The 72,089-nt window shown below is 39.6% G+C and overlaps 2 protein-coding genes, 1 long non-coding RNA gene and 2 pseudogenes across 3 annotated transcripts in view; 1 reads left to right on the top strand and 4 right to left on the bottom strand.

The window, feature by feature from the left end:
- Positions 1-5,426: 5,426 nt before the first annotated feature.
- Positions 5,427-6,608, bottom strand: LOC101134176 (sacsin-like; annotated as a pseudogene).
- Positions 6,609-9,354: 2,746 nt separating this feature from the next.
- MMP10 (matrix metallopeptidase 10) lies at positions 9,355-19,524 on the bottom strand. The gene is made up of 10 exons (XM_004052037.5): positions 19,322-19,524; positions 18,339-18,580; positions 18,048-18,196; positions 17,459-17,584; positions 15,450-15,614; positions 15,119-15,263; positions 14,017-14,150; positions 11,666-11,825; positions 10,831-10,934; positions 9,355-9,744 (listed from the first exon to the last, which is right to left on the bottom strand). The coding sequence occupies exons 1-10, from the start codon at positions 19,424-19,426 to the stop codon at positions 9,644-9,646; spliced, it is 1,431 nt and encodes a 476-aa protein (XP_004052085.4). The 5' UTR covers positions 19,427-19,524; the 3' UTR covers positions 9,355-9,643.
- A 9,229-nt stretch (positions 19,525-28,753) lies between these two features.
- On the bottom strand, positions 28,754-37,520 carry MMP1 (matrix metallopeptidase 1). The gene is made up of 10 exons (XM_004052035.5): positions 37,245-37,520; positions 36,492-36,736; positions 36,250-36,398; positions 35,903-36,028; positions 34,691-34,846; positions 34,413-34,530; positions 31,851-31,984; positions 30,167-30,329; positions 29,537-29,640; positions 28,754-29,355 (listed from the first exon to the last, which is right to left on the bottom strand). Exons 1-10 carry the CDS (start codon positions 37,347-37,349, stop codon positions 29,246-29,248), a joined length of 1,410 nt encoding a protein of 469 aa, XP_004052083.3. The 5' UTR covers positions 37,350-37,520; the 3' UTR covers positions 28,754-29,245.
- An 8,674-nt stretch (positions 37,521-46,194) lies between these two features.
- Positions 46,195-47,169, bottom strand: LOC101132356 (casein kinase I-like; annotated as a pseudogene).
- Positions 47,170-70,120: 22,951 nt separating this feature from the next.
- Positions 70,121-72,089, top strand: part of LOC109028845 (uncharacterized) — a 5,957-nt gene continuing 3,988 nt past the window's right edge. The window contains exons 1-2 of the long non-coding RNA XR_008669822.2: positions 70,121-70,202; positions 70,899-72,089. The exon at positions 70,899-72,089 is cut by the window's right edge and continues 209 nt beyond it. This is a non-coding gene — a long non-coding RNA (uncharacterized lncRNA). The remainder of the gene's footprint in view (positions 70,203-70,898) is intronic.

A 72,089-nucleotide genomic window follows, 5' to 3' on the forward strand; every position in this document is an offset into this window, starting at 1 on the left:
CATGAGAATCGCTTGAACCTGGGAGGTGGAGGTTGCAGTGTGCTGAGATCGCGCCACTGCATTCTAGCCTGGGTGACAGAGTGAGACTCAGTCTCAAAAAAAAAAAAAAAAAAAAAAAAAAAAGAGAGAGAGAGAGAGAAAGAAACCAGGGCATTTTTTTAGTGCGTGCTTGTTTAATTGATGAAGTAATTTTTCTTTCCTATTTTATTGCTGCTGAGAAAATATACTACACATATAGTGGTAACGTGTGTTACTTAGCTAAGTGAGTGGGCAATTTATTTCTTATTTATGTTTCCTACTTCAAAAACAGATTTGATGGATGCAATGGAATGATTATTAAATGAGCAAATGTGCTAAATGAGTGACTAAATGAAAAACAATGAGTTACAAACTTTGGGAGAAATTTTACTGTTTCATTTACTGAAATGTTTCATTAATTTTATACTCAATCGCATGTTAGAAAGCTGATGCTTCATATATTTTCTCTAAAACATAAATTAATGTGACTCCCTTTCTTTGACTCTCTCAGATGTTCCCTTGAGATTCCTCAAACATGTCTTTTAATATCTCCATGCCATTGTGCATGCAGCTTGCTTCCCTTGGAATGCCCTTCCTCTCCAGACATCTCCAGATGCCTGTCATTCTTCACATTCTAAAATTGACATTACTTTCTTCCTAGTTCAAGGGAGTTATGCATGCTTTCATTTAACAAACAGTGATTTACGGAGTAGCTACCATGTACCATTCTCTGAATTGCAGTGGAATATAACCGAAGGAAGTCACAGTCCAATGTAGGAAGAATTTGAGGGGACAGTTAAATAAAGAGTGGTAAGTGCTGTGATTGGAGAGTATTTGGGGAATGTACAAGAGGTATGTGCAACACAGCTCATGAGGGCCAGACAGTGCATCTCAGCAAAGAAAACTTCTGCAGCCAGTCCTGAGAAACAAGGCGGTAGCCAGGCAAGCAGACGCAGATGGATGTGTGGGAAAGCTTTTGCAGTTGTGGAAGTTTTTTTGTTGTTTATTTGCTTGGTTGCTTGTTTTTTATTATTATCATTTTTTGTTGTTGTTGTTTCTCCCCCCTCCCCCACTTTTAACCAGAAACCATTGAATTGGAAGGGGTGTTTATTTTACAGAGTCAGAGGATTCTTAGAAACTAACAAAAGCTTTGAAGCTGGAGTGGGAAGGGGAAGTTGATTATTCCTAATTCCTTCTTCAGCTTCCTCTAAAACCCTCTGTTTCGCTGATTGTGTCCCACTTTCCACCGAATTGACTAATGTTAGACACTGGGTGTGGTGAGAATTCAATGGTTGCAATTCAGACGGATGCATGATGACTCTCTGGCCACAGGTTTCTGCAGTCTGAATGCTACCTACACCCAGAAAGAGCTTCTGGTAACAGCTCACTGATTCTTCTTTTCCTTGTCTGTTTCATCCAGAATCCTCTAGACTGTAATTTTTCTCTTTTTCCTGTATGCTATAGGCAAGTGCTCCTTAAAGTGTGGTCTGTGAATCAGGGATGATTCATGAACTGTAATTGGTGTGTGATAAGCTCAGCAGTCAATCATGCTTTTACAACAATTTGATAAAGTAGTTTTATGTCTATTGGATCTAGTCTAATAATTTAAAAACTGAACATTTAAAAATGTCTTTGTCATCTCATTTTCATAGTAATTCCCTTTCGCTGTATTTTACAAAAGTATCCATGGTGAACTGGAAATGTAAGGAACTGGTCCTTCACTACGGATGGCTTGAGAAGCAATGCTCTGGGCCAGAGAAGTAATCGACACTCTCCAGTACTCTGATCTCTCTCTGTCTGGACCACCTCCCTTCTTCTTACCTCTTAAGTTCTTGCCCTTTGGCTCTCCATATAGATGCCTAGTCCTCTTGGAAGCCTCCCTAATCTATCAGCATTGGGGGCAGAGCCCCTCCTTGGTGATCCCACAGCTCTGTGTGCTTCCCCCATTATGGCCATCACGCTTGGTAGTGTATCACATAGACTGCTCACTTCTCCATCTCCCTCTGGAGAATATATGCTCTGTAAGAGTGTGGCCATGTTTGTGAAACTCTGTGCCCCATATGTTGCCTACTATACAGTAGACATTCAGTGGGTATCTGTTAAATGAGTGAATGAATCAATGAATGATGGAGTGGAGGAGATAGAACAGCAATTCAACCTCCCAAAACCCACTTCATGCAAGCACTCCCTTCCCCACTTAGATAGAGAGTGGTTAGGTGGACCAGCTTGAACTCTCTCTGCTCCTGGTCCTTGAGGCATGAAGGCCCACCTGCAAGGTTGTTTGCAACACCCCAAGGCTTAGCATGAATCTGCTCTCCAGGTTACTCTCCCCTCCCTGATCTCAAGACTGCCCCTTAGGTGGCTGGTCCCAGTGGAATTTCCTAATGCAGTCCTACATTATATCACCTTAACCCTTTCCTTCTTCACTCCCTTTGCTCCTCCTCCCTCCACTGATTCACAGATTTTTGCTTCTCGGCCTTCTAATACCTGAATCATCTTCCTGCAATTCAAATACAGTTCACGTATTCCTCCCTACACTTGTCTTATCACCATCGTGTCACCCTTTCTCTCCTCTCTGTCTCTGTTTGTCTGCCTGTCTGTCTTTCTGTGTGTGTGTTTTGCTCTAACTCTACTACTTCTCTGTCTCTTAAAACATGCATATTTACCGTGTGTCCTAATGCTAGTCAATAGCAAGAAAGGAACATTTATAACTCACACACTCTAAACTTGTTATCATGCATATTTTATTAATGACTGCAAATTCTGTGTTCTAGTGCTGCTTGGTGCCTGGAAAAAGAGGTGGGTAAAATACAGAAAGATAAGAGAAAGATACGCCAAATAAAGTGAGAGCATTAATGGCTATTTATTTCCACTTTAAAATTTTGCCTTAAAGCCCACCCTAGACACAGTCATTTGTCTCTCTATGTCAGGGGTATCATTGCTGGTTATGAGCTCCAAAAGGGGGTGGGATATTTCTGCCTCCAGACTTTCTGTAGCAGAAATGGATTTTGGCCTGAATCATCTGGATTAATTGCTGTGTGGCTGTGGCTCCAAATAAGGCAATCACTCAACATATTAGATATCTATTGCTGAGTAGAAAATAACCACTAATTTTAAAACAACACACATTTATTATTTCAGTTTCTGTGGGTCATGAGTCTGGGTATAGCTTAGCTGGGTCCTCTTCATAGGTTCTCGAGGTATTGGCTAGGTTGCATTATCATCTGGAGGATTGATTGGGGAAAAAACGTGCTTCCAAGCTCATTCAGGTTATATTCACTTACTTTCTTTTCTGTCTGGTTACCACCATTCTGTGGCTACTTATTGGTAACTCCTAGCCTGTTGTCAGCATCCCTCTCAATCTCTGCAAATCTGAAGTCACTTGTTCCCTTCCTGAAGGTACAGGCATACTCCCAATTTTCTGAACAAAACCTGTTTGGAGGTAGGAAGCATTGAAACATTCACCTTATCTCTTTCTGGGAATCCTAATGAATTTGCCATTAGTGCATCCTCCTAATTTTCTGAACAAAAACTGTTCAGAGGTAGGAAGCATTGAAATATTCATCTTATCTCTTTCTGGGAATCCTAATGAATTTGCCATTAGCGCTGCTCTTGTCTTAACGTAGGGGTCTTTGAAATCATAAGAAATACATATGTTGATTTCTGCTCTAGTTCCTGACAGAGCTCCTAACCCATTGGAATTTTCTGAGTAATAGGAGTTCTAGGAGAAACTCTTGTTCTAATGTTTGCTCTCTGCCCTTGTTTCTGAGACAGAGCTCTTAATACCCTTATAGATAGGGGTGGTAGGCATATCTTTTGTTCCAATATTTGGTCTTCGACCCTGGTTCTTGACACAGAGCCCCTAATCATTTAGAATTTCCTGGGTGATGAGAACATCTTTTGTTCTAATGAGGGGACTCTTTGTGGGCCCTTGGAAGGAGGCTGGTCATCAGAAAGACCAAACCATGATTAGAAGCTTGGAGTTTTCAGCCCAATAAATTTAAGTAAATGTTTCCCTGAGTTTTACAACCTGTTCTAGCAAATTATTGACCGTGAGGAGTGGTTTGTAGAAAGCTCTCATTTATAGCTGGTCTGTGGGACGTTCAGGAGGCCCAGACATGTGATTAGCACTAGAAGTAAGCAGAGCGGTCTTATGGGATTGTGTCCTTAACCTGTGGGGTCTGCACTAACTTCAGGTATTTAGTGTGATAATTGAATTACATGACACCCAGTGTTGGGAAAGTTAAAGAATTGGTTGGAGTGAAAAAAACACCCACATATCTGGTGTCAGAAGTGTTGTGAGTGCAGAGAAGAAAACAGTGAGTTTCCTATACAGATTCTAAGTCTGTTCTGGAGTGGAATTTCAGTGCTGCTTCTTACTAGTTGCTCATCATGAGAAAATTCATCCTTCTAAGCCTAAAAGTCTATAATCTAAAGACATTACTGTTTGCCATGGTTAACATGAGGACCGAAAGAATTGCACACATCTAGCACCTTTTACAGTGTCTATAAATTGAAGTTCCTTTTTTTCCTTACCCTCCCCCAAATAAAGGCATTCATTGGAACCATTAATCAAATCTGTAAACACAAGAGAAAATATTTCCTATAAGTACTTTCTTTGCCAACATTTTACCTAGATTGCCTCGGCATACTGTTTCTACTTTCTCATCTCACAGTTCTTGATGGAAAATATTGATGCCAATTCTTTCTTCGCCCACTGATCAACATGATTAGGGTGAGATTAAGCACAGCCCCACCTCCAGGAGTTTAAGCCAGTCATGGATGATCCCAACAATAGCAGTGTGGAATCAATGAATTGCTTTTCCAGTTCTTCCTCTACCTAGCCCTTAAGCAAGATAGTTTTTTAACGGATTCACTCCACATTTGTGAAGTAACATGTGTAAAAGGTTATTAATTACAGTATTTCTTTGTGAAGTAACATATGTAAAAGGTTTATTATATTATTTCTTTTGAAAAGTAAATATCGAAAACAAACCCAAATTTGCCCTAATAAGGGATTGTTAAATAAATGATGAATTCGTATATTGGGTTACTATGTAGCTATTAATTAGAATAATGCAGCTCTTTGTCACTGATACAGAGCAGTCTCCAAGATACATTAAGTGAGAAAAAATGAATTGTGGAATAGGTTATAAAGTATGCCACCCTTTGGGTTAGAAAGTAAAGGCTTAATAGACATGCTTATTAATGCATAAAGTAGATTAAAGGATTCATAAGAAATTAGTAGCATTGTTTACCTCTGGAAAAGACTAGTTGGCTGAGATGAGATGAGAGGGAGAAAAACTTTTTACTAATGAAAGTGGTATTTCCTTCTCTTTGGATTTTGGGTCATTTGTACATATTTCTCTGTCAAAAATCTAATGTAAAATACTGAAAATATAGGAATGTTACTTTTTTTTTCTGTAACAAAACTCCAGAAGTTTTGTTGAATCTAAGATCAAAGTAGCATGAACTTTAGGGACAACAGTCATGAAAACAAATTCACTCCAGAAAGCTGCCAGGTCTCTCCACTTGCCCACATCTCTTTATTTTATGTTCCTGATGTTGTTGGTGAGGCCAAAGAACCCACTGATGTGAACTGGGAGGCCTGTTCTGCTTTCCCCACCCTGCGGTAAAGAAAACAAAATGCTATTCCTGAGACATCTGACATTGCACCTTTTGCTTCACCATCTTTGCTTGACAAAGACATGGCTATTCCAATGATTGGGACAAATTTCAATCCACCCACTAAAGACTGAAGATTACTGCAAATCCCTTGGCCACCCACACCATTACACACCAACCAAGATGGCTTTTGTACATCTTCAGTACTCTTGTCTTCTAAAACTGACCCAATCATGGCTAACTGCATAAATCCCTGCAATCTGGGACAACTCACTGAAGAGAGGCTCTAATACCAGCATGGTATGTTATACAGTTGATGCCACTGCTTGGAGTCCTTTCACAATTGTTACTTAGTGCAGTTCCCAGGATCTTTATAGAATTCAGACGTTCACGTTTCAGTGCCGTCTAAATAGAGTGCCCTTGAAGTCACTCTAAATACCGGTTTCTCCATTCCACCAGCCTCTTGGACATTATAAGGAGACTTCCTACACACTTTTTAGAAAGAGCAGCACTGGGTCTACATCTGCCTTAAAAGACGAAGAGCTGGAGAACCTTCTGCTTACTGTAGAGGTTACTACTAAGCTGTCGAGGATGCAGGTGAAAAGGAAAAGGAAAAAATGTTTCTGGAAAATTGAGATTTATGAATGTTTCCTTGGTGCTTCCAAAAATGCCAGCAAATGGCAGAAATTGGTCCAAAAGTTCACGAATTTAAATGCTGTCATCTTTGACATTCCAACACTGGCCTCACTCATGTGGGCCAAAAAGTGTTTGATGAGGCTTGAACATCCCAATCCAGTCACCACTAAAGATACAAGGAACATCTCTATGGCAGCCAGACTTAAACTCAATTCCAAATCTTCCAACCTTCAAAGGCTCATACTTTGTCTTACTTCTTGCCATTTCTGAATGCCGCGCCAGTCGTCCGGGCTGAAAACCGTGTTGTACACCCGGAGATCTGACCCCATCATTCACCGCAGCTGCTTTAAAACCGCATCTAGAAGGCAGTGTCTACTTCTGCCTGTTCCAAATGTCCATTAAAAAGGCCTTAAGAATCTGTCCTCCTGGACGTCTTCGCAAAATATCTTTGAGAAAATCAATGGGTAGTGGAGTTGTTTAACCAAATCAACCTGTCCCCCGTCGCGGGTGTCGTTAGCCGCTGGGCTGTTGTGCAGCCCCAAAGCCAGCGTCTGGTCCCTGCCGCTCCTGGGCTCTGGGAGGCTCCCAGCAGCCGAAGGGCGGGATGCTCACTGCGCAGGCGCGAGCCTCGGCGGCAACCCGGGTACACATGCTACTTTTTTGTTGTTTTTGTGAGAAAGCCCTTTGTGTTTATGATTAGTGTTCTCTATTAAATATTTCTGATTCTCCTCCTAGGCGTGTGACAGTATATTATTTGACTATCTTTAGTGTCAGATGAGGCAATGTAATTTTCTTTGGCCAATGAAGTATGGGCAGAATGATGTTTATTGTATCCACACAGACTTCTAGGAGTCAGCGCGAAATTTACCAATAACTCTTTCCCTCCGCCGCAGTGAAGGCTGGCGTTCAACGTGGTGCCCGTTCCATCAGCCCGGGTCTTGAAGTGAGGACAACTTGGAGTAGAGACCCCAGTGGAGTACTACGATGCACTTTTAGTTCTAAGCCACTGAAAATCGGGAAGTGCTCATTACCACAGCATATCCTGGCGTGGTCTGAGTGATACTGCATTTTACAAGGTTCAGTCCTGAACCATCTTCTTTTATCTCTGCAATCTTCCCATATAAACTTACCTATTCCCATGGCTTGACTGATGCCGCCAAACACCCACAGTTTTATCTACTTTGTTTTGAGCTCCAGACTCCTCCGTCTAATGGCCTACTAATGCCTTTAGTTGGTTAACTTACAAGAATTTCTATATTTAAAAGGTGAGGTGATTCCTACTGAATCTTAACTTTCTCCCACAAAACTGCTTCTCTTTCAGCCTTCCCCTGACTCTGTTGAAGCTGCTGTGATCCAAGAATTTGTTCAAGCCAGTAATCTAGGAATTCTTCTTAATACCTTCCTTTTTCTCAGAACTCTATCTAGTTTATCATGAAATCTGAATGATGTTGAAATATATATCAGGGCTGGGTATGGGGGCTCAACCTGTAGTCCCAGCACATTGGGAGGTTGAGGTAGGTGGATTGCTTGAGCTCTGGAGTTCCCAATCATCCTGGGCAACATGGCAACAGCCTGTCTCTACCAAAAGTACAAAAATTAGTTGGGAGTGGTGGTGCACACCTGCAGTCCCAGCTACTCAGGAGGCTGAGGTGGGAGGATTTCCTAAGCCCGGGAGGTCAAGGCTTCAGTGAGCTGTGGTTGTTGCACCACTGCACTCCAGCCTGGGTGACAGGGCCAAAAATAAAATAAAAATAAAAATAAAAAATCCAGTCATGTCTCTCAATCTACCCAGAGGTCCCCTGTCCCTACCACCCTTCCCTGTCATTTTTAACCTGTTCCAACTTTTGTCGTCACTTCCTTCCAACTCTCTCCAGCTAAAGTAATCATTCAAAAATAGAATGGCTGGCACAACTTATCTGTTTAAGACTCACTCGATGAATCTACAATGCACTAAAAGTGAAATACAACTCTTTAGTATACTGTAAAGACATTGGATGATTTGATTGTGTCTACCTGTCTAACATCTTATTCCACCCCTACTCTCCAACATGCCAATAAGGCACTCATCTTTCAGTTCCTTGAACATGCCAAGGACTTTTATTTTTTTAAACCCACTGGGCCTCAACACTAATTTGCATTTTCTTTCCTTAGAGTAGTCTAAATCCTCCTACCCATTCACCCACCTGGCCATTTGGATTTAGATGCTTTGTTTTTAACATTATTTTCCCAGAGGGACTTTCTCTAATAACCAAACTTTAACAGATAACCCTTCCTCCAACAGTACTCTTCTTTACAGCTTTGTCGTTTCTCTAATAACAGCTTTATAATTTGTAGTTATACATTAATTTGTGTTCTTTCATTTGATTTCTTTCTCTCACCAGACAAAACTCAATGAAATTGAGTTAAATGTATTTTCTTCACTGTTTCATACTTTGCAACTATGACAAAGTCTGGCATTAAAATTAGTCAATAAAAGAAGGAACAAGTTTCTATAGTGTTGTCAGTATGGTGTAAGCATGTAACTTCGTGATGGTAAATCTGTCACAAAATTGGCATGTGCACATGCACTGTTATCACTCAGGGGCTTCCATGTACAAAATGGTAGCAAGAGAGTATTCTAACAGGAGGGTGAGGGTGAGGGGGAGATGAGAAATTTAGTCTCTAGAGCAGGAAAGGAATCCCATTGAAGAAAGATTTGGGTTAAAACAAGAGATGAGTGGACTTCAAACTAGTTTTATTTCCCCACCTGTAAAATTGGAAAGTCTATTAAATAATATGCAGGTTCCCAGGCTCTAACATTCTAGAGTTCCATTTCTCCATTTTGCTTTGATCCTGCCTAGATACAGGACAACTGTTGATTTACCTCTTTCTTTGTTAGGTATGTAAGGAACACTTACAATATCTGTGAGATGAAAAGAAAGATCCTGTTGGTGCGGAGAATAGGAGAGGGTATGTGACAGCCACATGACTAATTTATAGAGTGTGTGTTCCTACCACACCTACTGGCAGACTATCTGTCAAATAATCAGTCCCCAGTATGATCAGGGTATTGAACATGAATTGTTCTAGAAAGTAAGGAACAGGCCCAAAATAAAACTTTTTATTGAGGAAGTAATAACACATCTATGAAAATACATTCTCTCACCTATTGCACATGAGTATTTCTTAATTCTATTCAGTGCAATTCAAAAGCAAGTGAAGAATTCCAGAAACATTCTTCATGACACATGCAGATATCTGCAAGGCTCATCTTCTTCAGCCACAGAACATGCAGGAAAAATTAACCATTTTGGCTCATAATACATTAGATGAATAATTATTAGATTTATTAAAAACACCCATATCTGTCTTCCCCCTATCTCGCCTAGCAATGTAACCAGCTGTTACTCTTTAATATGTGTGTCACCATCCTGGCATTGGGGTCAAACTCAAACTGTGATGATCCACTGAAGAAGTAGAAAAATCCTGTAAATATAGATAAGGAAAATGATGAGACATCTTCAAATATGTCATTTTGCAACGCATATAACTTAGATTAAGTACAAGTTAATACTCTATGCCAGGCACTGAGCTAAGTGCTTTACATGCTTTATCTCAATTACCCTTACAAAAAACTGTGATGTGTTATTAATGAGAACAAAACTAAAAATTAAGACGGTTTTGTAATTTTAACAAGGTAGCATCTGTAAGGAAGGATGGAGGGAGGACTCCATCTCATCTGATTCCAAAGGAAGTGCTCTAAAACATTATGTCATACTGGTTCTAAATAGATAAAATTCTATAATATTTTAAAACCTTGTTTTCCTTTCTTTCCAACCTCTCCTCTTCTGCTAGGTTCTAAATTACAGTTTGGGAGACAACTAGATCCAAGAGAATCAGACAAATGATAAATGAGCCAGAGGTCCATTTCCTGCTTTGCATCCATCATGGTTAAGTCATTTTAGTAACAAGATCATCAGCCTCATGAGCATTGGATTGTCAAGCACTGGCAGCTCCCTCCAAAATTCCTTCAGAGTAATCAAGAACAAGTTTTGCTTTCCTATTTGCCCATTACCAGGAATCACATTTGACCTATTTTGAGCATATGGGAGGACTAGTATTTTATTTACAAATGACTAATGCAGGCAATTGCAGACTGCAACAGAAGCCCAGACAAGGCTCCCCTGGGGTGGGATAGAAGAAAAGGGACAACAGGATGGGATAGAGTAGAATGACAACCAGCCATTAGTAAGCCTGGCTCACACAGATTGTATTTTTATACCAACATAGTGACCTGAACGATAATGGCTTCTGTGTGAGGAAGTATCCTTTGATTTTATGTGCGGGTATGAAACAGAGACTAGGAAGTTATTCAGGAAAACACACACACACACACACACACAAATTTAAACCCACTTTGCATAAATTGGAAAGTTAAGATTTTCAGGAATTTGGAGTAAAAAAGATATCAGACTGAATGATTTAAAAACTGTTTTGATTCTGCACTTTATTTTGAAATCATAAAAATGCCTGGAGATTCCTGCATTGACAATGAAATAAGGGTCTTCTTACCAAATGCCTGTAATACAGCATCAACCTTAGGCTCAACTCCTGGAAAGTCATCAGCTATTAGTCTAGGGAAGCCTTGCTCCATGGACTGGCTATTTTCATCAAATCTAAACCAAATGAAAGAAATACAGTTCAATGATGTGCAGTAGTCCCATTACACACAATAGTATAATGTGATGTTAATTTTCCAGTGTGGAATCCTAGACAAACTTTTTAAGTTGTGTAAAAAAGTGTTAAACATTTCTAGAGCTACAAGAATAGGTTACTTTCCTGGGCTTACAAGTTTAACACATAAAACAATATTTTCCAGAAACAGGAACATTATGCCATTTTACAGAGGTTCCATACATATGTCTGAGGTAAATTTTCTAAGCCTGGACACACAGAAACCAAATTTCCCTGTGTCTACTATAAATACATAAAGACTGTGTAGACATAATGAATTCATAATGCAAAATGAATTAAATCACTTAGCTAAAAATAAACCTCTGGTTCTCAGTCACACTGGGACCCTGTAGATCCTGTCTCCAAAGCCTGCCACACCTGGGCTTCCTATGGCAGCCACATGGTGACTGGAAATGGAATAAGAGGTGAATGCCTTTGGACCTCAGCTGGCCTCTCCTGATGTCTTTTAGTGTCTGAGTATATGGCCCAGTGATCACCATTCTGAGAGCCCTTTGTATCCGGAAGGTAGAACAATCAGCTGTCTTCCTCATAATCATAAATTTTGAAGTTAGAGAAAGTTAGAGGGTGGGTGTAGGGTAGGGAAATATCCTTAAAGAAAGAAAATAATTTTCTTAATCATGCTTCATAGAAAGTCATTTCTCTTGCATCTCACCTCCAGTATTTGTCCTCTGCAAAGAAGTATGTTTTCTTCTTTTCCTTGTCAGAAACAGCTGCATCAATTTTCCTTATGGTTGGAGGAAAACCCAGGGTATGGATGCCTCTTGGATAACCTGCTTGTACCTCATTTCCTCTGATGGCCCAGAACTCATTTCCTATTGAAAAAATAAATCCAAGACATTTTACATGAAGCCATTGATTTTAAAAATAATTATAGTGCATTGTTGTGGTAAAGAGGAAGTCTTGGTTTTAATTCCAACCTAATAATGTCCAGGTCACAGCCAGTCCTTAATAAATACTCCCTGAATGAGTGAGTGAATGAATGAATGAATGAATAAATGAGTAGATAACTCTGATTCACTGCCCTTTCTGTGTCTTATATATTTGTATCTATACGTTATAGTTTATTTATAGATGAGTTTTAGTTATTTCTTATAATTGTTCGTAACCTTTTAACCTGAATTTCTCACCTAGACCACTCTCTTTTAAGTTTCATACCAACTGATCAGTTGCTTATTGGACACTTCCTTTGAGATATTTCACAGTCACCAATTCCAATCTGTGCTTCTTGTGAACACTATCGGAATTCATTCAAATTCTAGTGAGTTAGGACAATAAAATCCCGTCAATCTCTCTGCATTCACTTTGTTACATCACTCTCCCAGACCCCAAGCCTGAATTCCTTCTTCACACTCACTGCCAGATTCACTAATCTAAAATGTCCATCTGTTGTTTATCTCTCTTGCTTCATCTGAACTGAATGACTTGTATCTGTCTGAGCAGTTCCAGATATGCTCTTACTTGGTAAAAACAATTTCTTCTTTCTTAAAGACCTTTCTACTTTCTGTACACCCAGCCCATCTCTGCACAACAAAAGAGAACTTTAAGACCCATCCTAACATCACCTCCTCTAAGGGATCTTTGCTGAGTCCTGGGTATGAGTCAGGTGCTCCCATGGCACCCTTCCTTCTCTCAGTCCCAGCACTTGTCATATGTAGGCTGCCAAAGGCTTCATCTCTGCTGCCCCTTCTAGAATATGAGCCCTTTTCAGTCCTGACCTCCACCAATGAGCATGGTGTCTGACACAGTGCAAGTGATATGTAAATGTGAGATACATTACTGGATAACAATACATTAGAGTTATGTAATCCTTTACAATTTCTACTGCAATTTCACATTCATTTGATCTTCACATAAGTGAGATTGCCAGAAATAAATATTTTTTAAATTTCCATAAAGCTTGACATTTAAAAATATTCCATTATCACCTATGAGTCTAGGGAAAAAATAAAAATGAGAAATTAAAGAATTAAGATTGAACAAAATGAAAATACTGCATATCGAAATTTGCTGGATGAAACAGAAGAAATGGTTATTTATAGGTATAAATGCTTGTATTAGAAAAGAAAAAAGTTACAAGTTAATAAGGTAAGTATCAAACTTAAGCTATAACAATAATAACAGGATCAATTCAAAGTAAACAAAAATTAAGGCAACAATAAAGATATGAACAGAAACTAATTAAATGGGAAATCAAAATATAATATAGAGAGTAAATAAAGCCAAAAGTCAGTCCTTTGAAAAGATCAGTAAAATTATTACATATATTATGAGATTGATGAAGAAAAAAGAGAAAGGCAAAAGGATTCAGTATTAGGAATGAAAAAGAAAACAAAACTTCAGCAATAATTCAAATTACAACAAAATAATTTTCCAAAAACTTTTTCTGATGGATCTGAAAACAGACAAAATTGGCAAATTTTTAGAAAAACATGTTAACAAAACTGACTCAAGAAGTAATAGAAACTCTAATAGCATATTACCAATAAAACAAATTGAAACAGTTTAGTTTAAAAGTCTGATAAAGAAGCCTCTATACCTGAATATCTCCATTAGTTAATTTCTCTCTCCCTGCACTGATACTACATCTTACTGATTAAAGTTTTATAACACAGGGCTTTTCTCCTCATCTAATAAGATGGGTTCACCAGGAGCATCCTGGCTATTCTTGGCCTTTCCTCTGCCATATAAATTGTAAAACTAATTTGTCAAGTTCCATGAAAAATCTTTTGGCATTTGGTATTTGAAATGAAAATGTCTTGTATCTATAGATAAATTGACATTTTTACTATCTTGCATTTTTTATCCATGAATATGGAATACCACCTATTTCCTTAAGAGGTCTCTAAAATAAAGTTTATAATGTTCTTTGTACAAATTTTATTTAAGTGTTAGCACAAGGTCTTTCAGTAATCTAAACTTTAATATAATGGATAAAACTCATGTCAATAAAATTTTTGCAATAGGATTTATTCCAGCAAGTTGAAATTCTTATATAGTACTCACCTTTAAAAATAAAAACGGTGTCCCTGCTGTTAACTTCATATGCAGCATCCAAATATGATGGAAGAGAGGGCCAAAATGCAGAAATCAAATGAAATTCAGGTTCAGGGTTCCAGTGGGATCTTCGCCAAAAATATCTGTAATACATAAAATTACTTGCAATTGTCTTTCTCTTTTAGATATGTGAAAAAAAAAATTCTTTTTTTTTTAAATCCATGCTAATTCACCCATTCATAGAAGTCTGTATTAAACCATCCTCCTGCATGTGATTCCAGGGTAATGAAATCGATGGCAGGACTTGTGACTGGTTCCAGTAAAATTATTTAGCTTGGTTCCATTCTAAAAGTCCATAAACAGTGTGCATATTATGTCCTAATATTTTTAAAAATATTATGTGTATATTGATGCTTGTATATGAATAGAACATTTTTGTAAAGAGTCAAAGGAAATTGGTAGCAGTGGTTGCACATATGAAGGGAGCTGGAGGACTGTAGGCCAAAGACTGGAGAGAGATTTTTTAACTCCGTATCTTTTGGTAGTGTTTAAATATTGTGCCACAAGCACATATCACTTTTTTCCAAAAGTAATTAATTTAAATAGTAGCATATGTTAGTAAATGGAAAGATACCACCCTGCTTCTAAGGATCCACCAGTGCTTTCTGAAGAAGTTCCATGATTTATGATATTTTAAAAAAATGAACAAAACAGATATAACTCCTGCCTTAATCAAACTTACAGTCTAGGGACCAAGAATCATCCCTTATAAGTCTGTAAAAAATGATCTGGACAATTCTAAGAAGATGTTAAAAATTCAACAAGAACTAGATCTGAATGATTTTAAAATGTAGAGGAAATTTTGTATTTTAAAAAATGTCTGTCAAGCAGAAAAAGTAACTACTGGGTACTAGGATTAGTACTGGGGTGACAAAATTATCTGTACAACAAACCCCTGTGACATGAGTTTATCTATATAACAAACCTGCACATGTACCCCTGAACCTAAAATAAAAGTTAAAAAAAAAAAAGCTCTGTCAAGTTTCTGTTTTTCTTTCTAAGCACTGTACATCAAAAGAATAGATAGTAAAATATAATTTTCTGGTCTGACCTGTCTTTAAAGAACAGATATTCTCCCCTCAGAGTGCTGATGGCATCGAAGGACAAAGCAGGATCACACTTGGCTGGCATCTCAGATCCCGAAGGAACAGATTTTGTGGGCACCAGGGGTTCCTCAGTAGAGGCAGGGGGAGGTCCTAAAGGAAACAGATTTGGGGATGCAAACATTAAAAAAAGTGTGATGCATCTGTCAATTTGTGTGCCTTTCAAACATTCTCAAAGTGCTTCAAGCCAAATCAGAAATACTTTAGGTAGCACTGGAAAGCTTTCTTGAGGACTGTCATTGTAGAGCTGCAATGCCTAATTTTTCCAGCATCACTCACCGTAGAGAGACTGAATGCCATTCACATCATCTTGCGAAAGGCGGAACTGGGCGAGCTCCGTGAGTGAGTTGTAGAGTGGGTACATCAAAGCTTCAGTGTTGGCTGAGTGAAAGAGCCCCAGGGAGTGGCCAAGTTCATGAGCAGCAACGAGGAATAAATTGGTGCCTGTATGAAAATCATAAATGTTCAGAATCCACCAGCTCTTTCTTCCGTAAATACACATACAGAACATATGCCAGCTGTACAGGCCATCCTTGAAACCACAATGTCTTTTCAGTATTTGTGGATTGGTTCATTGATTGGCACATTCCATACTTTATAGAAATTAATGTGTTTTTCAAGGTTGACTTTAAGTCAATATATGACAGTTTTTCACCATATCCCTCCCTAGATCCCTCCTTGGTCAGAAAAACTAAGACACTTTTCCTATATTGATAAATGAGAAGCATTATTTTCAAAAGATTTTGTTTTGAAAGGACAAGACTAATAGGATGTCAGTAAATATAACTCTTCGTTGTCTAAAAATAAAAAGTCATTGTTCAAATTTAGGAACACTTGCCAGTTGCAACCTCTGTTAAAATTAATCATATAACATTTACATTCGAACTTTTAAGCCAGAAGACTGTGGTTATTTCTTGTGGGGTTTTGTCTGATTTTCTCTTCCTCCTCTTCATCATACTCAAGTAATTTTTTTTTTTTGAGACAGAGTCTCACTCTGTCGCTCAGGCTGGAGTATGTATCCAAGCGATTCTCATGCCTCAGCCTCCTGAGTAGCTGGGATTACAGGCACGTGTTACCATGCCCGGCTAATTTTTGTATTTTTGTTGAGATAAGGTTTCACCATGTTGGCTAGGCTGGTCTCAAACTCCTGGCCTCAAGTGATTCACCCAACTTGGCCTCCCAAAATGCTAGGATTACAGGCATTAGCCACTGGTGCCTGGCCATAATCAAATAATTTTTGATTGTCAAAAATCTTCCCAGTAATAGGTGCCATTGGATGTGTACAATCTTTAGTTTAAAACAGAAACATGCCCAATAACAGTTTTCTGCAGCACAAACACAGCTAGATTAAGCTTTTTAAAAATATTATAAAAAGAGTTTTATTGAATTTAGTAGTAGATATTATTTAACCAAGGCTCCAAGAATTGTGCAGAAAAGAACAGTTGTTCAAATAAAAGGCAATCATTTCATGCAACACAAACTTCAGTCTCGTGAGACAGAGTTTCACTCTGTTGCCCAGGCTGGAGTACAGTGGTACAATCTCGGCTCACTGCAGCCTCCATCTCCTGAGTTCAGTGATTCTCGTGCCTCAGCCTCCTGAGTCTTGTACTCAGGAAAGATGTTCTTTGCATTTACATTAAAAATCCCAGGCACTGTCAGAAATAGTGATTATTTCAACAGTGTGTTTCTAAACTTCAGAAGCCATTTTAAAAATTAAATAGCATACAGTTAATTTTAGTCATTATGTTTAGATGTAAAGTGTTTCCAAGCCAATTTAGGGCGAAAAAAAACCCATCTAAGCTAGAGACAGTGACATGTTTATTTAAAAAGATGACCTAACAGTTTTTTTTCAGTTCCTGGCATTTTCTCCTGATCTCTACTTTTAAGTAAAAAGGAGGCCAACGAGAAGAAAGAAAACCTGAGGGCAAATGTTAGGATTGGAACTGATTTAATGGAATTCATTCTACCCTAATCATCTATCATTAAAGTGATGAAAAACATTATTAATTATGCTGATCCTCAAACCCCCACAAGATCCTGAGTTGTGGAGATGAGATTGAATGGTTTTTACAATATTGTACGTGGTGGGGGGCAAACATGAAAATACAGACATTTTATAAAATTCTTCAATAATGATTGAAACAAACAGTACTTCTGTTTAAAACTCAGGTAATAAAAAAATTCAGTTACTAGTATATTCCATTTATTGCTCATTCTAGATAATCCAATTATTTTTGGGTAGGATTAGACATTATTCCTGAAATGTTCCTGAGAGGTTTATGACCCACCTGATGCATCTTCTGTCCATTTTTCATCATCATCAAAGTGAATATCTCCATAAAGCCCAGGTCCAGGTGGGTAGGCATGAGCCAAACTGTGTCCTGGGCCATCAAAAGGGTAAAAGTCTCCATGTTCTGATAGGGAACAAATTAATGGAAATATAAGTGTTCAGAATTTCTTTTTACCCTGTTCCAATAAAACAACAGTAGATTCTATAGTCTGAATGTTGGTGTCTGCTGCAAATTCATATGTTGAAACTCAATGCCCAATGAGATATAGTATTAAGAGGTTAGGTCTTTAGGAAGTGATTATGTCGTAAGTGCTCTGCCCTCATGAATGAGATTAGTGCTTTTATGAAAGAAGCTTGAGGGAACCTCCCGGCCCTTTCTATCGTGTGAGGACACAGAAGGTACCATCTATGAGGAATAGGCTCTCATCAGACACTAAATCTGCTGGCACCTTAATCTTGGACTTCCCAGCCTCCAGAATTGTGAGCAATAAATTTCTGTTGTTTATAAATTACCCAGTCTAAGGTATCTTGCTATAGCAGTCTGAACAGATGAATACACCAGATAAATGGATGCTTTATTTGATTACCTTTAACTGCAAAAGAGATCATTATATCAGCCTCTCCCTCATACATCCTGGAGAATGTGAGTGGAGTCACCTCTTCCCAGACTTTCAGAGCTTTCTCAATGGCAGAATCAACAGCATCTCTTGGCAAATCTGGTGTATAATTCACAATCCTGGAGGAGAAAAATTGAAGAGGATGTTATTTTCTCCTGCCTTTATGAAAAATTGTTAAAGAAAACTTTATGTTACTTATCCAAATATGACGAGTAACTTGTAAGGTTTCAATATTATGTGAAAACTACTCTGAACCATTACCTGTATGTAAGGTGGGTTTTCCTCCACTTCGGCATGCCAGGAAAGGAGCTGAAGTGACCAACGTCAGGAACTCCACACCTGGGCTTGCGCATCACCTCCAGAGTGTCAGTGTCTAGCTTCCCTGTCACCTCCAACCCAAGGAACTTCTGCATTCCTTGGATTTTTTTAACAATGAGATTACTGTCCTTTCTTCTAAACTGTTTCACATCCTTTTCGAGGTTGTAGTACTTTTCTAGGTATTGCTAATGGAAAATAGAATTTTTAGGTCATTTTTGTGATTTTCCATCATTTATTCAACTTTTATAATCCATCGTAATTTTCCTCTAGTTTCTTAAAACAAAAGAGGCTATCACATTTAATTTGATTTTTCATTAAGACTCCCCATTTCATACAAATTTTTAAATTTTATTGCAGTGTTAGTTTGCTAGTCAAGTAAGGAATTGGGGATTGAAAATTCAACTCTAGCGTTATTTTTGTTAGTTTTTAAAGAAACCCTCTTTTAACATAGTTTTGTGAAAAGTTAGAATACTAATCTTTTCTACTTACATTGTTATTATAGACCTGGTTTAAGACTGAAGTGTGGTAAACTCTTTTGTCCAAGTATGACAAGTAAAAATATAAAAACTATTACCTGATATGATTTAAAGATCAAACTTAGCATGCTCCCCTCCCCAATAATTTTAACTAAATAAATTCTAAAGCCAGAGGAGTTTCATATATTCTCCATATGTTCTTTTCACTTAGCCACAAATATACTGCTACTATTTTATTGTAACCTTGAGCAGTTATATTCCCTTTCTGAACCTTTCTTTTCTTCTCTGTTAACATAAAAATAATTTCCACCTCCAGCCTGTTAATTATTCTCTGATGCTACAGTTTTCTAACAAAGTGATCTCTAGTCTAATCATTCTGCTTTGTATTGGAAGACCAAGTAGACACAATTGAGCTGGCCAGTAGCTGCAATAGTTGCCACCGTTAATTACCTGGGCAAGATCCCTGTTGGAGTCCTCCTCTTTTGCTGCCCCACTCAGAGGATAGGCAGAGCAGACTGGCAGACACAACAGCACAAGGAATGCAAGATGCATCATTCTCACTGCCCTTACCTTCTTTGTCTACTGGGCTTCTAGCTCTACCCCCTAGTGGCCTTTCTTTTATACAGAGACAATGCTGAGATCACCAACAGTATGATTCATGCATGTGTTTTTTAAGTCTGAATGTTCACAAACATTTAATGTAATGGTGATACAGCCTACATCAGTATTTTCCTTCAACTTTCTAAACTTGAAAGAATGATTAATCCCCAGGAAATGATTTCTGTGTTTGTAAAGACGAAAAAGAATTGGCTAGATAATTCACGTCTCTGTATTTACTTAAAGAGAGCTGACAAGCTTGGTAAAATGCCAAATGTTTTGACATTTTAAAATCAGTGCAATTTTCTTTTAAGAAGACTATGTTTTAAACTTCAATATAAGCAGGTAAGAATTAAGTAGGTCAACGGAAATAAATTCCAAATATAGTGGTGGTCTAAATGTGGGAGTTGTTATTTACAAAGATATTAAAACAAATATTTCACTTCTTGAGTCCTTGTTTACAACAGCTATTACTGATTTTCAGATGGATTTACTGGCCATGGAGTAGGGGTATTGTGAGAAGGACATGGAGCATGTAGAGAAAAGAATCCAAAGAGAGAAGCTTTGGTGTTCACTCATTCTCCATTTCCCAGTGTATAATTATGTTCAAAGTAACTGCTCCATAAAACTTGTTAAATGGAAAAAATTAAATTGCATGTTAGACTGAAATGGTCCTCCTACCCTCTTCCTCTTCTTTGCTTTTAAAAATTCTTTTCCCCCTTTCTTTCTCCTCTTAAGGTACAAAGGAGGAGATGGATTGAGATCTGTAATGGGAAATGATTTCAAATCCTCCCTTTCTTTCACATGTCTAACGATCCACCCCTGCTCACAAATAGTATTTTCTTTCTTGTTTTCTCAGCCAAATAAAGTGCTTTTTACACAGTAACACAGTAAGTCTGCAATAACTGTTTTGTCAAATTAACCTGTTAATATAAAGAACCCTGAAATTCTTATAGTGAAGAACTATATTTTTCTCTCACTAAAGATAAATTAACTCTACCATGTCTGAAGTATATAATTGCAAAGTGATGAGAGATTAAAATAATAAGTGTGCAGGAATGATCTTTTCAGTATCACCCACCATCCCCACCCTACTTAAGGTAGCCTGGACAGGTGAGACTTCCAGGAACCAAGAGGCTCTGAGACTTCCAAGCCAGAGTTGGAGAGAAACTGGGATATACACTGAGACAGCCAAGACAACTTGTGACCTACTGTTGCCAAAGAGTTTGCTCTACAGTGTGGTGACATCAGCTTGAATATCAGAGGGAGAAGGACTGACAACTAGACTCAAATAAAGTCAGCTGGATATTGAGCAAGTACAGTCAGGCACTGTATAATGTTTCAGTCAACAATGGACCACATAGATGATGGTGGTCCCATATGATTATAATGGAGCTTGATATGGTTTGGATCTGTGTCCCTGCCCAAATCTCATGTCGAATTGTCATTCCCAGTGTTGGAGGTGAAGCCTGGTGGGAGGTGATTGGATCACGGAGGCGGATTTCTCATGCCCATTTAGCACCATCCCATCGGTGATGTTCTTGTCATAGTGAGTGAGTGAGTTATCATGAGATCGGGATGTTTAAAAGTGTGTAGCACCTCCCCCCTCTCTTTCTTCTCCTGCTCTGGCCATGTAAAGTGCAGGCTCCTCTTTTGCCTTCCGCCATGATTGTAAGTTTCCTGAGGCCTCCCCAGAAGAAGGTGCCACCATGGTTCTCATATAGCCTGCAGAACCGTGAACCAATTAAATCTCTTTTCTTTATAAGTTACCCAGTCTCAGGTATTTTTGATAGCAATGCAAGAACAAACTAATACAGAGCTGATAAGCACCCATCAGCTATTGTCATTGTAGCCAACATAATGTCATAGTACAATACATTACCCATGTGTTTGTGATGATGCTGGTGTAAACAAACCTACTGTGCTGCCATACGAAAGTCTAGCACATGCAATTGTGTACAGTACATAATTCTTGATAATAGTAATAAATGACTGTTTATGCATTTACTATACATTTTATCATTTATTTTAGAGTGTACTTTTTTTTAAAAAGTTAACTGTAAAACTGCTTCAGGCAGGTCCTTCAGAAGGCATTCCATGGTTACTGCCCTATGCAGGCATTATTATCATAGGAAACGACAGCTGCATCAGCGTTATTGCCCTGAAAGACCTTCTAGTGGAACTCGATGTGAAGGTAGAAAACAGTGATATTGATGATCCTGATCCTGTGTAGGCCTGGGCTAATGTGTGTTTTGTGTCTTCATTCTCAACAAAAAAGTTTAAAAAATAAAAAAAATTAAAGATAGTAGAAAGCTTATAGGATAAGGATATCAAGAAAAAAATATTTTTGTACCTCTGTGAAACGTTTGTGTTTAACCTAAGTGTTATTACAAAAGAGTCAAAAAAATTTTTAAATTAAAAAGTTTAGAAAGTAAAAAAGTTACTACAGTAAGCTAAGGTTAATTTATATTGATGAAAGAAAAATGCTTTTATAAATTTAGTGTAGTCTAGGTATACAATGTTCATAAAGTCTACATAGTGTACAGATTCACTCACCACTCATTCACTGACTCACTTAGAGCAACTTCCAGTCTGGCAAGCTTCATTCATGGTTAGTGCCCTATATAGTTGTACCATTTTTTATCTTTAATACCATCTTTTTATTGTATTTTTTAATGTTAAAATATGTGTAGATACAGTAATACTTATTATTATGTTACAATTGCCTCCAGTATTCAGTAGAATTTCATGCTGTATAGGTTTGTAGCCTAGGAGTAATACGCTTGCTGGGCATGGTGGCTGACACCTCTACTCTCAGCTACTTGGAAGGCTGAGATGGGAGGATAACTTTCCCAAAGAAATTTTTAAAAGGCTATATCACATAGTCTAGGCATGTAGTAGGCTGTACCATAGAGGTTTGTGTAAGTTTAATCCACAGTGTTTGCACAATGGATAAATTGCCTAACGACATGTTTCTTAGAATGTGTCCCCATTGTTAAGTCACACATGACTGTGTATAATTAATGCAGGCCATTATTTTGTCATCTGTAAAATGGGGTGGATATAACCACACTCATAAAGTTATTTTGTGTGCTTTATGCTGGGGAACAAATCTCTTCTTATTTCACTCCAACACCTTTAACAGACAAAGCTTGTTGGCCTGACAAATCTATGACAATGCCCCTAGGCACTGATTTGACAAGCTCTGAGATGCCCATTTTCACTTGAGTCATAACTTTATTAGTGTTGGCACATCCTGTTAATGGATTTTATTATGTGGTAATGATACAATGAAAGTTTACATTGTAGTAATAGCTACAACTATAATTGGGAGCCTGTAGGGTAGCACATGCCTCACAGAAATGATGTTAGTGTTTAAACTTGTCTTGCATTAAACCATGACACCTGGTAGAAATTAATGACCTGGAGCAGGTGAGTCCTATGTTTGTCTTTATATAATTCATTACTTGTTAAACCTACTGAAGTATGTATAGGGTCAGGCGAGGAAGCATACAGAGCTCATACTTAAAGAAAGGTGAAACGCCTGGTATTGAGCTTCCACTGTAGTCAGTTCTTAAATGTGAGTTATTTTTAAACTTCAGAACAACCCAACAAAGTTGAGATTAGAAAAATTGAATAATAAGCTCACGATCAAAAGCTAACAAGTGGGAAGAGATTATTCAGAACTGCCAGAAGAAACCTTCATGACTACAACTTGGATGTTTATCAAAAACTTCTTGGCTTCGTTCCATATCTTTGCTATTGTGAATAGTGCTGTGATCAACATACAAGTACAGGTATCTTTTTGACGTAATGATTTCTTTTCCTTTGGGTGGATATCCAGTAGTGGGATTGCTGGGTTGAATGGTAGTTCTATTTTTTTGGTCTTTGAGAAATCCCCATACCGTTTGGAATACTATGCAGCCATAAAAAAGAATGATGTAATGTCTTTAGCAGTAACACGGATGGAAGTGGAGGCCATTACGTTATGTGAAATAACTTAGAAACAGAAAGTCAAATACTGCATGTTCTGATTTACAAGTGGGAGCTAAATAATGTGTACACATGGATATACTGTGTGGAATAATAGACACTGGACACTCAAGAGGGTCGGAGGGTGGGAGGGAAAAGAGGGATGAGAAATTATCTAATGGAGGCACAATGTCTTCTGCTCCAGTGAGAGTTACACTAAAAGCTCAGACTTCAACACTATGCAATATATCCATGTAACAAAACTGCACTTGTACCCCCCAAATATATTTAAAATAATAGTAATAACAGAAGTTTTAAAACAACCTCTTGGCTTGGACCTTGGTTCTTCCCCAACTTTTTTTCTTTTATGTCTTGACACTGTTCTTTATCTCTCATTCTTTTTTTTTTTTTTTTTTTTGAGACAGAGTCTCGCTCTGTCGCCCAGGCTGGAGCGCAGTGGCACAATTTCAGCTCACTGCAAGCTCTGCCTCCTGGGTTCACACCATTCTCCTGCCTCAGCCTCCTGAGTAGCTGGGACTACAGGCACCCGCCACCACACCCGGCTAATTTTTTGTATTTTTAGTAGAGATAGGGTTTCACCGTGTTAGCCAGGATGGTCTCGATCTCCTGATCTCATGATCCGCCCGCCTCGGCCTCCCAAAGTGCTGGGATTACAGGCATGAGCCACTGCGCCTGGCCTATCTCTCATTCTTGAACTCACCCCTGAACATGCCTTCAATTTATCTCCTCAGCTTTTCTTCTTTTCTCCCAACTCTCTGATCATCCTGCTAACACAGCTACTTCATTTGATCTATCTGTTTATCTGTTCTGTCACTTGCAGTTCCTCTTGGCCTGTGCTGCACTGATGTGATCCAGACAGAACGCAGGTCTACAATCCATTGCAATTTCAGTAACTAAGACTGAGAAATGCCTAACGGTTTCTCACTTCCAGTTTACCCAATTCTTGGGAAAACTGGTTAGCTATTAATTTTCAGTACCTAAAGACCCCTGATTTTAAGGTTGTACACATATACATATAATCCTGCGTCAACCATGGCATGACACTGACTTCAGTATTTTGCAACTTCTTCTTTTGTTGGAAATTACTGGTTTTTACAGACTCATAACAAGTGAAAAGTTGATCTCTTTCCCATGCTTTTAGTTCCAATTTGACTGCTTCACAATGGGAACACAGTTTATTGTTAGATTTATATTCATTTTTTTCTCTATTCTGATAGTTTAGTCAAATATTGCAGGTCACTTATGCTTGCTATAGAAAATACTATCAATGGAAGGAGGCAAAGTATCAAAGTAGGGGTTAGACGGACCTCAGAATCATGACTTCAGTGTTGTGAATATTAGAAAGCATAATTTTATGTTGTGTCCTATAATGGCCATTATTATTTTAACAATACCTAAACACATAAAATAATGCTCTATGAATGTAGTTACTGTATTTCCAATGTGTAGGAGATACAGTAACAATGTGTTAGGTTAGTTGCTCTGTTGATTCCTTGGTGCAGTGGGCTTTTCTGGTGGGAAGACCCTCATTGGGGAGGAAAGAGGCACTGAAGAAAAATTCTGGCTGTAGGGGAATATGCGAAAGAAAATGGCAATTATCATTTGTTGAATATTTTCAACATGACAGGCACTGTGCTAGGTGATCTAACCTCTTCTATCTTTACAACAATCCTGGAAGTTAGTATTATTTTCCCTTTACCGTAGAAAGGAAACGAAGATTCAGAATGGTCAAGATCACAAAGAGTTGAGTGGCAGAGCAGATCTTGCAGCTTTGCTCTGCAATTCATTGGCCAGAACACTGCCCCTTTAAGACATACGGGATAGGTCTGGAAAAAAGCTACTACTTCCCCTTAGAGTGGTGTTTGGGGTTAAATTCTCTAAAAGGATTCAAACTGGAAGGCTAGAGCCTCATTTAAAACCCAAACAAAACCCAAACAAGCAAAACCCCTACTTTCTAGTGCATTTCTGGGCTCAAAGACAGTAGGGGAAATCTCTAAACACTCCTCTTGAATCACTCTGTATCATGTTTCTGAGGCTGTGTTAATTTGCTCTAGTAAAGAAATCATGTCTGAAATAGTAGCTGTGATGGTAATTACCCACTAGGTAAGTTACCTGCTAGGTAGTTACCCACTAGGTAAGTCCACCGTCATGATGTATTTGGTTTATGCAAGGGCTCCAAGGATTCATTGAGTGAGGCTGTGAGAGGATTACCCTCCTTGTTGCATTTAAAACTCTGATAGTGTAACCAGTCTGTGCAATCTTCCCAGGATGTGACATTGGTTTTTTGCTGCTTTTGGTTTACTATTTTGGCCAGAGTTTAGGAGGAGCAGTTTCAGGGGCTACTGGTTGGCCCTTCCTACCATAAAGATCTTATTCCAGAAGTCAGGGAACAACCACAAGATGGTCTGTGGGCCCACTGGGCCCACTGTGAGATGACCTTGAGTCAGAACCCTATTTATCACTTTCCCTCATATACCTCCTTTCTAAACTGGAAGGCCTTAATACCATGTTGGGACCTCTGATACCAGGTCAGTTCAGATCTGGTATCCAACTGTCCTTGCAAAATCTGAGTACTCTTCTTCCCCAGTGCACAGTTACCCTGGTGGATGGCCATAGGTACCTTTGTGAGGATAATTTAAAAGACATATGTAATCCTTGGTACGTAGTGGCATCACAGTTACTAAGATGTGTGTCTGTGTGTGTGTGTGTCTGTGTGAGAGAGAGAGAGAGAGACAGACTAGGTCCCCTTGAAGGAGGATTTCTCTCTCCATATATACACATACATATATATACACACACACACACACACACACATATGTATGTTTTGTATGATTTGTGTATACATATTATAACGTATACATATTATGCATGTTTTATATTATTTGTACATACATATGATAAGTATGATTTGTATATACATATGTATATGTATATATAGTATATGTGTGTATATAAATGGAGAGATATATGTATGCATGTGTACATACATATGTATATATATGTATATGTATATGGATGTGTATGTATATACATGTATATACATATACGTCTGTATGTATGCACTTTTACCATTCTGCTATCCCATCATCTTTAATGATACGAGAGAGGCCAGTTCCCCAGAAACACCTCATATTCTTAACCCACCTCACAGAGAACAACCACCACCAGGTATCTCTGAGACACCAGTGTGCACCCTCACCAGTGTGGTCCTTATGGCTTCAATGAAAGCCAATGAAAACAGTGCCCTCTGGGCCTTCCCAGGCAACAGAGTATGATGGTGGGTTCTTCAATTTCATGTAATAGATTCATTTTAAGGTTCAAATCTCTCTGTGCCTTCTGACTTCTCCCTCAAAATCATGCCACAGAAATTCTGGCATCTCCACCTCATATGCCAAAGGACATCATTGTGTCCAAGATTTGAGAATCCATGTCAGCAGAGTGTTAGACAAGCTCCTGGTCTCCTTTCTAGGAAACTGATTCCCAAGTCAAGAATGTGTGTATCGATGTCAATAAATTCTTCTCTCTTCAGCCTTACATCCCCCAACTTAATCCGATGCCTTTCAGATTTACTCCCATATGTGTTTCTTTGATTTCTGATGATACTTAATGCCCAGGTCCTATAATTCTTTTGGTTAGTAACCTATTTCCTACCATAGCTAGGATCTGAACTATGCTGAGACCTGATCTTAGTCATTTGCCTGAAAATAATGAGCAGAGGGAAGAGCAATCTGGGACGAGGGCAAGCACTATCTTGTGAGGTTTTTGTCTCAAGTGAAGTCTTTATCAACTCCTTGCAAGCATAGTTTGTGCTCCTCTGGCAAGAGGGAGGTACTACTTCTGCCTGTGTAGAGCTTGCTTCTGCCTGTGTAAAGCTACTTGCAAGACTCCTGCCTACATAAACTTTCCTCCCAAATTAGTCATGATAAACTAGTGATTATCTTGACAAACTATATTATGCAGCATTAACCAAATAGAAAATCTTAGTGGCTTAGGAAATAAAAGTTGTATATATGTTTAGAGACAAGAATCTCATTCTGTAACCCAGGCTGGAGTGCAGCGGTGATATGGTTTGGCTCTGTGTCCCTAGGCAAATCTTGTGTGGAATTGTAATTCCTCAGCATTGGAGGTGGGATCTGGTGGGAGGTAACTGAATCATGTGAATGGATTTCCCCTTTGCTGTTCTTGTGATAGTGAGTGAGTTCTCACAAGATCTGGTTGTTTGAAAGTGTGTAGCACTTCCACCTGCTCTCTCTCTTCCTCTTGCTCCAGCCACGTAGGACATGCCGGCTTCTCTTTCACCTTCTGTCATGATTATAAGTTTCCTGAGGTCTTTCCAGCCATGCTCCCTGTACAGCCGGTGAAACCGTGAGCCAATTAAACCTCTTTTCTTTATAAATTATCCAGTCTGAGGTAATTCTTTATAGCAATGTGAGAACGGACTAATAAAGTGGTGCGATTATGACTCACTGAAGCCTCCAACTCCTGGGCTCAAGTGATCCTCCCATCTCAGCCCTCTGAGTAGCTGGGACTACAGGTGTGTACCACTATACTCAGCTATTTTTAAATTTTTTTTTGTAGACGTAGAGCCTTACTATGTTGCCCAGGCTGGTCTCGAACTCCTAGTCTCAAGCAATCCTCCTGTCTCAGCCACCCAAAATGCTAGGATTATAGGTGTGAGCCACCATGGCCAGCCTAAAATTTGATTTCCTGCTTAAGCAAAGTCTACTGAGGTTTGTGTAACTATTTGGAGCAGTTACCTCCAGCAATTCAGCTTGTTCTGTCTTGTGGCAACTCTCTCATGATGTACTTCTACCACAGGACGGAAGGAGTAGACTACTAGAGAAATTTCCACCAGCAATTAAATGTTCCAGTCTGAAAATGATATTTGTCACTTCTTCACTCAACCCTCTGGCTAGAAGTAGTCAGATGCCCCAATGCCCACCACCCAACTCTGCAAGGAGTTGGACTGTGGGAAAATGGAACCCTCCCATATGTTCAGAAGAGAGAAAATGACATACACCTAGAACGCTCTACCATGATGTCACTGATTTTACCTAAAACCACTTTTGGAATCCATAAATGGGGCAAGGGAAATGGATTCCCCTCCCCCACCCCAGTTTATATAGTATAAATTCCATGTGAATAGAGAATATTTGAGTTTTTTGTATATCCTCATTTCCCACATGAATATTTTTTATATTGTCTACTTCCCATTTCAAATTTGAAAAGCAGTCTCTGTAAGTGTGGCGTTGTCATCAGAAAGTAACAATAATAAATATCATAGAAAGAGTATAAAACAGTAGAAACAAGGTTGACTTTATTCCAAACATAAAACACTTATTTTGTGTTAGAAGAGTTATCCCTTGCCTATCCAGGGTGACACCAGTGACTGCCCATGTGTTCTTGAGCTGCTTTTCCTCTGGCAAAGACTCATGTCTCCTGTCTCTTTCTGTCTTGAAAGGATATGTTTGTCACTGAAGCTGCTCTCTGGGATCAATGTCAGAGTTGCATACTCTGGAAAAGATCTTTGCAACTCTGGCCTATATGAATCCATAAGCCACAAACTTGACTTTTCGTACCCACCATTTGTGGAACTAAATTATATCAGTACAAAAAGGGCTACATTCTAAATAGTAAAAAAATATGCAAAATGAGGTATAAATAAGATTATATTCTGTGTATCAGTGATTCTAGAGGTTAAAATGACTGAGAAAATAGACAGTTCTTCAGGAAAACACCTTCTTTGGACTCACACCATGTGTTTTCCATTCAAATTAGTAATGTTCAATTTTTCCTGCAGTTGAACCAGCTATTAGCTTTCTGGAGAGTCAAAATTCTCTTTGTTTCAGGATCAAATTTGTATTGTCTTCTTCCACGAAAGAAATAGAAAAATCCTAGAAACAAAACAAAAGAGACTTACTGCATTATACAAGTAGTTTCTAGGTATAACTTGAATTCTTGAGAAACCAATTCATCTGTGAGCACAGATATTTTTGGCATTTGCTGTTCCAACTAACGATAATGATGTTATTGATATGGCAATGAAATGGAGGAAATACATGTATATTCACTTACCATCTTTCATGAAAACTGCATCAACTTTGTGGCCAATTCCAGGAAAGTCATGTGCTATCATTTTGGGATAACCTGGATCCATAGATCGTTTATATTCATCATACCTGGTCAGAAAAGAGTTAAGAGTGTCAGACCTTTTGCTAAACATGTGCACTCTCAAAATCATTACAGAAAATACACAATGAGGAATTTAACCAGAATATTTCATTTTATAGGTCATTTGTGAAATGGGGAGTGGATGGGATAAGGTGGAATGTCGGGTGAACTAAAAGGCCTTTAAGGCCCCTCTGAAATCCAACATCGAATTCTCCGGTAGGTTCTACGCTATGTCCTATCGAGGTAACATACTATGGAAGATAAGTAACTTTTGGCCGAAGTAGCTCTGTTAAGATGAATGTCCTCAATTCTACATCCTTTTAAAATTCATCCCCCTACATTCTCTGGATTCCCAGTGCAGGCATTGTGTGATGATTATTGGTCAATAGACTAAATAGATGATAGATTGGCACCAGCCATCTGAAGGAAAGGATGCCGGCCAAGGCAGTTTGAGACTCACTTTGAAATTGGCTGTTCTAGAACTTTTTATGTAGAAAGAACTGAGGCCCTAACATGCTCTGCACTTAAACTTACCTCCAGTATTTGTTAGCAACAAAAAAGTAGGTTTTTCCAGTGTTTTCCTCAGAAAGAGCAGCATCGATATGCTTCACAGTTCTAGGGAAGCCAAAGGAGCTGTAGATGTCCTTGGGGTATCCGTGTAGCATATTCTGTCCCTGAACAGCCCAGTACTTATTCCCTGCCAATCAAGAAAGAGTGATGAAAACACTTGCCTAAGACTTCAATAGGCTGTAAGTGAATTTTCAGCTAAGTTCTTAGTTTCACATGCTAGTGCAGTACCCTGGCTGCAGATTAGAATCATCTAGGGAGATTTTTGAAAATACTGATGCCAGCACCCTATCCCAGACCAATTAAATGTGTCTATCTTTGGAAGCTTCTTAGTTGATTGTAATCTGCAGCAAGCTTTGAGAATGACTTGTTTATGGGGTTGGGGGCTTCTTTCCAAAGTCAGATGTTCAAATGACTAAAGAGTTATTTATGCCACCTTGGTGATATAAACTTCGGTTCTCCAGGTTTGCTCATGGACTGTGGAAGTTCAAACCATTTGTATCATAAAGGGTGAAGTGCTGTAGTGACTCATAACCTGTAAGGGTTTGCAATCCTGGATTCAAATCACTGCATTTGACTAGAAGATAGTTCCAAATACTTGAATTAATGCTGTGTCCAGTTTCCGTGTTTATACTCAGTAAGCCCCTCATCACATAAAGCTGGTCTCATATACTAAAGCCAAGATTTCTCTTACTGTACACACGTGCTATTTACCCCTCATGAAAAAGGAATTTGAAACTTTCTGTCTCTAACATCCATTTAATTTCATAATTTAAAGGCTAGAAATCCTGTTTCAAAGCGTTTGGCCCATCTGACCTGCATTTAATTCTTTGCCTTGAGTGTATGGCTGAGTCAAATGTCTTACTCATTGTACTACGTTAAACACACGTTTGCAAAAATACTGGTGCGTGGCATAGTGTCTTCAAAGTCCAGGAGCTGATCATTGGATTGTGTTTCATTCTGACAGAATCGAAGCAGTTTCTCCCATTCAATTCACAGTATTCAGAACTTCTCATAATTTGATGTGCATATGTGCATATGAATTGCTCAGGAAACTTGTTAAAATTCAGATTCTATTAAAGAAGATCTGAAGTGGGACCTGAGATTCTGAATTTGTAACAGACTGTCAAGTGATGCCAATGATGCTGGTCTGAGGACCACACTCTTATAGCAAGGTTGCGGCATCCCCTATCTTGGCTGTGGCATCCCCTATCTTAGCTGCCTACTTGAGCCTCCCCCATTCTCAAGAGGGTAGTTTGTATTGAAATAGAGTCTAGGAAACCATACAAACAAAATCTTTCTGTTCCATCCTCTGTAGGATTGGCCCAAGTCTCGAATTTTACTTTGAGTATTCCCAGGAATATGGAGGGGGTTTTAAATACATAGTTTGTGCAGAAAATATTTTTGTAAATCTAGATTCATTAAAAAGACCCGAACATTCTATCTCCAGTCATTTGCCTTTTGTTTAAGATGACTCCAAAATGCGCTACGCACTGTTTAGTTAAGTTGATGGACTTTCATTGATTTGGTTGGTGAGACTGAGATTTTCAAAAGTCCCTGGAGAGAATGTAGCTAGTAACCTTATATCTCAGCCCCAAAGGGAATGAAAAATTGATTTATTAAAGCAGTGAAAAATAATTAGAAAGATTACCTTTGAAAAACCGGACTTCATCTCTGTCGGCAAATTCGTAAGCAGCTTGAAGCCCATTTGGCAGTTGTGGCCAGAAAACAGAAATGAAATTGAGCTCAACCTCCGGGTAGAAGGGGTTTGTGCGCATGTAGAATCTGATTAGAAAAAAAGCAAGAAAGGTTTCCATCTAATTTCTGGTAATCTCTGGCAGATATCCAGCTCCAGCTCCTTCTTGTTGCTGGCACTAGTGGTGTGCTGGTAAATGTATAACATTCAGCTCTCCAAAGAAGGGTTGGTTTATAGCATTTGCTGATTTCACTAGCTTGAAATACTCCCATTATGATGAATTTCAAGAGTCTCAGTGGAGCACCATTGTATAGCATACAAATAAAATAGGCATAAGTAACTTTAAGAACATAAATAAGTAGAAAAATGCAGTAAAAATTATGACAAACTGATGAATTTTGATTATTTTTATTACCTTTTATTTTAATGTAATTTAATTTTGTTTATATAATTTAAGTTTTATCTCTTTATTTTTTATTTATTTACTTTTTTGAGACAGAGTCTCACTCTGTCACCCAGGCTGGAGTGTAGTGGTACAATCTTGGCTCACTGCAACCTCTGCCTCCCAGGTTCAAGGATTCTCCTGCCTCAGCCTCCTGAGTAGCTGGGATTACAGGTACAGGCCAACACGCCCAGCTAATTTTTGTACTTTTAGTAGAGACAGGGTTTCACCATATTGGCCAGGCTGGTCTTGAACTCCTGATCTCAAATGATTCCCCCGCCTCAGCTTCCCAAAGTGCTGCAATTACAAGTGTAAGCCACTGCACCTGGCCTATAATTTAATTTTTAATAATGGCTATGGTTCACAGCTAGCTTGCAAAATTCTTCAAAATTTAACAGTCAGCTTTGGTGAGCCATTAGGGATCGGCTGTGCACATTACCAGCTGGACCATGACTCTAATATCCTATTATTTAGTGATTACTTACAACACACCAGGCCCATTCCTTACATCAGACCTTATCACAAGGACACTACAAGAGAGTATTTGAGGATGAGAAATTGAGGTCGGGGAGACTAAGGGAGGTGTCTAAGGCCACCCAGCTGGTAAGAGGCTAAGGTTGATTTTTAAACTCAGCTCTGGCAGCCACTCCCTTTGTTGTCCCTTGGTTAGTAGTATTTACACAAAGTGGATTATAGAGCTTATAGGGACTAGGGTAACAGCACAGCATCGACTGTTATGTGGGCTGACACAGAAGAGTTCCAGATTCCAGGCCACAGGGAAGCCTATGGCCTTGGCTGTCGGCAACCTGACTTCTAGGTCCAGTCCTGCCTCTGCCTGGCTGTGACGCCTTAGGCAAATCAGTTACTCTCTCTATCTCTAGCCTTTCATGTCTCCTCGACGTGGCGACATTTAAATGATCTCTGTGTCATTTCAATTCTGGCAAATCCTCAAATTGGTCCTGTTCCATCTAGTAATATTTGGTTTGATAGGTGTGTCCTGCTGTACTGAGAGGTTTCCTTTAAAACCATGTGTTTTCTTAACTTGTCTCAGCATTGAACCACACCCTGAGTTTACCTCCAGCCTTATCTTTTACACTTAAAAAGTAAAGAGAGGGCAGAAAGAATTATGAGCCAGTGCCCTGAATTCTAGGAGAGATGCGACTACAGAGTAGTAAAACAGTGCCACAGCACTTGAGAGGCTGCAGATAACGAGCCTTTCAGGCCACCCTCAATTTCTATGTGTTGATTTTTCTGTGGACTGCATCATTCACCAAATGCAGTGTGCAATAACACACCAAAAGAGTGTGTTATTATTTTGCCTGATCCTTTAGGAATCACTATGGTACAGAGAGCAGGCCTCCTCCTTGCATGACCCCAACTTTTTGAGTCCACATGCTGCAGAGGGAGTTCTAGGATTCTTCTTTGAAGAGGGAAGCACCACGTTGTGACTGCCCCTATCTGTCCCAGGAGGGATTTCATCAGTTCTTGGGGACTTTCCCAGCATTGGTGCCCTCTCTTCTCTTCTTCTCTGGGCCTCCAGGGGGCAACAGAGACCCTTCAAGATAATAGGCTTTGGGAGGGCCATTTCTCCAGGATGGCAGGGGAGATAATTAAAGGATGGCTATGCAACCCTCATCAGTGAGATGTTGCTATGGAAAGGACCACTTTCTCCTAAGAAAGTCCAATGATACTTATCACCATAAAGAGTGGCATAATGAAAACAGACCTGAAATAGGGAACAGAAGACCAATAACTGCTCTGCTACCAATGAGCTCTGTGCCCCCAAAAGATCTCTTTCCTTCTCTCTGACTTACTTTGCTAATCTGTAAAAAAAGATCATACATACTGATTTTCTAAATCAACTATATTTTCTGAGAATCAGTTGACCTAATACATGTAGAAAAACAAAGTTGTTACAAGTACATTATGTTGTACAAATGCATGCGGTTGCTACCATATGATTATAGATGTAAATCAGCATGAAATAAGTAACATGTGAAGCATAATAGTTAATCATAGTGGTGAATGTTGTTATTATTACAAATGCAGATCACAAAGAAGAACTGACATCTTACCTGTCTTTAAAGAACATCACTTCTCCCCGAATCGTAGTTATAGCATCAAAGGTTAGCTTACTGTCACACACTTTTGGGGTTTGTGGGCCGATGGGCTGGACAGGATTTTGGGAACGTCCTAAGGAAAATAAAATACCTGGAGTTAGTTTTGCCTAGTATTAGAAAACTACATAAACAATGAAGACAGCTTCTTCAAGGATATCGCTAATGGCTGTTTTATTTGAAATACATATAAAGACCACCAGGCCCTTGTCCGTAATGTTTTTCTCCATACTCACCATATATGGCTTGGATGCCATCAATGTCATCCTGAGCTAGCTGAACATCACCACTGAAGGTGTAGCTAGGGTACATCAAAGCCCCGATATCAGTAGAATGGGAGAGTCCAAGAGAATGGCCGAGTTCGTGAGCCGCAACACGATATAAGTTGTACTCTAAAAAGGCCAATAAATCAATTTGTAATTATTTGAAAGGTATTCAGTTTTGAGGCATTTAACTAATAAATAATTTACAACTACAAGGACTCATGTTACTATTTTATCAGTGACTTTTGAAATATATGCATGTATATCTTTTTTCCGAAGGCAGAAGGCATGCATTTATTAATAACGAAGAGACATGTTGAAACCTAAACTCTATGATTACACTGATACAATTAAAAGACAAACTCAGCTGACTGAAAGCACACCACAGATTAATCAATATTATCAATGACTAAATGACACATATTATTTCACACAGAAGCAAAATGTTCTATTAGCATTTAATATTTTTCTTTTTCTTTTTTTCTTTCTTGAGACGGAGTCTCGCTCTGTCACCCAGGCTGGAGGGCAGTGGCATGATCTTGGCTCACTGCAACCTCTGCCTCCTGGGTTCAGGTGGTTCTCCTGCCTCAGCCTCCTGAGTAGCTGAGATTACAGACGTGTGCCACCATGCCTGTCTAATTTTTATATTTTTAGAAGAGACGGGGTTTCACCATATTGGTCAGGCTGGTCTCGAACTCTTGACCTTGTGATCTGCCTGCCTTGGCCTCCCAAAGTGCTGGGATTACAGGCATGAGCCACTGCGCCCAGCCTAATATTTAATATTTTTCTTATTTACAAAACTGATAAATGTTGACTGCTGGAAATTTTGGAAAACACAAAAAGCCTTCCTTTTCTTTAATTTCCACTTAAGTTTATGACCTCTGTTAAATTTCACTGTTTTCTTCTAATGAAAAAGTTTCAATGTTGATGCCCACAATTAAAACATCAAAGTTTTCAACAATTTTCTTAATAACAATTTTAGAGTGGCCTAGTTGTCACTGCTAAGATGTTGTTAGCTAGCAGAAAAGACCGCTCTTTCACTTTTCTAAGTGTATCACTAATTTTCTGAGTGGTAATAGAAAAATATATACTTCTACGAATGCATTCTTTCAACTAAATCAACCAATATTACAATGAAACATGAAGGGGTGGGAGAATTGAGAGAGGCAAATTTGATTGGCTTACCTCTGAAATTGTTGGTCCACCTTTCATCTTCATCAAAATGAGCATCCCCTCCAATACCTGGGCCTGGTTGAAAAGCATGAGCAAGATTTCCTCCAGGTCCATCAAAAGGAGAGTTGTCCCGATGATCTGAAAGAAACAATTCAACAAAGATTCCTTGTGGTTCTTATGTAAGCTAAGCCAGAAGGGCAAGCATTAGCTTTGTTAAGAGGCCAACATACTTCCATCAACTGTGATGCAGTTTCCCTCTTCGAGCCCATAAAATCAACATTCATCTTAAACAATCAATTCCAGTTGCAAAGCTATGAGATCTAGGGGCAAGGTGAGGTTAAGGTGCTATAAGAACTTACCTCCCCTGACAAAAGATATCATGATGTCTGCTTGACCCTCAGAGACCTTGGTGAATGTCAGAGGTGTGACATTACTCCAGAGTTGGAAGGCTTTCTCAATGGCATGGTCCACATCTGCTCTTGGCAAATCTGGCGTGTAATTTTCAATCCTTAGAATGAAACAAAATAGAGACACATTGGACATAACTTCTTACCACTGTCATGGGAAATAGCTCTCTCACTCTGGCCCTCAGTCTGCCTACCTGTAGGTCAGATGTGTTTGCTCCCAGCGAGGGTTCCCCTCAGTGAGGACAAACTGAGCCACATCAGGCACTCCACATCTGGGCTGCTTCATCACCTTCAGGGTTTCAGCATCTGGTTTCCCAGTCACTTTCAGCCCAAAGAATTCCTGCATTTGCTTCAATTTTTCAACCACTGGGCCACTATTCCTCCGCTTTTCAACTTGCCTCCCATCATTCTTCAGGTTGTAGTATTTTTCCAGGTATTTCTGACAAAAGAAAATTATCGAAACACTGCATGGGAAATCTTTCTCATTATTCTACAAATTGATGGCATTAAGTTCTAGCCAAAACAGAGAACTGCTTTTAAGCCTTGTGTTTAGATTTTGCAGTTGCTTTTATCCTTATTTTTGGTGAGAAAGAAATTTCAGAGTAGAAATGTCCCTACTATTAATTATTGTGAAGTAAGAACTTCATAGTAGAGCAATTTTTGTAGAGCAAGATTTGCATACTGTTACAAGTCTACAATTTGTGGAGACAGGTTTGGATGCTGTTCCTTTAGTTCACTCTCACCTCCAACTGGAAAAAGAGAGCCTATGCATGGCTAGATATATTTTGGGTGGAGGGTGCTGTTTCTAGCAAAAAAAAAAAAAAAATCTCTTTATAGGAAACCTATCCTATCCTTAAAAAACCTATCCTTAAAAAACTCTATTACATTACTGCAGAAAAATACAAACTAAAAATTTGCATTATTGTCACATGCAATGCAGCATTTACCTGGACTAAGTCCACATCTTGCTCTTGTGTTTCTAGAGTCGCTGGGAAGCTGTGAGACACCACACCCCAGAACAGCAGCAGCAGCAGTGGAGGAAAGCTGTGCATACTGGCCTTTGTCTTCTTTCTCAGTGCAAGGTAAGTGATGGCTTCCCAGCTTCTTGCTGCTCTAATATCCCAGCTAGGAAGCTCCCTCTGTATATATAGAGTCCTTGCCCTTCCAGAAAGCCAGAGGCTGTCTGACTCATGTTTTATAACATCCTCTTGATTAGCTATGAATAGACTAGGCAATCATTAGAAATGGTGACTCCTAGCAGATTATTTGGAATCACTTGGTGTTGCAATGTCATGATTAACTTCAAACAAGAGGTGTGTGAAGGAGACACACTCTGCCATGTAAACAGTGGTTTTCTCCAATTCATTTCTTTCCTATTTGAGAAAGGCTCTTGTTATATACACAGGTCAAAGAGTACTCCATGGTCTTTTTGAAGAAGACTTGATTCTGATGGTCATAAAGTGCTACAGGTTTCTCCACACACCTTGCTCCCAGGGCAGAGGGTGGAATTACTAACACTGCGCACCTTATGGCTGTTCGGCACCTGTACTGACTGAAGTTCAGCTCCTCCAGCACTCACTTTATGGTGGCTCTTCGGGGTTCTCTGAGGTTCCCTTCTGCCTTTGTTAAGCTGCCTGGTACCCTATTGCGATAGCACCATGGCTTCCCTTAATCTTTACTCAGAGCCAGGCATGGTGGCTCAAGCGTATAATCCCAGAATTTCAGGAGGCCGAGGCAGGGGAATCACTTGAGCCCAGGAGTTCAAGATCAGCCTGGGCAACATGGTGAAACCCCATCTCTGTAAAAAACAAACAAACAAACAAACATTTTTAAAAGTTAGCCAAGCATGGAGGCATGCACCTGTAGTCCTAGTCACTGAAGAGGCTGAGGTGGGAGGATCACTTGGGCCTGGGAGGTTGAGGCTGCATTGAGCTGTGATTGTGCCACTGCACTCCAGCCTAGGCAACAGAGAGAGACCCTGTCTAAAATAAAATTTGAAAAAATTTACTCAGGCCTAGGATTTAAGAGCCTTACCTGAGAAGACCCCTCATCCACAGGTGGAGTATGAGATAACTCCCCACCCCTTGCCCATCATTATCATGGGACAAATAGGATCCTTCCCTGAAACTTGTCTGAATGTACTGGATGATGAAAAGGCTGGAAAGAGACTGAGCGTGACTCTGGGGTCTTATTTTTAATCATACTTGTTTCCCTTGATATGAGTCTATCTTTGCTCCTTGGTGCTAGGCAGCATTTATTTATTCTTTCATGTATGTATTCACTCATATATTTATGCATTCCTCCATTCAAAAGATCTTATTTAGCATCTCCTGCCCATTAAAATAAATACATGGCTCTGTAATGAAAGATGTGTATTCCTGTACTTAAGTTCCACATTAAATTGTCTTGGGTACTGGTGACTGGTGTCACCAGTGCTATCTGTAGCATTCCTGGTAAGAAAAGTTGGTTTATCTCTGTAGCTCCCCTACTCATGCCCCACTCTCCTTCCTTGGAAGCATTTATTGAAAACATAGAGTGGAGAAACACTGGCCTGTTTTATCCCTTCAGCACCTTATGGTGTCTCCCACCTTTCCCACTGTATCAGGTTTGCTTTTCAAGACTTTCCTCACCTTATGGATTCCTGTTTCCTTTCTGCGTCAAGACTGATATCTCACTCATAAACAATACTTCAGTATATCTTGGATTGACTTGAGATAAGTCATATCCTTTCTAATTAACTACAACTTCCTCATCTGAGTGGCATAACATGTGAGTTCAAGAGGGTAAGAAGAATGGGAAGACATTCTCACAAAAATGAAATCCTCTTCTCAGAGGCATCAGAGGGAGGGTGGGGCAGAGACCAAAGAACACTTGCCACTGAAGTGACTCCAGCACAGACAAAGAAAATAGTGAAAGGGGCTCTTCATATTAGAGGGTGAACATAGACTATGTTTTAAAAGTCAAGGAGTGGCAGATATACTTGACTGTGAGGGAATCTAGTCAGTGTGAAGACGTGACAAGCCTAGCTCCACTGAGGCCTGGGAAACAACGGTGAGTTAATAGGTTAACTCAGGAAAGCAGCATCGTGACCATCTGTGATTGGACAGGAAATTGCCTAAGACGTCACCCTGGAAGAGTCTCATACACTGTCCCATCTGGCAAGAGCCTGCACATCCTGCAATGTAGAAGTTTTCAAACTTTTATAAACCTCTGTATCCTTTACTTAAACAAAATCCCTTTTGGAAAGCAAATTTGAAAACCAGGTGAAAGGAGAAGTTCTCTGATGGAAGTTGGAAATAGAGCCTTGGAGTCCCCCACAACCCGCCACATCATGCCTGCTTTGTCCTCCCTTCTCTAGCAAAGCTCCCTGCATCTGAGTCCAGAGCTCTCATGCTAAATGCTCACAGTGTTTCATTAAATGTCATAGTTGCTGACGTGGATTGGAAACTGGTTGCTTGAAACATCTTTTCGTTAATTTTTTTTTCCTAAAATAAGCAAAAAAAATTAAATTAAGTTTTGGTTAACCAGCCAGCCTAGATTCACAGGGCCCTGAATCTTGGAATTTCCAGTTAGGTATTCATGGAAGATCGTCTAATACAACATATGTAACTTTGCAGTTGGTGCTAGCATATGATTTATTTGAGAGTAAAAAAGAAAACAAAAATATAGAACAGAAAGCTGGGGATTAAATCATACCAAATCCTAGCAATGCCTAGACTTAGCATAGTTTCCAAGAAGCTCAAAACATGTTAAATTTGTATTTGCTCTTCATATCCATACTATTTGTTTCCTCTGGGAGCATCTTCTTCCCCCATAATTCTCTTTTAAATGTAATTTTCTGAAATTATTCCTTTACCCCTTATGACAAGCATAAGAGGGCTCTCGTGTGGCTGTGTCAGCTGACTCCAGACTATTTCCAGGCAGGCAAATTATTTCCATGGTTTTCTTGGTTGCTTCATGCTGGCTGCTCTGTGAAAGGCCTCAAACATATTTGTATTTTTCCATATTAAACTTAGTCTTGAAATTTCAATCTTGCTTCATATTTTTTTTATGCTGGGGAATTCAGCCTTTTTAATTTTGTAACTCCATTTGAGTGTCAGATATTTTTTCTATTTTTTGTCCTGCAAGTCTTGAAATGGTCTTTAGCCAGAAACATTAAGTATTTAATGCTATTTTGTTGTGAGAGTTACACGTGGGAAAAATTTGCCCCACTGTCTGTATTCTTCCTACATATGGCCATGCAGTAGCTTTATGGATAACCATTGACCAGACACTTAACAGACACTTGGTACACACTGGTTCCGTCAGTCCTCATGGTTACCTTCTGGGTAGAAATGATTGATCAATTAACCCCGAGTCCCAGGGCACACAGCAGAGTGGTAGTCACTCGTTGAACACAGCTCTGTGCCACTGCAGTCCAGACATGACACATACATACTCTGGGATAGAAATCTTGCTTCCCTAACAGAGAGAAAGTGTCTGGAGACACAAGGACTGTCACATTAACTCCCTCAAGTCCACAATAATGTCTCCATGCCACCACCCGGTCCCACAGGCCTGAAAGAATCCTCCCCTTCACTCAATCTCTCTTATTTCCCTTATCAAACTTGTTGAATTTGTAGTTTACACTACCTCAACATAGTAGGTGTCTGCAAATGATTGTTACATGAGTTAATAAATGAATAGATCAATGAAGAAATAGATACTTAAATGACACTTAAATAAAGGGTCTATTTCTCATTAGGCTGAGTTGTTTATAAGAAGTCTTATGTCCATGACTTTTACTCTCCTAAGACTAAAGTTTTTAAAATTAGCATGGGAAGAATTTGGATATATCAACTGACTGGACATTCAATTAACTAATTTATTTATTTAGAGACAAGGTCTCCCTCTGTCGCTTAGGCTGGAGTGTAGGGACCTCAAACTCCTGGGCTTAAGCAATCCTCCTGCCTCAGACTCCCAAGTAGCTAGAACTACAGATGTGCACCACCATGTCCCACTGATTTTTAAGATTTTTTGTAGAGATGAGGTCTCACTATGTTGGCCAGGCTAGTCTCAAACTCCTGGCCTCAAGTAGTCCTCTCACCTCGGCCTCCCAGAGTGTTGGGATTATAGGCGTGAGCCACCACACCCAGCCTTACTGGAGATTTTATATGAAGCATAGCACATTTATTTTTGGTGATTTGCATGCCATGCTACAAGCATTTAGTATCAGATTATTTTGAGCATTTTATTAATTTGTTTGTCAATAATATTTTCTTATCTGCATGGTTTATTAAACACTGTGGAAAATGCTTATAGTTAGCACACTTGTGAAACAGATTTTTGCAGCTATAGCTCCTTTTAAAGGAAATTCAAACCAAGAGACTTTCTGAGGATGAGTGTTACTCATACCATAGCTCAGTTCAGCCCTGTCAAAACCATCCTTTCCCAGCTCTTACATCTGCGAATATGAATTTGAGATGGATTTGAAATATGTGAGGAAGCTTCCTGTGAGATTTTGATCATGTGCCCAGACTATGACTTGCTTGTTTGGAGTCTGTGACATACACACGTGTGTGGCCTGCAGAGCTTTTAGTCCATGATTCAGAATTCAAACTATATTCCATTGTTTCAGAATTTTTCTGTTTTTCACAAAGTGAAATGTCCTCTAAGCCTGCTACCCAGTTCTTTTTAATTACTCTTAACTACTTATGCCTCAGCCATAATTCTTTTTTTATTTTTTTATTATTATACTTTTCGAGGCAGAGTCTTGCTCTGTTGCCCAGGCTGGAATGCAGTGGCATAACCATGGCTCATTGCAGCCTCCACCTCCTGGGCTCAAGTGATCCTCCCACATCAGCCTCTCAAGTAGCTGGGACTACAGCTCTCGTACAGCAACTAGGGAACTACAGGTGTATGCCACCACACCCAGCCAATTGTTATTATTATTATTTTTGTAGAGACAGGGTCTTGCTATGCTGTTCAGGCTGGTCTCAAACTCCTAGCCTCAAGTGATCCTCCCTCATCAGCCTCCTAAAGTTATAATCATTTATGATGACCATTGGGCTGGTCAGTTGGTTTTCCTTGAATCAGTCAATTCTTTTTCTTTTTTTTTTTTCTATTGAGACAGAGTGTCACTCTGTCGCCCAGGCTAGAGTGCAGTGGCATGATCTTGGCTCATTGCAACCGCCACTTCCCGGGCTCAAGCAATTCTCCTGCCTCAGCTTCTCAAGTGGCTGGGATTACAGGCATGTGCCACCATGCCTAGCTAAGAATCAGTCAATTCTTATGAGTTCTCACTGAAAGAAATAACATTTAACCTTTACTGGGATCTCTATACCTTCAACATACAAAACTATTTTATCCTCACAATAATCCTGTGGAACAGTTAGGGTGGATACTATTATTTCCATTTCATAGGGGAAGAAACTGGGACAACTTTCCATGACTAAATCCTTTGTCCAAGACAGTTCCTCTAGCAAGTAGTAGAGACAGAAACTTGAAAAAGGTCTTTGGCTGCAAAACCAGGTAATTCAGCTCTTAAGACAAAAGATTAATCCCTGCAGACATCTTTTTATACTTGTCACTGAGATGCATTTTTAGTTCTAATAGAAAATTATTGATGAAACCACCAATAAGACTGCACAGTCCCTTTTTGCTTAAACTGACATCTTCTCCTGTGAATTATACCCTTCTCTCTCAAGGGTGTTTCTTGCCCTTGGCACAGATTCTTTCCCTCATCCTGTGAACATGGCTGCTCTGTGAAATACGTGAAGGAGCACAACCCTAACAATTGTTGCAACCCATAACTCCTTGAGCATCACTTTTCTCTTTATCATCAGCCTTATTACTTAACTTGGATCTTGACCTTGACCTCACCCCCTTGTAGTACATTTTCAAACATTACTATTAACATCCACCATTTTAAAAAAGTCAAATGGCTTTTCTTCAGTTCACATTTTCATCAGTCCTTTTTAGCGTTCAATGCTCAGTCTTGGAAACCCTCAGCTTGGAGTTTCTGCACTTTATTTTTCTCCCTGTACCTTTCTGATTATTTCCCCTCCTTTGCTGGTGTCTCCTTCCTTTCCTTCCTCTTGAATTTTGCCATTCACCAATGTCCTGTTTTGAGTCTTCACTTTTAATCTCTGGCCACTATTTCTCCAGGACAGTCTCATCTATTCCCAGAACTTCACCCAACATCCCCACAAAAATGTCTTCCTAAACGCGAGACCTACTGTTTTCCTGAACTCTTGTCTCACAGTTTCCACTGCCACCAGGACACTTCCATCTGGATAGATCTGGTTTCATTTTCTTTTAAACCAAGACTCCTATTCCTCCTTATATACTTCTTACCTAGCACAGCTTGCTAAATCACAGACCTGGGTTCAAATGCCAACTCTGCCAATTACTAGCTAAATGACCAATTATTCAACCTTTTTATTTTCTCATCTAAAAAACGGAAATAATAACAGCACCTGCCTTAGATGGTTGTTTGGAGACTAAAATAATACATATAAAATATATTAGTACAATGACTGGCACACAGTGAACACACACAAAATATTTGTAATTATTTTTATGAATAAAATGCTTCAGCGGTATCCATTGTCTAGCATGGCAAAAGGAACAACCAGCAGAGTAAACAGACAACCCACAGAGTGGGAGAAAATCCTCACAATTGATATATCTGACAAAGGACTAATATCCAGAATCTGCAACAAACTCAAATAAATTAGCCAGAATAAAACAAACAATGTCATCAAAAAGTGGGCTAAGGACATGAACAGACAGTTCTCAAAAGAAGATATACAAATGGCCAACAAACATATGAAAATATGCTCAACATCACTTATGATCAGGGAAATGCAAATCAAAACTGCAATGCGATACCACCTTAATCCTGCAAGAATGCCCATAATTGAAAAATCAAAAAACAGTAGATGTTGGCATGGATGCAGTGAACAGGGAACACTTCTACACTGCTGGTGGGAATGTAAACTAGCACAGCCGCTATGGAAAACAGTGTGGAGGTTCCTTAAATAACTAAAAGTAGAACTACCATTTGATCCAGCAATTCCACTACTGGGTATCTACCCAGAGGAAAAGAAGTAAATTATACAAAAAAGATACTTGCATATGCATGTTTATACCAGCACAATTCGCAGTTGCAAAAATGTGGAACCAACCCAAATGCCCATGAATCAACAAGTGGATAAAGAAACTGTGATACATATTTTATCATATGTATATTTTTTATCATATATATCATATATATACATTTTATATATATAAAATATAACAGAATACTATATATGATATACAATACTCTGTATATTATAGTATATATATACTATATATAGAGTATATATATTATATATGATGGAATACTATTATATGTGATGGAATACTACTCAGCCATAAAAAGGAATGAATTAATGGCATTTGCAGCAACCTGGATGAGATTAGAGACTGTTCTTCTAAGTGAAGTAAATCAGGAATGGAAAGTCAAACATCTTATGTTCTCACTCATAAGTGGGAGCTAAGCTGTGAAAATGCAAAGGCATAAAAATGACACAATGGACTCTGGGGACTCAGGAGGAAAGGGTGGGAAGGGGGTCAGGTTTAGATAAAAGACTACAAATTGAGTATATACTGCTCAGGTAATGGGTGCACTAAAATCTCACAAATCATCACTAAAGAACTTACACATGTAACCAAACACCACCTGTCCCCCAATAACCTATAGAAATAAAAAATTAATTTTTAAAAAAAGCAAAACAGATATAAACTAACTTTAGCACTTAAGACCTTCCATGCTTAGGTCTAAAAATGACTTACAGGTCCCACTTCCCTCTCATCCTACCCCCTTACAAACAAAGTGAATTATATTTTTTCCCAAATGTGCCTTGTACCAGTCCTGCTTTTTTATATTTTTTATTCTCCTCTATTTCTACTTAATAAAAGTCTACCCATTCTGCAAGACTTAGTATAAATGTTACTTCACTGATAATTTCCTCCATTACCTTTCTCCCTTTGTGAGATAGGTTTTTTTTTACAGAAAGTTTTTAGTTTTCAATGAACTTGTAAACAAAAAAAGTTCCCATTTCAAAATAAAAACAAAATCCCAGATCATGCAGATGTTTACAGTGATTATGTTTATCTAAGCAACATAGATACATGTTTAGTTGTAAGATGTTAACTAAATTTGTGTGACAAATATGCTTTTTTAAATAACAAGAATATTATAAAATTAATGCAGAGTCCTAAGAATAACCTAGTAGTTACTAAGTTTTTCTTACATCTTCATTTTGGATGCTGTTATTTCTAGCATGAATGAGCAGGCAGAGTCTTTCATACGCTCAAACAATGGAATATTTGGTTGCTACCATATCAATTGGCTTTCAAGCAACAAGACAACCATTTTAAGAATGTTTTAAGTGAAGAACTTGCAAACCCCAGGGATGGAAAAATGCTAAGAATGCACAATTGAGAGCACTTACAACCATCACAATTGTGGCTGAAGACTTTATCTCCTTCTTCTTAAATGACATCTCAAAGTAGTATAGTTCAAAACAAAAGGTTTTAACAAAAAAATTGGCATTTACCCAATTTCTCCACTAATTTGTGTGAGTCAAACATTTAATTTTTTCACTTGAAAAAAATGCAATAGAAAACCGGTCATCATGTTTCACTATCTCAGTTAATATTCACGATTACAGCAGCTGCAATTCAGGATGCAGCATTACCAGTGCTGCCCAGAGTCAGTTCATACTGAAATTAAGTTCCTAACACCAAGTAGACGGTTGCAACTACCATTGGCTAGTGTACATATGAAATAAAATTTCTAGCAGCAACAAATGCGAGATCAAAAGCAACAGATCATCTGCTCTGCTTCTTCTGTTACTCAGCTGGTGCTTAGAAACCAGTGGGGGTTTGGGCCTGCTGACTTTGCCCACTGGAAGAGGCTGTCTGCTGCGCTACTTTCAACTTTCACATTGTCCAATAAAATGTTTAGTCGTATTGGTGGTTCAGGGTCCTCGAAAGAATGCGGAATAGCTGTCTGAGATACACCTCATCCGGGACTTCCTCAAAGTGTAGCCCGCGATTACAGTTTAAGCACATGGTAAATTCTGCAAGAAACCCCTTACATAAAACTTCAACAGGAGTGGGCATCTTCTTTTCACTAATCTTTTCATATTTTTGTTTCTTTGTTGCGGACCTAAGTCCTTGCCATGGCAAGCTGGTTCTGTTAAAACACATCAAAATAGCCTAAGGATTCCATATCATCTCTGTGACTCTGCTCAATACCAAGATGTGCATTGATGCTGGCACGTCGGGCAGTGCTAGTGAGATTTTTATATTACCTGCACAGTATGCGTTGCCTTGTCCTGCTGTTGCTGTATTTTTTGACCAAACCAGAATCAATACGGAATAACTTACTACAGTGGTGTCCAATACCTTTAGGGAGTTATCTGGTTTAACGTCTCTGTGTATAAAATTGTTTCTATGCACATACTCAATTTTATTGATTGTCTGGTCAGCTAACATAAGCACAGTTTTCATTGTGAACCTTCTTGAAGAGAAATTGAAGAGGTCTTCGAGGCTAGGTCCCGGAAGGTCTATGACTGGTACATTGCAGCCTTTTTCCTGATCATACCACGGTATGTGGGGGATGCCAACCCTACCTTGAAGAATCTCACAGAGTTTGCTTTCCTACAGCAACTGGGGATGCCTGGCCTTTTGAGATTCTAGCTTCACTGCCACTTGCTCGCCATTGATGATATCGATGGCCAGATAAAGGTCCCAGAAGGAGCCAGACCTGATCTTCCTTACTAGTTTATATTTCCCTCAAACAATAAATTCGGCCTTGGATCCGCTGCTGCTCGCCATCCTAAGAGATGAAGACGGAGGCTGAGGCCAAGTCCAGACGCCTCTGAGAGGAGGACAGAGGCCTCTGGGGCTCCTCCACGGCGGAAGGTGGCAGGAAACGGGACACGGAACACGGAGGCCTCCCTCATATTCGCGGCCCAGAATCAGCTGGCGGGGAACCTGATCACCGCTGCTCAGTCAGGTTTCTTGTTGCCAGGCTGCGGTTTGTGAAAGGGTTCTTGCAGTTACAAGGCTGGGCCACTTGTTTCTGGGCGGCGCCACTGCCTTGCTGTCTCAGCTATGTGCAGGCTGGAAAAAGGGGTGCGGTGAGCTAGAGCAGGGATACCATTGCCACCACTGCCAGCGCTCCAGCCCGGAAGGACCCCTGTCCCTCTGCCGACGCTGCCGTCTTGTTACTCCAGCTCCAGCCCAATAGTTTCACTCTGAATTTTCTTAGCGCATTACACTTTCTTAAAGCCCTTTTCATATTTTCCTTATCTTCACGTCATTCTCTTAATGGAAGGTAATTTGTTGAAAAAAGGCTGATGTTTTCATTGTGTCCCTGCCCATTCTCCAAGGTTTACCAGTTGCTTTGTAGAAACTTGCTCAACAGGGGAAATGTTAGGTTACATGCAATAGAATAGAAAAAGTGGCACTTAGTACTTTTAAGGGTAAGTGTCCCTTTGAGGGTAAGTGTCCCTTCTTTCAGTAAGAGTTCTTTCACTTTGCAAGTCTGAGGGAAAGCCTAGTGACTATGTGTGCTGAAGTGGTTTGATACGGTTTTGCTGTGTCCCCACCCAAATCTCATCTTGAATTGTAGGTCCCATAATTCTCACATGTCTTGGGAGAGTGGTCCCGTGGGAAGTAATTAAATCATGGGGGCGGGTCTTTTCCCGTGCTATTCTTGTGATAGTGAATAAGTCTCACAAGATGTGATGGTTTTAAAAAGGGGGAGTTCCCCTGCACATGCTCTCTTACCTAGTACCATGTAAGACCCTGACTTTGCTCCTCCTTCGCCTTCTGCCAGGATTGTGAGGCCTCCGCAGCCATGTGGAACCATGAATCAATTAAATCTCTTTCCTTTTTAAATTACCTGGTCTCAGGTATGTCTTTATTAGCAGCGTGAGAACAGATTAATACGTGGTTAAACCCAAGAAACCACAGTGAACTCTCAAAGAAAATATATTTATCAGACTGTCTCAGTATATGTGGACAACAAGTTAGTTAAGTATCCCCTAGACTTTTGTATGAACAAATTGAAAGCAAGCAGACTGAGCTCACTCCCACTTAGTAAGCACGTCTGATCTACAAGGCTAGAAATTGCAAAAATAATCAGACACCAATTTAGCTCTTAGAAGTTAATTTGCTCATGAAGTGGATGCAGCCTAATTATTGCATAAATTATTATTTCTTCAAGTAGCTGTTAAAATCTTAGGTGTAATTCCTATTATGCCAATGAATATTTACGTGGTATATATCTCTAAAAATATTATGAAAGACAGGGAAAATAAGATTCAAAATGCAAGTGTGTGCTTTCTAGGCAATTTATCCAGAAATACAAATTTAATCAAAGTCCTTTTTTACTACTCTTTAAGTTCTGGCACTTCTTACTACTGATAATAGATCTTGTCATATTGGCATAACTAATATCTGTTGGGCATTCTTGGAGAGGTAAGTGGAGAGGGACTTAAAGGATTTGTGTGGTTAGACAGCTGTCTGGACTATTTCAGTAAGCCCTGCCTGCGAGGGTCCTTTGTTGGGTCTTGGGGAGCTGATAAAAGTGAATGATTCTTAAGCCATTTTATACACCAAAACATGAGTAGGTATTTGTTGGGATTTGGCTTAAGGCTGAGGACATGTAACTAGTCAGTTTCAGAATCACATACTGCATTGTGGAGAATTTTGGAGATTCGTTCTATTTCAGAAAGGAGACCAAATTACCTACTCTCCAAATTGTCTCATAAAAAAATTTAATCCTAGAGATCAATTGAAAAGGAAATCAACTTCTGCTTCCCTGTTTCATATTAGTGGTCCTTGAAGTTAGGGTAATATAAATGTATTATTTCCCATTTAAATCACATGCAATGAAAAGAGTTTCTGGCACAGAATAGCAGAATGCATGCTAAATAAAAGTCAGATTTATTATTTTTATTTTTGTGTGTGCTTTCTCAACTAAATTCAATTTCAGGTAAAATGCAGAGACAGCCTCAGCCTATCACCCTGCAACTAGACTCTGTGCGTTCTGCAGCGAAGCTGATAAAAGACAGTGCCCTATCTTTAGGCACAGCCTAGTTCTCCTCTGTGGTCTTGGGAAAGAAAACTAGGTTTCCAGGCCACACAGCTTTCAAAAGTAGAATGCCTATGGTGGTGTAGAAGAATGTATATAAATAGAATGCATGGGACAAAATAGTTTTTATAGAAATCTTCTCTGAGGATTATAGCCAGAACCCCTCAGAAAACTCTATCTTAAAAGCTACACAACTAGAGCTTCTGTTTGTTTTCTTCCATGGCTTTAAGGCTCAGCTTGAGGTCATAAGCCCCCATCAGGTCCCCCAGTGTCTTCTGTTACTGAGCTCTTCTAGCGCCCTGCTGTCTACGTTGTAAGAGCAAATCTACATACTATTTACATGGAAGGTTAGCGCAGTCTTTCTATAAAAAGGTACCAGTGCATGTTACATATTTTACCTACACACACTTGGATCTTTATGACTCAATATCTGTAAATATACCCATCTATGTAACTATACATACATAGGTGTATTTAACACAGTCCCAGCAAAATAATATATGCATATAATTCTATAGACAGAGTATGTCATAGGATAATATATTGAGATATAAAATTATATTTTCCTCTATATTTTTCCCTGACTTTGCCAAGAACTGTGTATCTCCTAGTCTCAGAGGTGTCTTCAGGACTTCCGTTGAAACCTACATGAAGGCAATATCTCTTTCCAACTTTTGGAAAAGCCTGAGCTCATAGGAAGAGGTTGTCAGATGTCTTCAACTAAGAGGGGAAAGGAAAAAGGTTCCAGGGAGGCATGAGAGAGGGAGAGGTTTCCTTAAACTGGAAAGAGAGACATCTGGGCTGTTTCCACCAGGCATAAAGACCCATGCTCTACTTCTAGGTCCTTGGAAACTCCTGGGGTAGTTGTGAGGTGGGCCTAGGGGGGCAGGATCCCGCAGATCTGGATCCTTAGAGTGTGTGAGTGAGGAAAAATGGAAATTCATACGTTGTCTTCTCCAAAACTCCAGTAGGTGGCAGAATGGAAATTTAAACCCAGGGCTCATTCCAAAGTCAATGCACGTTCCAATCTCAGTGCTTTTTAGTTGTAGTAAGTGAAGATAGTTATCTCGTATGTGGAAGGGGGATGTGTAGGGGATGTATATTTCAAGTATTCTCCAAAGGATGTGATAGACAAAGTGCAGAATTTGGAATTAAATGATACAGGTTTGAATCACAGCAGAGCAATCTTGGATGTTATCTGCAAAAAGGAAATAATAATGCTTACACCATTTATTTATGATGTAATTGAACTGATAAGTACTTTGCAAATTGAATGACTACATATGTTGTTTTTACTACCTTCTGACCTTTAAGACTGTTTCCCATGATCAGGTACTACACAGCAATAAAAGGTAAACAGGAATTCACAGACATATAACTCATTTCCTTAGTCTATGGCATTTTCTTGAACTAAAAAAAGAAATTTGTCTCTAGAATATTAATCAAAATACTACCTGTATACATGTATTACAAAGTCTATATACTCCCATTCACTAGTACTCCAAGCAGCTTGATTACAAATGTTGAATTACCAGATGTACACAGAAACAGAATATAGAACTGGAAACAGCATTCTTGTGTGAAAAAAAAACTGATTCTTGTATAAGGCAGATTTGCATTCAAAAACTGAGTTTGCAGCTTTTGAGACTTATATTCTTGGGTATGTTAACCTCTCTAATACTGTTTTCTCACCTATACAGTGGAAATAATAATATTAATATCCACCATGACAGTTTTGAGGATAATTAAATCCGCAAATGCAAACGTACATCATGCTTGTCACATAATAGCAGCTCAATAAATATTAATTTCTCTTAGAGTGGAAAGACACCTAAAATCACCTACTTTATTCCTCTTACATTGCAGATGAGGAAATTGAGCCACTAAATTTTCATTTGTTTTTATTTCATTGGGAGCAAAACTTTTGGAACTATGGCTCAAGTGTCTTGATTAGAATATTTCAACACACTAAATATTTATACTAAATGATTTTCTAGGATGTAAATTAAGTATGATTCTTGAGGAAATTGTTGTAATGCGATGAGGTAAAGCAAGTCCATTGGAATATAATTTTCCATTAAATGTACATCATGAACCAACACAATGAGTTACCTTCTTTAATAATTTTGGAATCTTGCCTGAGAGGCAGCCATATGATAAAGTGTTATATTATCATCATCACTTTCATTGCCATGAGCTAAATGTGATTCTAAGAATAAACGCAAAGGCAGCAGATTCCTTAGTTGCATAAATCATGGCCAGGAAGTCATGCATCATAATTCCCACCTTTAGTTTTATCTTAGGAAAGTGAAAATGTTCCCTTAATCATGAGGATTCTTGATGAATATAGTTATATTAAGAATCAGCTTCCTGTTATGCTGTGATCTGTCACTTACGAGGACCGTACCCCAGGGTGGAATCTTCCCCAGAGCAGCTCTCTTTTCTACTGACCTGCAGGGATTATGTGACTTATGTGGATCCTCACGTACCTCTCTTTGGTAAATTCTTGAAAGGCCAGGGTGTTTATAGCCATATATTTTTTGCCCCTTTATGAAGCACATTTAATCTATTTCAGAAATGCTTTAGACATTTACTTTTTGTGCAGGGTAAATTAGCCAAGTATGTTAACAGTTTAATTTTTTGTTGATCGCCTGGCTACTTTCAAAATAGATTTGCTGCTGCAACTGAATAATTATTCACTGACTGAATTAATTGATTAATGGGCTTTGAGGATAATTTTCACAATTGTTACATTTATTTAAAGAAATTTGATGTTCATAATTAGAAAATTACTTCATATTCTTCCCTCTACACTATAACTCAGAAAAGACCATCTTTCCTACTGTAGTCAAACCCTGTAATTTCCTAGATATGACATGTTCTCTCATATCTTAATGGCATTGCCTATGCTCTTCCTTTCCTCTTCACACTTGGCCTGATAGACTCCTACTACTTCTTCACACCCAGGATCAAGCATTGCTGCCTTGCCAAACTTATTCATTCATTCAACAAAAGTTTAATGAGCATCGACTAAGTCAGGGGCTTGATGCTGGGCATCGTCCAATGTGCCCATGTGGGGTGCATTCGAGTGGACAGCTACAGTGGGCTGTGTGTGAATGGAGGCACATAAGAGGAGGAATGAACACAGCCAGTAGGCAGAGTTGGCAAGGTCTCAGAATGTCCCCAAAGATGGTAACCCCTGAGCTGGGTCTTCAAGTGCAAGACAAATAGGAGAACAGTGTGATCATTTTCATCAAGAACCATTTGATTGGAAGGCAATCCTTCCATTTGGTTGGAATGCCAAACTGAATTAAAGGGAGGATTATTTTAAAGAACCAGAGGAATCTGATGGAATCCATTAATGAGAAGCACTTTGAAGGGAGGCACTGGGCAAGTGGAGTTAGATTTCTTAGAACCCTCCACCAGCTTTCCTCACTGGTCTCTAACTCATTTCTCACCACTCAGAACACTACCATTCCTGTTACCATCTGGGTGGGGCGGAGCATTCAACTGTTGCAATTCAGCCAGGTACATGACTAATTTCTAGACACATCTTGGGTAGTCTGAACGTGAGTAACAGATTGTAGGCCTTTCTTTTCTTTTCTCTTTTCTTTTCCCTCCCTCTCTCCCTCTCTCTCTCTCTTTCTCTCTTTCTTTCTTTCTCTCTTTCTTCTTTCCTTCTTTCTTTCCTCCCTTCCTTCCTTCTTTCTACCTTTCTAATTATACTTTAAGTTCTAAGATACATGTGCAGAACATGCAGGTTTGTTACATAGGTATACATGTGCCATGGTGGTTTGCTGTACCCATCAACCCGTCATCTACATTAGATATTTCTCCTAATGTTATCCCTTCCCTTGCCCCCAACTCCCTGACAGGCCCTGGTGTGTGATGTCCCCCTCCCTGTGCCAATATGTTCTCATTGTTCAATTCCCACTTATGAATGAGAGCATGAGGTGTTTGGTTTTCTGTTCCTGTGTTAGTCTATGGAAAATGGTGGTTTCCAGCTTCATCCATATCCCTGCAAAGGACAAGAACTCATTCTTTTTTATGACTGCATAGTATTCCATGGTGTATATGTGTCACATTTTCTTTATCTAGTCTATCATTGATGGGCATTTGGGTTGGTTCCAAGTCTTTGCTATTGTGAATGTGCTGCAATATACATACGTGTGCATGTGTCTTTATAGCAGAATGATTTATAATCTTTGGGTATATACCCAGCAATGGGATTGCTGGGTCAAATGGTATTTCTGGTTCTGGAACCCTGAGGAATCGCCACACTGTCTTCCACAATGGTTGAACTAGTTGACAGTCCCACCAACAGTGTAAAAGTGTTCCTATTTCTCCACATCCTCTCCAGCATCTGTTGTTTCCTGACTTTTTAATGATTGCCATTCTAACTGGTGTGAGATGGTATCTCATTGTGGTTTTGATTTGCATTTCTGTAATGACCAATGATGACGAGCTTTTTTTCATATGTTTATTGGCCACATAAATGTCTTCTTTTTTTTTTTTTTTTTTTTTTTTTTGAGACGGAGTCTCGCTCTGTCGCCCGGGCTGGAGTGCAGTGGTGCAATCTCGGCTCACTGCAAGCTCCGCCTCCCGGGTTCACGCCATTCTCCTGCCTCAGCCTCCCGAGTAGCTGGGACTACAGGCGCCCGCCACTGCGCCCGGCTAATTTTTTGTATTTTTAGTAGAGATGGGGTTTCACCGTGGTCTCGATCTCCTGACCTCGTGATCCGCCCACCTCGGCCTCCCAAAGTGCTGGGATTACAGGCGTGAGCCACCGCGCCCGGCCAAATGTCTTCTTTTGAGAAATGTCTATTCATATCCTTTGCCCACTTTTTGATGGGGTCTTTTTTTCCTGTAAATTTAAGTTCCTTGTAGATGCTGGATATTAGCCCTTTGTCAGATGGATAGACTGCAAAAACTTTCTCCCATTCTGTAGGTTGCCTGTTCACTCTAATGATAGTTTCTTTAGCTGTGCAGAAGCGCTTTAGTTTAATTAGATCCTGTTTGTCAATTTTGGCTTTTGTTGCCATTGCTTTTGGTGTTTTAGTCATGAAGTCTTTGTCCATGCCTGTGTCCTGAATGGTATTGCCTAGGTTTTCTTCTAGGGTTTTTTATGGTTTTAGGTCTTTTATTTAAGTCTTTAATCCATCTTGAGTTAATTTTTGTATAAGGTGAAGGAAGGGGTCTAGTTTCAGTTTTCTGCATATGGCTAGCCAGTTTTCCCAACATCATTTATTAAATAGGGAATTCTTTCCCCATTGCTTGTTTTTGTCAGGTTTGTCAAAGATCAGATGGTTGTAGATGTGTGATGTTACTTCTGAGGCCTCTGTTCTGTTCCATTGGTCTATATATCTGTTTTGGTATCAGTACCAAACTGTTTTGGTTACTGTAACCTTGTAGTATAGTTTGAAGTCAGGTAACGTGATTCCTCTAGCTTTGTTCTTTTTGCTTAGGATTGTCTTGGCTATTTTTGGTTCCATATGAAATTTAAAGTAGTTTTTTTCTAATTCTGTTAAGAAAGTCAATGGTAGCTTGATGGGGATGGCATTGAATCTATATATTACTTTGGGCAGTATGGCCATTTTCGTGATATTGATTCTTCTTATCCATGAGCATGGAATGTTTTTTCATTTGTTTGTGTCCTCTCATTTCCTTGAGCAGTGGTTTGTAGTTCTCCTTGAAGAGGTCCTTCACATCCCTTGTAAGTTGGATTCCTAGGTATTTTATTCTCTTTGTAGCAATTGTGAACGGGTGTTCACTCATGATTTGGCTCTCTGTTTGTCTATTATTGGTGTATAGGAATGCTCCTGATTTTTGCACATTGATTTTGTATCCTGAAACTTTGCTGACGTTTCTTATCAGCTTAAGGAGTTTTTGGGCTGAGATGATGGGTTTTCTGAATACACAATCACGTCATCTGCAAACAGACAATTTGACTTCCTCTCTTCCTATTTGAATATGCTTTATTTCTTTCTCTTGCATGATTGCCCTGCTATCTTTCAATATTGCCCTGCAATAACTTTCAACACTATGTTGAATAGGAGTGGTGAGAGAGTGTATCCTTTGTCTTGTGCTGGTTTTCGAAGGGAATGCTTCCAGCTTTTGCCCATTCAGTATTATATTGGCTGTGGGTTTGTCATAAATAGCTCTTATTATTTTAAGATACGTTCCATCAATACCTACTTTATTTAGTGTTTTTAGCATGAAAGGGTGTTGAATTTTATCAAAAGTCTTCTCTGCATCTATTGAAATAATCATGTGGTTTTTGCCATTGGTTCTGTTTATGTGATGGATTACATTTATTGATTTGCGTATGTTGAACCAGCCTTGCATCCCAGGGATGAAGCTGACTTGATCATTGTGCATAAGGTTTTTAATGTGCTGCTGGATTTGGTTTGCCAGTATTTTATTGAGGATTTTCGCATCGATGTTCATCATGGATATTGGCCTAAAATTTTCTTTTTTTGTTGTGTCTCTGCCGGGTTTTGGTATCAGAGTGATGCTGGTCTCATAAAATGAGTTAGGGAGGAGTCCCTCCTTTTCTATTGGAATAGTTTCAGAAGGAATGGTACCAGCTCCTTTTTGTCCCTCTGGTAGAATCCGGCTGTGAATTTGTCTGATCCTGGGCTTTTTATGGTTGGTAGGCTATTAATTACTGCCTCAATTTCAGAGCTTGTTATTGGTCTATTCAGGGATTCGACTTCTTCCTGGTTTAGTCTTGGGCGGGTGTATGTGTCCAGGAATGTATCCATTTCTTCTAGATTTTCTAGTTTATTTGCATAGAGGTATCTATAGTATTCTCTGATGGTAGTTTGCATTTCTGTGGGATCAGTGGTATTCTCCCTTTATCATTTTTTATTGTGCCTATTTGATTCTTCTCTTTTCTTCTTTATTAGTCTTGCTAGTCGTTGATCTCTTTTGTTAATCTTTTCAAAAAACCAGCTCCTAGATTCTTTGATTTTTTGAAGGGTTTTTTTTGTGTCTCTATCTCCTGCAGGTCTGCTCTAATCTTAGTTATTTACTGTCTTCTGCTAACTTTTGAATTTTTTGCTCTTGCTTCTCTAGCTCTTTTAATTGAGATGTTAGGGTGTCGATTTTAGATCTTCCTGGTTTTCTCGTGTGGGCACTTAGTGCTATAAATTTCCCTCTTAACACTGCTTTAGCTGTGCCCCAGAGATTCTGGTACATTGTGTCTTTTTTTCCTCATTCGTTTTAAAGAACTTATTTATTCCTACCTTAATTTCGTTATTTACCCAGTAGTCACTCAGGAACAGGTTGTTCAGTTTCCATGTAGTTGTTTGGCTTTGAGTGAGTTTCTTAATCCTGAATCCTAATTTGATTGCACTGTGGTCTGAGAGACTGTTTTTTATTATTTCCATTATTTTGCATTTGCTGAGGAGTGTTTTACTTTGAATTATGTGGTCAATTTTAGAAAAAGTGCTATGTGGTGCTGAGAAGAATGTATATTCTGTTGATTTGGGGTGGAAAGTTCTGTATATGTCTATTAGGTCCACTTGTTCCAGAGCTGAGTTCAAGTCCTGAATATCCTTGTTAATTTTCTGTCTCCTTGATCTAATGTTGACAGTGGGCTGTTAAATTTTCCTGCTATTATTGTGTGGGAGTCTAAGTCTCTTTGTAGGTCTCTAAGAAGTTGCTTTATGAATCTGGGTGCTCCTGTTTTGGCTGCATATATATTTAGGATAGTTAGTTCTTCATGTTGTATTGATACCTTTACCATTATGTAATGCCCTTGTTTGTCTTTTTTGATCTTTGTTAGTTTAAAGTCTGTTTTATCAGAGACTAGGATTGCAACCCCTGCTTTTTTTTTTTTTTTTTTTTTTTTTTTTTTTTTTTTTGCTTTCCATTTACTTGGTAAATATTTCTCTATCCCTTTATTTTGAGCCTATGTGTGTATTTGCATGTGAGATGGGTCTTCTGAATACAGCGCACCAATGGGCCTTGACTCTTTATCTAATTTGCCAGTCTGTGTCTTTTAATTGGGGCATTTAGCTGATTTACATTTAAGGTTAATATTGTTATGTGTGAATTTGATCCTGTCATTATGATGCTAGCTGGTTATTTTGCCCGTTAGCTGATGCAGTTTCTTCATAGTGTAGGTGGTCTTTACAATTTGGTATGCTTTTGCAGTGGCTAGTACCGGTTTTTCCTTTCCATATTTAGTACTTCCTTCTGGAGCTCTTGTAAGGCAGGCCTGATAGTGACAAAATCCCTCAGCATTTGCTTGTCTGTAAAGGATTTTATTTCTCCTTCACTTATGAAGCTTAGTTTGGCTGGATATGAAATTCTGGGTTGAAAATTCTTTTCTTTAAGAATGTTGAATATTGGCCCCCATTCTCTTCTGGCTTGTAGGGTTTCTGCAGAGGATCCACTGTTAGTGTAATGAGCTTCCCTTTGTGGGTAACCCGACCTTTCTCTCTGGCTGCCCTTAACATTTTTTCCTCCATTTCATCTTGGTGAATCTGATGATTTTGTGTCTTGGGGTTGCTCTTCTCAGGGAGTATCTTTGTAGTGTTCTCTGTATTTCCTGAATTTGAATGTTGGCCTGTCTTACTAGGTTGAGGAAGTTCTCTTGGATAATATCATGAAGTGTGTTTTCCAACTTGATTCCATTCCCCTGTCACTTTCAGGTACACCAATCAAATGTAGGTTTGGTCTTTTCACATAGTCCCATATTTCTTGGAGGCTTTGTTCATTCCTTTTTATTATTTCTTCTCTAATCTTATCTTCATGTTTTATTTCATTAAGTTGATCTTCAATCTCTGATATCCTTTCTTCCACTTGATTGATTTAGCTATTGATATTTGTGTATGCTTCACGAAGTTCTTGTGCTGTGTTTTTCAACTCTATCAGGTCATTTATGTTCTTCTCTAAACTGGTTATTCTAGTTAGCAGTTTCTGTAACCTTTTATCAAGGTTCTTAGCTTCCTTGCATTGGGTTGGAACATGCTCCTTTAGCTTGGTGGAGTCTGTTATTACCCACCATCTGAAGACTACTTCTGTCAATTCATGAAACTCGTTCTCCGTCCAGTTTTGTTCCCTTGCTGGCGAGGAGTTGTGATCCTTTGGAGGAGAAGAGGCATTCTGGTTTTTGGAATTTTCAGCCTTTTTGTGCTGTTTTTTCCTCATCTTCGTGGATTTATCTACCTTTGGTCTTTGACGTTGGTGAACTTTGGATGGGGTTTTTATCTGGGTGTCCTTTTTGTTGATGTTGACGCTATTGCTTTCTGTTTGTTAGTTTTTATTCTGACATTGAGGGCTCTCTTCTGCAGGCCTGCTGGAGTTTGCTGGAGGTCCACTCCAGACCCTGTTTGCCTGGCTATCACCAGCAGAGGCTGCAGAACAGCAAATATTGCTGTCTGCTCCTTCCTCTGGAAGCTTCGTCACAGAAGGGCACCTGCCAGATGCCAGCAGGAGCTCTCCTGTATGAGGTGTCTGTTGACCCCTGCTAGGAGATGTTTCCCAGTCAAGAGGCATGAGGGTCAGGGACCCACTTGAGGAGGCAGTTTGTCCCTTAGCAGAGCTCAAGCACTGTGCTGGGAGATCTGCTGCTCTCTTCAGAGCTGACAGGCAGGAATGTTTAAGTTTGCTGAAGCTGTGCCCACAGCTGCTCCTTCCCCCGGGTGCTCTGTCCCAGGGAGATGAGAGTTTTAATCTATAAGCCCCTGACTGGGGCTTCTGCCTTTCTTTCAGAGATGCCCTGCCCAGAGAGGAGGAATCTAGAGAGGCAATCTGGCTACAGTGGCTTCACCACACTGGTTTCACACCCAGTTCAAACTTCCTGGTGGCTTTGTTTACACTATGAGGGGAAAACAGCCTACTGGAGCCTCACTAATGGTGGATGCCCCTCCCTGCACCAAGCTTGGGCGTCCCAGGTCGACTTCGGACTACTGTGCTGGCAGTGAGAATTTCAAACCAGTGGGTCTTAGCTTGTTGGGCTCCGTGAGGGTGGGATCCGCTGAGAAGACCACTCGGCTCTCTGGCTTCAGCCCCCTTTTCAGGGGAGTGCATGGTTCTGTCCCGCTGGTGTTCCAGGCACCACTGGGGTACAAAAAAAAAAAAAAAGAAAAAAAACTCCTGCAGCTAGCTTTGTGTCTGCTCAAACGGCCACCTAGTTTTGTGCTTGAAACCTAGGGCCCTGGTGGTGTAGGCACCTGAGGAATTTCCTGGTCTGCGGTTTACAAAGACCATGGAAAAGTGTAGTGTCTGCTCTGGAGTGCACTGTTCCTCATGGTACAGTCCCTGACAGCACAGTCCCTTATGGCTTCTCTTGGCTAGGGGAAGGAGTTCCCCAACCGCTTGTACTTCCCAGGTGAGGTGACGCCCCACCCTGCTCCTGCTTACCCTCTGTGGGCTGCATCCATTGTCTAACCAGTCCCAATGAGATGAACCACGTACCTCAGTTGCAAATGCAGAAATCACCCAGCTTCTGCATTGGTCTCACTAGGAGCTGCAGACCAGAGCTGTTCTTACTCGGCCATCTTGCCTCTAAGTCTCAGGCCTTTCTTTATTTTTTGACTTATTTTACTTACTTACTCATTTTCTGTAAGGAAATCTGGATTATAACATGTTCCTTTCATTATAGACTTTAGATGATGAGGAATAATCAACACCTTCAAATACATTTAATTTTTATCCAAAGACCTTAAAACTTCACCCTCAGGAAGCCCATGGCTTGGGTTCCAGGACACAGTTTAATACAGATGGCAGGTAATCAGCTGATTTTTCCCCCTCCTCAAGTACCGGCTTCACTTTGACATGGTATTTTACGCTGCCCTCCTGGGACCCCCACCACCAATTCCGCATATCCTCTGAGGGTCTGTAGCTTGCCAACCCACTTTTAACTTATGTCTAAGCCTAAAATCTTTTTGTTGGGAGATCATTTACAGGGGATTTATAGTAAGGAACTTGAGGATTCTCATGGAATCTAATCTCAGGACAGCCTTCTTGAGAAATGGAAAGATTACAAGCTCTGTCTCTGTCTCTCTCATTCTCTCCCCCATCCCTCTGCCTTCTCTGTGTTTCTCTCTTTTTCTTACATAGACTTAACCTGAATGTTTGCTATTTTTTCTTTCTGTAGGCCCCTTCAAACTGATGCTCCCCCTCCGTAACATCAGCCTGTGTGTGACTAGGACTTGCTATGGTTCTAATTCTGGTTCCAATCCTAGTTCATCTTATGAATTTGATCATGGACATGTGTTCTGGGTCTATCATTTCTAATTCTGGGAAAGAGCACATGACAGGCTCTGCTTATTCTTGTGTTCATCTCTAATCCAATCAACTAGAGCCATAGTGGTGAGGTTGCTGGTACAAACATTATTGTCTAGGTCTGCCATATCCATGGGGACTTTGGAGGACATGTCAGAGAAGGAAAAACAAATAGGCATGCATAACAAACATATCATTCACAATATTCCAGGCAGTGGGTACAGCGACCTTGAGGGCTGGAGAAAGAAGAGAGCTTGGTACATATAGGGAACTTCAAGTGGTTCAGAATGGCTGGAGTGTAGCATTTGGGGTAGGAGATAATAAGAGATGAGATGGATCAGTAACCAGGGCTGGAATTATGAAGGGCTTTGATACCCTGCTAAGGAGTCGAAGTAGATGAAAAGTCAGGTTTTCTCTCCTTTCTTGGCTTTTACATCCTATACCATCTATTTGGAAGAGATACCACCCCTCCTTTCCTTGACTTACTAAGCATTTGCCCTTTGGGTCTCAGCTTAAATGTACCTTTTCGAAAATCCTTCCCTGATCTCTGAAGCCTGGTTACTTGCTATGTGTTTCCCCAGCTCTGTGTGCCTGCACTAAATAGTACTCATATCCTGTAACCTGCTTGCCTGTTCACTTTTCTGTCTCTCCTGCTAGAGTATAAGCAGGAATCTTGTCTGAATATATCTTTTATCCATAGCGCAGTGCCTGGCAATCACAGACATTCTGTAAATGTCCTGTTTAAGGAATGAATACATCAATGAATGAATGAGATGGACACAAATCAAGCAACCTCAAGTATCCCTTTCCTTGCTTGAGGTTAAGCCTGGCCTTGCTTCTTAGTTAGACTGACTGAAGCCCTCTCAGCCTCTAATCCTTGAGGAATGAAGACCCTCCTGCAGATTCTCTGGTCCCAACCTGGGGACTCTGAATATTCTCCCCAGACACCACTCTCTTCCCTGCTCCTTCCTCTGGAAGCTTCATCCCAGAGGGGTGAGAAGGGTTTTAAAAAGGGTTTCCCTGCACAGGCTCTCTTTGCCTGCTCCCATCCATGTAAGACATGACTGCTCCTCCTTGCCTTCTGCCATGATTGTGCCAGATGCCAGCCGGAGCTCTCCTGTATGAGGTGTCCCATACACCTGCCCACTTCCTACATGATCAATCTAGATTAGTTTCCTAATGTCATTCTGTATTTTGCCATCTTAATCCTTTCTCTTTTCCAATCACTTCTCCCTCATTTCCTTCCTTGAGAAAGGAAATAAACTTAAATAGTCCTCCACTCATCAGCTGCGCATCCTAGGAGCATCTATGAAGAGTTCACACTTTTCTGTCCCAAACTGTCCATCTTACCAGCACATCACATGTATATAAACATTGAATATATGTATATAAATGTATATATATATAAATATTATAATTCCTACTGTTGACTCTCACAAATATCAACAAGCTGCAACCTATAATTATAGATTATACACATACAATCTATATATAGGTTATATAGATTATATGTAATATATGCTATCCTGCTTTATTCCATTAATGATTGTGGTGTTGCATTCTATTACAAAGGAAGAGTGGCAAAATATGAACTTATATTGTAGATGTTTTCTAATTCAATATTGAAATGCCTCAAGACTCAGTCCTTGGATCTCTTCACTTCTTTTTTTCTTAGTACATTGTTAAACTCATCCATTCTCAAGCCTTAAAATCATCTATGTGCTGATAACTCCCAAATTTATGTCTCCAATCCAGGCCTTTTCCCTAAACTGCATACTCCTATATCCAACATCTCTACTTGGATGTCAAATAGACCTCTCAAACACACAATGTGTCCAAAATGGAACCTCTAATCTTGCCCCAACTCCCTGCTCCACCCACAGCCTTCCACGTTTCAGGTGATGGCAACTTGGCAGCTTCATCCTTTCAGTTGCTCAGTCCAAAAGACTTGAAGTCATCCTAAACTCCTCTCTCTTTCTCACACTTCCCAGCCAGTCTGTCATTAAATCCTGCTGGTTCCACCCTCTAATATATCCTTCTCTCCATTTCCACTGTTCCCGTCCTGACTGGAGTCACCATCCTCTCTTGGCCGGAATACTGCAGTAGCTTCCTCATAGGTCTCTGTGAATCTACCCTTTCTCCCATACAATCTAACCTAGCAGAGCACCAGAGGCTCTTCTGCTCCACACCTTCCAATGCCCACCCCCATTTCACTCACAGTGAAAGCCCGTGTTTATATTGGCCCAATACCCCCACTCACTTTGCCTTCCACCTCAACCCTTATCCCTGGGACTTTATCTTCTAGCACTTCCACTCCTCTCCCACCTTTTGATTGTTGTAAGTAGCCCTCTTGCTGTCCTTTGACCATCATGATCACACTCCATCTTAGGATCCTCCACTCTAGCTGTTATTCAGGCTGGAGTGCTTTTTTCCTAGATTCACTTGGCAAGCTCTCTCGCCTTCTCCCAGTCTTTGTTCAGATATCATCTTCTCCACGAGGCTAACTTTGAGCACCCTACTGCAACCGTCACCACCCCAAGCCCTCTTTGCTTGTGATCCCAACCTCACTCTACTTTTTCTATTTTCCATAGTACTTATCTCCTTCTAATATATGACATAAGGTATTTATTTGCTATTATCTGTCTCTCTTGTTTGAATGCAAGTTCTAAGAAGACAAAGATCTTTGTTTTTTTCACTGATTGATATGGTTTGGCTGTGTTCCCCTGACAAATCTCATCTTGAATTCCCACATGTTATGGGAGGGACCCAGTGGGAGGTAATTGAATCATGGGGGCAGGTCTTTCTTGTGCTGTTCTCATGCTAGTGAATAAGTCTCACAAGATCTGATGGTTTTAAAAAGGGGAGTTTCCCTGCACAAGCTTTCTTTGCCTGCTGTCATCCATATAAGACATGACTGCTCCTCCTAAGCTTCTGCCGTGATTGTGAGTTCTCCTCAGCCATGTGCAACTGTAAGTCCATTAAACCTCTTTCTTTTGTAAATTGCCCAGTCTTGGGTATGTCTTTATCAGAAGCATGAATATGAACTAATACACTGATTTATCAAAGCTCTTAGAAGTGCTTGGCATATAATGAGTGCTTAGTGAATATTGTTGAAAGAATGAATGAATGAAAAAGCAAATTAATATCTCCTACCCTGTCTGCTCTTTATGTATCTCCATATCAGTGGTATAATTCTCAATTGTGAGCTCCCGAAAGGTAGAAAGCATTTTTGTCCTTTCTTAGCAGAGCAGGATTTTGACCTAAATTTCTGCAAACTATAGTCTTATGGTTATGACTCTTTTTGTAAGTTCATCACTCATTCACAAGGATGTAATTTGCATCTGATTAATCACAAGACTGATGTGGTCTCAGAACATTGAGAAAAAGACTACTTCATCTACCTGACAGTCAAAGGGTAACACATTAGGACTTGAGAGATAATAAATTCAAAGGAAGTTCACACACAGAAAAATTTAGATTAAATTGTCATTTTCAGATAAATTTGTTAGGGATATTGGTTCAGTATTCTGCAGCAGATGCATAAAATATTTCCATGCCTTTAAGAATCCATTTGTAGTCTCAGATACCACATGTTGTTCCAGGAGTGTAGATGTCCTACACAGTACTCTTTTATGAGTCACTCAAGCTTCTCCTGTGGCGTCAGATTTTGCAGTGATTTTGTAATGGACATTTCCTAATTGAGAAATTATCAGCTATTTTTGAATTATGAAATGGCTACGTTACTTAGAAATAGGCCCTTGGGTGCACATGAGATATTTCATTACCAGGCTTAAGATTTATTTTATTAATAGAAAAATAATATAAAATGTCACTTAAAGGATCTTATCAAAATTATGAACCTTCCACTTCTGAATGTCTGTATTATACATCCATTCCTAGGTCACCTAAACTTACCCCTTTGACTCAACCTGCTACAAAGAGCCAACCACTTCCTCTACTCCAGCTGTTTCTTTATTCCAACTCTTGCCCTATTATGTCACTCAGTCTGTTCTTTGCTCTATCTCTTTTGCTGTTAATCACATTTATAGGCTGTATTAGTTCATTCTTATGCTGCTAATAAAGACATACCCAAGACTGGGAAATTTATAAAGGAAAGAGTTTTAATGGACTCACAATTCCATATGGCTGAGGAGGATTTACAATCATGGCAGAGGGCAAAGGAGGGGCAAAGGCTTGTCTTACATGGTGGCAAGCAAGAGGGCATGTGTAAGGGAAGTACTCTTTATAAAACCATCAGATCTCATGAGACTTATGCACTGTCATGAGAATAGCATGGGAAAAACTCACCTCCATGATTCAATTACCTCCCAGTGAGTCCCTCTCACAACACATGTGGATTATGGGAGCTACAATTCAAGTTGAGATTTGAGTGGGGACAGAGCCATACCATATCATTCCACCCCTGGCCCCTCCCAAATCTCATGTCCTCACATTTCAAAACTAATCATGCCTTCCCAACAGTCCCCCAAAGTCTGAACTCATTTCAGCATTAACTCAAAAGTCCACAGTCCAAAGTCTCATCTAAGACAGGCAAGTCCCTTCTGCCAAAAGCAAGTTAGTTACTTCCTAGATACAATGTGGGTACCAGGCATTGGGTAAATATACCTGCTCCGAATGGGAAAATTGGCCAAAACAAAGGGGCTACAGTCCCCTGGAAAGTCTAAAATCCAACAGGGCAGTCATTAAACCTTAAAAGTTACAAAATGATCTCCTTTGACTCCATGTCTCACATCCAGGTCATGCTGATGCAAGAGGTGGGCTCCTACAGCCTTGGGCAGCTCTGCCTCTGTGGCTTTGCAGGGTATGGCCCCCATTTTGGCTGCTTTCACTGGCTGGCATTGAGTGTGGCTTTTCCAGGTGCACAGTGCAAACTGTCATTGGATCTACCATTCTGGGGTCTGCAGGACAGTGGGCCTCTTCTCACAGCTCCACTAAGCAGTGTCCCAGTGGGGACTCTTTGTGGGTGCTCCAACCCTACATTTCACTTCCACACTGCCCTAGAGAGTTTCTCCATGAGGGCTCCACCCCTGCAGCAAACTTCTTGCCTGGACATCCAGGCATTTCCATGCATCTTCTGAAATCTAGGCAGAGATTCCCAAATCTCAATTCTTGACTTCTCTGTACCCACAGGCCCAACACTATGTGGAAGTTTCCAAGGCTTGGGGCTTGCACCCTCTGAAGCAATTGCCTGAGCTGTATGTTGGCCCTTTTTAGCTACAGCTGGAGTGGCTGGGACGCACGGCACCAAGTCCCAAGGCTGTGCACAGCAAAGGGGGGGTCCTGGCCCTGGCCCGCAGAACCATTTTTCCCTCCCAGGCCTCTGGGCCTGTGATGGGAAGGGCTGCCATGAAGGTCTCTGACATGCCCTGGAGACATTTTCCCCATTGTCTTGGTGATTAACATTTGGCTCCTTGTTTTATATAAGTTTCTGCAACAGGTATGAATTTCTCCTCAGAAAAAAGTTTTTCTCTCCTATCTCATTGTCAGGCTGCAAATTTTCAAAACTTTTATATCCCATCACCTCTTGAATGCTTAGCCACTTAGAAATTTGTTCCCCTAGATACCCTAAATCATCTCTCCTAAGTTCAAAATTCCACACACCTCTAGGGCAAGGGCAAAATGCCACCAGTCTCTTTGCGTAGCAAGAGTGACCTGGCCGGGTGCAGTGGCTCATGCCTGTAATCCCAGCACTTTGGGAGGCCAAGGCAGGCGGATCACAAGGTCAGATCGAGACCATCTTGGCTAACAAGGTGAAACCCTGTCTCTACTAAAAATACAAAAAATTAGCTAGGCATGGTGGCAGGTGCCTGTAGTCCCAGCTACTTGGGAGGCTGAGGCAGGAGAATGGCGTGAACCCAGGAGGCAGAGCTTGCAGTGAGCCGAGATTGCGCCACTGCAGTCCAGCCTGGGTGACAGAGCTAGACTCCTTCTCAGAAAAATAAATAAAAGAGTGGCCTCCAGTTCCCAACAGGATCCTCATCTCTATCTGAGACAACCTCAGCATGGACCTTTTTGTCCAAATCACTGCCAGCATTTTGGTCAAAGCCATTCAACAAGTCTCTAGGAAGTTCCAAATTTCCCACATCTTCCTGTCTTCTGAGCCCTCTAAGTCTCTAGGAAGTTTCAAACTTTTCCACATTTTCATATCTTCTGAGCCCTCCAAACTGTTCCAACCTAGCCTGTTACCCAGTTCCAAAGTCACTTCCACATTTTCGGGTATCTTTACAGTAGCACCCCACTCTACTGATACCAATTTACTGTATTAGTCTGTTCTCACACTGCTAATAAAGACATACCCAAGACTGGGTAATTTATAAAGGAAAGAAGTTTGATAGACTGACAGTTCCACATGACTGAGGAGGCCTCACAATCATGGCAGAAGGCAAAGGAGGAGCAAAGGCACATGTTACATGGTGGCAGGCAAGAGAGCGTGCATAAGGGAATTGCTCTTTATAAAACCATCAGATCTTGTGAGCCTTACTCACTCTCATGTGAACAACACAGGAAAAACTTAACCCCATGATTCAGTTACCTCCCAACAGGTCCTTTCCATGATACATGTGGATTATGGGAGCAACAACTCAAGATAAGATTTGGGTGGGGATACAGCCACACCATATCATAGGTTAATTCATGTTAACTTAAAGAATAGAGAGGCAGCAAAGTGGATGTAACATAAGCTTGGTGTCAGACTAGATGCATTAGATATCTGGCTCTGCCATTTACTATCTGTATGACCTTGAGGATGTTGTGCAATCTCTCTATACATCCCTATATTTGTAAAAAAGTTTAATAATACCTTCTTCATAGGTGAGAATTAAATGAGATAGTATATACAAAGTATTTGTTTCCCTTCTGTGTTAAGATAGCAATAGTAATATACGTTAGCCTTTCAGTTGGATTTGCTAATGTCTAAGGGGGCCTTTTTTGCATGCCTATTAATACTTAGAGTTTTACTTTTATTATAATAATACTCCATCTATTAAAGAGTTAAATCCTAAGTTTTCTTAATATTTTAAGTTCAGCTTTCTAATCTTGTTTATTAATCTAGTATATTCATATAAAAATAAGTACAATCATTTTCACTAGCTTTGATTAATATTTATTGATTTGTACAGTAAAAATAATAAATTATCCTTAATCATTTAATGCTATTTGAATTCATAAGTAATATTTTCATCAACACTTCAAATCATAATTACAATTTCAATGTAGGTAATTTTTTCAGATAATGCAAGTCTATTATGCAGACTTAAAACCCAACAAGCCAGATATTTCTAAACACTTAAGTAATGCTTAGTAATCTAATAAATCAATCAATTGACTCACAAGTCAAATTCTCATACACTTTGCAAACAACTTAAAAACAGAAAACATTCAAAATAGCAGTGACTGCAAAACATAACACAGCATAATAACATTCCTTAAACAAGTCTCACTTGTATTCATTCTCTATTAAATATATATTATACATAACATACATTATATATGATCTACATTCTATAAATATGTAATACACATAAATGTTATATAGTATATATACATTATACACAATATACACTGTGTATAATAAACATGTACATTATGCATAATATACATTATGTATATTATGCATAACATACATTTATACACATATATATGTATATATACATTTATACACGTATATATGTATATACACATTTCTATACACGTATATATGTATATACGCGTTTTTATACACGTATATATGTATATACGCATTTTTATACACGTATATATACATGTATATATAATATACATACATAATATAATGTATATTATGCATAATGTAATAGAGTTTCATATATTATTAGATTACATTGTATAATATAATATATTATGTATAATATACATTACATACATTATGTATAATATACATTATATATAATGTACATACATATATTCCTTCCAGAAGTAGCTAATTTGCTCCCAACCAAAGAAAAGATAATTACTATTTTAGGTCCGCTACAGCCACTAAAGTTTTACACACAGATTATTATCAGTGATTATAAACCAAGGCAAAGGGTGTTTGTGCTGCTTCCAGAATGATTCTACCCAAATCCCAGGTGGTTAGCAAGCTGGACTTTTTCTCATAATTAAACCCTGCCAACTTCTTCAATTTTACAGAAAATTGCTTTCACAAGTTATTCCTGCCAGATCTGAGTAGCTTCAATGCACTCTTCCCACTGTGCTCCTTCACGATAGGATCACAGCTAATCTCCATATTGCTTGATTTGTGATAATAGGCTTCTTAAATGCTTCTGTCATTATAACCCATCTGCTCACTAACTGGTGAGATTCTGTACTTTATCGTTTATGAACGTTCTCATTTGTGTCAAACCCATATTTCTGTTGGTTTATTGCTGAGTCCAAACCAGATTCCCAGCTTCTGCTTTCCTCCCCTGCCCCCGAGTCTAGTGCCCCTCCACCAGTCTAGTGTCACTGCATGATTTCCTGTAAATGCAAACGTACTCCAATAAGCCTGCCTGAAGCAAGAGGAATTGAGCCAGCTATCAAACATCATTCTGGGATTCAGCATCAGTCACCATTAGGGCTGGTCTTGTCCCGACATGGGCTACATGTCTGGTCCCTGGGGCTTAGCCTCTGGTCGGTGTCAAACTCAGGTGAAAGCCTTGTCAGCACAAAAATACATACCTGGAACAAACAAACATTTCTGGAACAAGATTGCTTGGGGAAATTTACAGACGAGTAGCTGGTGTGAGGTTCTCCATTGTTCATTACAATTTAGGACAGCACAGAGAAATTTAGCAGGGCTAGATATCAGACTCAGAAGAACCCCGGCCCTTGGGCTGTGGGGATTTTAAACTGCAGAATTGAGGAAGAACCAGCCCCAATGTGGTCATGCCATATGACACTGCAGAACCCCTAGTTCGGAATGGAGTCAAAACTAAAAAGATAAGGCAACCAGGCTGATTTATTGTCTGGGTCCCTAGACAAAATAAGAACATGATCTTTGAAACTAGAAGGATATGAAATTGGATCCTGGCTATGTACTTGCTATGTGATTATGGCAATGCTACTGAATTACTCTAAACTTATATTTCTGCATTATTGAGATCAACCACCAGCCTAACAGTTAAAACATGCATAAGAACTATGAATCAGGTCTGATAGCACAGAGAAAGTATTTTCCACTTCCTTCTCAGCACAACATTTCCTAAGAATTATTTGCATCTGTTATTTCGACTTTCTCACATTCCAGTTTCTCTTTGTAGTAGATGGACAGAGATTGGTGACTCAATGTCTTTCCTTCACCTCACTGTGTAACAAAAACATGACTGCAGTGAAATCGATTGATCCTCCTTGCCATGGTGATTGGTCTAGGATGACCATATGGTAAGGGATGGTCCAAACAGGAGGACACTCAGAACTGTCCTTTCGTGTTTGAAGGTGGTGATTTAAGAAGGTGCGTTGCCTGGACACTAAACAACATAGCTGTGTTGCTGCCGTGAGGAAAGCCAGCCTCAAGGTAAAACTGACACAAGGACAGAATCAAGATAACCGCAAAGTGATGGAGCCAGAACTCTGATCGTACCGAAACTAAAACCTGTCTTAGTGCTGTACTTTTATGTAATATGAACCAGAAAATTCCTTATTTTTAAATCAGTTGAGATTTTCTGCTACCTATAGCCAAAAACACCCTAACTTGCCAGCTTTTCTACCAGCTTCAATCAGAATTCAGCTCCATCACTTCACCAACGCTGCTGTTGTAAAGAGCATCAGTGGCCCTCATGTTGGAGAATCCAACAAATAGTTTTCCTGCTCCTGTGTCTCTGCTCAGCCTTTGAAGATTAGACTTTCCATCCAATATGCAAGTGTGCTTAAGGATATTCATTGTAGCGTTGGATATCACAGCAAAATATTAAAAAATAGGCTACTGATACACTGAATACTGAAAATAATCTACTGATGCACACAATTTTATTTCATTTATGTTTTATTATTTTTATCTTAAATATATTTTAATTTTAAATATTATATAAATATATTCAAATGTTATAAAATTATTTTCTTTTAATATTTACACTTATTTCAAACTAATTTTATTTTTTGTTATTTTAACATTTTATTTATTTGGTTTTTGCATTTATTTAATGTATAAATGTATTTATTGAATCACCAATAGGGGACTGAATAAGCTGCGTATTTCTTCCTTTGAGCGCAGCTGGTGCAATAAACAGGAGCTCGCAGAGTCCCGTGGCCGCGGAGGGGCGCCAGACTCCGGGGAAGAGCCAGAGCGAGGTCCGACGAATCGGGCTCTGCTGGCGACCTGCCCCCTTCCTTTCCTCCCTGGTGGGGCTGGCAGTGGGTGACCACGGCCGCATCTGGGAGGCGACTCTTCGGATTCAAGATGACCAACAAAAAACCCTCTTCCCCAAAGGGTTAGACTGAGCGAAACTTCAAACTGATGGCAGGAGATGAATGAATTCTAAAATGGAAACAATATGAAACACATGCGCAAGCTTTGGAGGCAAGAACGCTGACCTTAACCTCAGTGAAAACTAAAGCAAGAGCAGCAAGAGTCTGCGCGGGGAAAACGTCCTTGCGATGCGACTAGCAGACAAGAGGCAGGAGATGCGAGGCGTCCTACCCGAATTTAGTACCTCCAGCAAATCTGTGGCCCAGCGTGGCCCGATCAACAATGGTAGACCGAGCCATCAACCTGTTTTCCTAAAAATGAAAGGTGATCTGGCCCTGACTGAAGACAAACGGGAACAAGCCCGAAATGAACAGAGTGCCTGGAAGTTTACGCCTGGTAGGTAAACTCTCCAGTCATATTCTCAGTCAAGGCTTCCCTGACAGTCCCACTACTAGAAAGTCACTGGGGGGACAGCCAAGGACTCGTTTCTACACCAACACTCAGACTTTTTGAGAGGAAAGGAAAAAAGCCGCATTCTTATACTCCCCAGCTCCTAATGGTTAATGTGAAACTTACCAATGAACCTTGCACTTCAGTTCTTTCCCTCCCCATCCGCTTTGCTTCAGAAGCCTGGTAGACTTGCACTATCCCAAAGAAGCGGCCACCTCTGAAGAATTCCTCTTTGGGAACGTGTGGATACTTGAGAAATGTTTCTGTTTGAAGAAAATAGAGGGAGAAACAAGGTCCTAAGGCACACAATGTCTTTGGACAGTTCGGAGAAATGAAAACCTGGAGACTTTAAATCATGAATTGAACATAAATTCCAGTAAAATGGAAAATGGACTATGCATTGCTCTTACCCTTGAGCATAGTGACTTAGAAACTCTAAAGAGCAGGTCTTCAAATAACATGGATTAGTTATGACGTCGAAGAGAAAAAAAATCCATTTCCGGTCAGGGCCATGGTCTGTGTGGAGTTTTCAGGTTCTCCCTGTGT

Source organism: Gorilla gorilla, chromosome 9, assembly GCF_029281585.2.
Source record: "Gorilla gorilla gorilla isolate KB3781 chromosome 9, NHGRI_mGorGor1-v2.1_pri, whole genome shotgun sequence".
NCBI classification, from domain to species: domain Eukaryota; kingdom Metazoa; phylum Chordata; class Mammalia; order Primates; family Hominidae; genus Gorilla; species Gorilla gorilla.

Bases quoted from the DNA above. Each gene is read 5' to 3' on its own strand.
- MMP1 (XM_004052035.5), bottom strand. From the start codon at position 37,349: ATGCACAGCTTTCCTCCACTGCTGCTGCTGCTGTTCTGGGGTGTGGTG. The intron at 36,399-36,491 runs GTAGGCAGACTG...TTTCATTCTAAG, and splicing joins CAAACACATCTGACCTACAG to GATTGAAAATTACACGCCAG. The intron at 36,029-36,249 runs GTAAGTTCTTAT...TGTTTCTTTCAG, and splicing joins GATATCTTTTGTCAGGGGAG to ATCATCGGGACAACTCTCCT.
- MMP10 (XM_004052037.5), bottom strand. From the start codon at position 19,426: ATGATGCATCTTGCATTCCTTGTGCTGTTGTGTCTGCCAGTCTGCTCT. The intron at 18,581-19,321 runs GTAATTAACGGT...ATTTTCCATTAG, and splicing joins CCAACAGGGATCTTGCCCAG to CAATACCTAGAAAAGTACTA. The intron at 14,151-15,118 runs GTCAGACCAGAA...TATGTATTACAG, and splicing joins TATCTGTTCTTTAAAGACAG to ATATTTTTGGCGAAGATCCC.